The 67,551-nt window shown below is 47.0% G+C and overlaps 2 protein-coding genes and 1 non-coding gene across 3 annotated transcripts; 2 read left to right on the top strand and 1 right to left on the bottom strand.

Annotated features, from left to right (window-relative positions):
• Window positions 1–20,210: 20,210 nt before the first annotated feature.
• Window positions 20,211–50,740, bottom strand: ACADSB (acyl-CoA dehydrogenase short/branched chain). The gene is made up of 11 exons (XM_049764486.1): window positions 50,664–50,740; window positions 38,049–38,211; window positions 37,150–37,250; window positions 31,855–32,061; window positions 30,987–31,157; window positions 28,867–28,992; window positions 27,073–27,165; window positions 24,351–24,440; window positions 22,490–22,627; window positions 21,354–21,453; window positions 20,211–21,234 (listed from the first exon to the last, which is right to left on the bottom strand). Exons 1-11 carry the CDS (start codon window positions 50,706–50,708, stop codon window positions 21,164–21,166), a joined length of 1,305 nt encoding a protein of 434 aa, XP_049620443.1. The 5' UTR covers window positions 50,709–50,740; the 3' UTR covers window positions 20,211–21,163.
• Window positions 45,941–46,046, top strand: LOC125995354 (U6 spliceosomal RNA). The gene has a single exon (XR_007490894.1). It is a non-coding gene; the product is annotated as a U6 spliceosomal RNA (small nuclear RNA).
• Window positions 50,741–51,003: 263 nt separating the features above from the next.
• On the top strand, window positions 51,004–66,017 carry IKZF5 (IKAROS family zinc finger 5). The gene is made up of 5 exons (XM_049764487.1): window positions 51,004–51,079; window positions 52,965–53,099; window positions 60,169–60,366; window positions 62,314–62,496; window positions 63,612–66,017. The coding sequence occupies exons 3-5, from the start codon at window positions 60,234–60,236 to the stop codon at window positions 64,577–64,579; spliced, it is 1,284 nt and encodes a 427-aa protein (XP_049620444.1). The 5' UTR covers window positions 51,004–51,079; window positions 52,965–53,099; window positions 60,169–60,233; the 3' UTR covers window positions 64,580–66,017.
• The last annotated feature ends 1,534 nt before the right edge of the window (window positions 66,018–67,551 follow it).

Genomic DNA, 67,551 nt, shown 5'->3' with positions numbered 1-67,551 from the left:
AAAAGCTTTCGTTGGCTCAGAGAAACTTCCAGGTTGCCAGTGTCCTCAGCCAGAGAGTCCTTAGAAGCACAAAGTTACCACTTGGATAAATGGGATTGGTGGGCTGAAGAGATAGCATAGTGGGGAAGGCACTTGCCTTGAATGTAGCTGATCTGCATTTGATCCCTGGCATCCCATAGAGTCCCCTGAACTTGGCCAGGAGTGCAGAGCCAGGAGTAACCTCTGAGCATCACCAACTGTGATCTAAAAAACAAATCCAAAACCAAACCAAACAAAAAACCCTCTCATCTGCAAAGTTCTGCACATGTCTGTGCTTGAGGATCTCTGTTATGAGCAAGAACCAGAAGCCAAATGCATCCAGCCTCGAGGATCAGGGCTGGGGGATGTGCCTCCCTCCCTCAGCTGTGTAGACTCTTCACTCACTTCCATTGCTCAAATTTATTCTCCAGGACGCAGGAGCTCCCAGAAAACTCGGAATCACCCCTTCCAGTTCCTGAGGCATAGTCATCCCAGGGAAGGGGGTGTTGAAGAATTGGAGCTCATTTCCCAGATGAGGAAGTCTATGTAGAAAGACTAACCTAGGCATACAGAACTAAGCTTGCCTCTCTGGCACACCTGGGGGTGATTTTCCTGTTGTTTTGGGGGGGTTGGGGTGGAGACTGCGAGTTGGGCGGATGTGGATCGGGGTGTAGGAAAGGAACTCTTCAACTTGGAGGTTGTTTTTAATTCTTGGTTTTTAGTTTTGGGACTCAGGGGATACTCCTGGAGATCACAGGGCTATTTGGTATGGTGGGGATGAAACCCAGGTTGGTTGCATGAAGACAAATGTCCTACCCACTCTGCTATCACTCCAGCCATCCAATTTCTTTATTTTGCGTTTGGGTGCTACACGCAGTGGCGTGGGATCTGCTCCAATCCTGTGCTTGTGCTCGAGGGCTGCCTTTTAGGGGTGTTCCAGGGACCTCACAGTGACTGGAAATGGCGCTCAGGCCATGCAGCTCCTCAGCCTGGGCTTTGACTTGGTTGCTTTTCTCTGGGGTCACTTCATGTCTCCTCCACACTCTGCACTTAATTTTATGATGTCACAAAGCATTTCCAGGGCCCCAAGGCAGACGCTGTCCAATGGCAGTGACCTAAGACTTCCCCTCAAGTCCCTCCAAATCCTTCTCCAGAAAAAAAAAAAAAAACCTTCCTGAACAAAGCAGCCGGTTGCTTTATACCAACACATCCCCCATAATTAGAACACATTAGGGGTGCAGTGTCCGTAAAATTAGATAGTTTAAAATGCACAAAATGTGAGCAGGAGAAAAAAAATTACAAGAATCCCAACAATTAAATATTTTCAGAAGGTGATTCAGGGCAACTTTTCTATCAATTCAACAACTCTATAATTTAACACCTTCTTTCCTTCCTTCCTTCCTTCCTTCCTTCCTTCCTTCCTTCCTTCCTTCCTTCCTTCCTTCCTTCCTTCCTTCCTTCCTTCCTTCCTTCCTTCCTTCTTCCTTCCTTTCTTCCTTCCCCCCTAGAATGCCTTTCTTCATCAAAGATGACCTTTCTGCTGACAGTTACTCATCTGCCCTCAGCTGGGGACCAGAGACTGCTCCCACTAACCAGGCTTAGTGACACACTCACCAGACTGTGCTGGCTGACGGCAGACAGAGTATGTAAGGAAGGGCACTGTCTTGTCTGCCCCCCCCCCGCCCCCCCCACCAGTTCCATATCAGGATCGCTGGGTGACTCAGTTTCTTTGAGGGCCTGGTAGGAGTTTCTGTCTAGTCATCCTAAAAGGCCATGGCAGCATGTCTCATAGGAACAAACACTAAGTAAATATCCAATGACAAGTGTTCCAGAAGGGTCTCTGGGGCTGCTGAATGGACAGGCTGCCTGGGGGCAGTTATTTAAGGAGGTGACCAAAGACTGATAGGACCAGGCAGGTGGCCCAGTGGTCAAACACAGGCTTTGCATGCACAAGACCAGCACCTAAACAAAACAAAACAAAAACCAAACAAACAAAAAAATCCTGCATAAGATAACAAAACAAAACAACCAAAATTGCATGGACTAAGCCTCATAATGGAAAATGAGGGTCATCTGCACCTACTCCCAAAACCCACCCCCCTATAGGAGAAAATGCCTCCCAGGTGTTGGGAAAAGGACCCCTGTGAGACCTGAGACTAAGCTGGACAAACCCAGCTCTGCTGAGGCAAGATTCCAATCAATCTGAAAGCAAGATTGGTCAGAGCCAGCAGGGTGGGAGGGAGCCTCAGTCTCTGCCTGGGGCAGGAACTCACCCAGGGTGGAGCCAGCAGTAAAGTTCAGGGCTGATTAGGCAATAACTTGTGGCCAACTTTTACTCATGGGGTAACTGTGGGAAATGGTCTGGATTCTTTTTTATTTTATTTTATTTTATTTTATTTATTTATTTATTTATTTTTGGATTCTTTTTTACCCAAGAGAGAATAAACCTTCAGTAACAACAACAACAAAACACCTCTTAGGAGCCATAGAGATAGTATAGTGGTTAGATCACTTGCCTTTCATGCAGCTGACCCAGGTTCAATCCCGGGCATCCTATAGGGTCCCCCAAGCACTCCCAGGAGGGATTCCTGAGAGTAGAGCCAGGAGTAACCCCAGAGCACTGTCGGGTGTGGCCCCACAAAGTAGACTCTAGACCCCAAAATCGACATTCTGAAGCCAATCCCTAAGATCTCAACTGAGGGCCTTCAGGGTACCCTCCTTTGCCTTGCCCCCTGCCCCGCCTCCTGCCCTCTTCCTGCTTCTCTGTGTCAACCCATTTAAAAAAAATTTAATGCTTATTAATAGATGGACCCGAACAAACTCGCCAGCACTGTGGCTTCATCATTGTCAGAGGCAGGACATGATTCATGATGCCTGGGGCTGCGCAGCTGCTCTGCAGATGGGGGTCATGGGTCAAAGGTCAATCTCACAGGCCCCTCACTTAAGCCCTTTGCTCTCATTTGAACTCACCCCATCCACAGGCCCAGTGCCTGTCCAACCCGACAAGGCCCCAACAAACTCAATGCCATTGCCCTGGGTCTCTGGATGTAAATCAGTACAAATCATTGGGGGACTGTAAGGAGAAGAGTGTGATGGCACCTGGGATGTATAAGAGAGAAGCAACTTTGCCCGCTGAGCCTCACAGCCAAGGTGAAACTGGCCTAGTCAGGAGACAGAAATCCAAAGGCTAGGAAGTGGGGGTTCCAACACCCAGTGGGGCAGGGGGACCAAACACAGCACATATGGCCCTTGGGCCCCTGAAATGCATCTGTTTCATGATTCAGAACATCAGGGTTGAAGAATTCAGATGTTAGGAGTAACCAGGCCCCAGCCTATGTTCTGCCTGGTTGTCAGTAGGTTGAGCAATATTTGACAATAGGTTGACAATAGGTTTGACAAATATTGACAATAGGTTGTCAATATTTGCCCATTTCAAATATTTGCTTAATGACATTTTCTTTTGTAGTTTTTGGGCCACACTCTGGTGCTCAGGCTCTGTGCTCTGGAATCACTCTGGGGACTCTGTGTGATGCTGGAGATAGAATCCGGGTCAAGTACATGAAAGACAAATGCCCTCCCCACTGTGCTTTTACCCTGGCCCCCAATCATAGACATTTTTCTTGCTGGATTTCATTGTGTCTCCCAAGCTGCATCTAGAGGCCTGGAGGCAGCGAGGTTCAGCCACAGGGCTGTGTGGTTGGTACTTAGGGAATACTGAAGAGTGGGGGACTGAGTTGGGTCAGACTGTGTATGAACCCATCCCCCATGCTTTGTCCTGCCTCTCTGTGCTTGGAGACAGAAACTTGCATGTGTGTCACACAAATAATGTAGGGACTATATTGGGTCAGTCATGTGCTATGCAATACGGCATCTGGGTCACATGGGCTGTGTGTATATCATTGGTGTATTGTGTATGTGCTACCCCTACTTTACATGTGTACTATTATATTCCTCTCAGCTTGGTCCAGGCTGTTCTCCATATCTGCTTAATTTTACTTTATTTTTTGTTTTTGGGCCACACATGGCAGTACTCAAGGGTTTCTCTTGGCTCGGCATTTTGGGATCACTCCTCTTGGTGCTCACGGAACCATATGGGCTGACGAGGATTAAACTAGATTCACTGTATGTCAGGCAAGTGCATCTCCCAACTGTCCCATCACTCTGTCCCATCACTCAGGCCAAAGCTGCAGGCTTGGTAGCAAGAACCATGGGACTATGTAGTGCTGGGAGACCCCTTAGGCAAAGCATGACACTCCCAAACCTGGGACTCACTCTTCTTTTTCTTTCTTTCTTTCTTTCTTTCTTTCTTTCTTTCTTTCTTTCTTTCTTTCTTTCTTTCTTTCTTTCTTTCTTCTTTCTTTCTTTCTTTCTTTCTTTCTTTCTTTCTTTCTTTCTTTCTCTTTCTTTCTTTCTTTCTTTCTTCTTTCTTTCTTTCTTTCTTTCTTTCTTTCTTTTTCTTTCTTCTTCTCTTCTTTTCTCTTTCTTTCTTTCTTTCTTTTCTTCTTCTTTCTTCTTCTTCTTTCTTTCTTTCTTTCTTCTTCTTCTTTCTTTCTTCTTTCTTTCTTTCTTTCTTTCTTTCTTCTTTCTTTCTTTCTTTCTTTCTTTTCTTTCTTTCTTTCTTTCTTTCTTTCTTTCTTTCTTCTTTTCTTTCTTTCTTTCTTTCTTTCTTTCTTTCTTTCTTTCTTTTTCTTTCTTTCTTTCTTTCTTCTTCTTCTTTCTTCTTTCTCTTTCTTTCTTCTTTCTTTCTTTCTTTCTTTCTTTCTTTCTTTCTTTCTTTCTTTCTTTCTTTCTTTCTTTCTTTCTTTCTTTCTTTCTTTCTTTCTTTCTCTCTCTCTCTCTCTTTTTTTTTTTTTGTGGTTTTTGGGTCACACCCAGCATTGCTCAGGGGTTACTCCTGGCTGTCTGCTCAGAAATAGCTCCTGGCAGGCACGGGGGACCATATGGGACACCGGGATTCGAACCAACCACCTTTGGTCCTAGATCGGCTGTTTGCAAGGCAAACGCCGCTGTGCTATCTCTCCGGGCCCTTTCTTTCTCTTTCTTTCGGATTTTGGACCATAGCCGGTGGTGCTCCTGGCAGGCCATATGAGATGCTGGGGATCAAACTCCAGTTGATCCTGGGCTGCTCTTGTGCAAATGCCCTCCTTGCTGTGATATGGCTCTGGCCACAACCTCCTCCCTCCCTCTCTCCTTCCCTTCTTCCCTCCCTCTGTCCTTCCCTCCTTCCCTTCCTACCTTCCTTGCCGTCTTTCATTCTTCACACCCGTGATGCTGAGGGTTGCCTCCTTGCAGTGCTCAGGGAAATATATGTGTTGCTCAAGATAGAACCAGGGTTGGCAGCATGCAAGGCAAGCACCTTAACTCCTGGACTACCTCACTGATCCCAAAGAAGACATTTCTCAACAACAAATGTGGCATTTGCTTCTAGGTCCTGGGAATCAGGTAATCTGCACTCCGTGGGCCTGGGTAGAATGATCTGGTCAAAATTGATGCCTTTCCCCTCTGTGACTTCACAGCCTTGAAGTGTCCTGTGACAGATTCCTTGGCCACTGTGTTCCCTTCTGGAGGGGCCTCCCTGGCAGTCTCCAGGTGAGAACCAAAGACAGAGCCCTAGGCCCAAGATGCCCCGATCTCTGGATGTGCGGTGGGGAGTCCTCCCCTACTCAACCCCGGCGGAATAAATCACCCCACGCCCCCATTAACGTCTCACGTTGGCACCGAACGGTAATTTTGACAGCAAAATAAAGGCAGCCAAGTGCATATGCTAGGGGTGACATGTAATTTTAACTTCATTCAGGAGCGCGACTTTTGAGACATGCCTACCTGCGGGACTGAGCCATAAACCAGGGATGGACGCGAATGTGTCAACTCAAGGGCCTCCCTAAATTACTCGGGAGGCCCAGATTAATACATTGAATATATTCCGGCCAGCAGTGAGGTGCTCACAGCGGCTCCCAGCTGCTCCGTCGGCGATATCATTCACTGCGATGAACAGCGCGCGGGCTGACAGCCTGGAAAAATGCCCCCACTTTTCAAACTGTACAAATGGCGCTTGGACACAGTAACTCAAAACTGGACACTTCATTTCAAGTTTCAAGCTAGTGGCCCAGTCACAAACTGTTACTCCATCTTCTTTATTTGTGGGCCCTGGTTTTGTACTCTTTAAGAATCAAATAAATACTGGTGTAATGGTTAGCAACTGCCAGTTCCACGAAAAATACGGCTAAATTCGCCAATAAGTCTTTTCCCCCCACACACAAATTTATGCCCCAAGAACACAGCGCGTTCCTGCCAAGGGTTGGAGCGTTTTTTGGTTAATGGAGAGGGAGACTCGCTTTAGTGATAAGAGTTTAAACCTCAACTCCTTTTTCCTTTCTTCAGGCTCATAGATCTAGTGCTGAGCACTGCGGGAGCAAACCATCTTGCGGGTGTAAGTGGAGTCGCATAATTCCCGGCCTGCTGCTGGCTCCTCGTGACCCATCACGGTGCCACTTGGCTGCCCATCCCTGCTGGGCCTCTTGCACGTGGGTGGTGACTGTCCACCAATGCAGGGCCATGTTCAATGTTCAGAGAGCCCTGTGGGACCCAGGATAATGGCTCCAGAGAGTCTGTGACACCCAACCTCCCTCCCCAGAACTGCCTTTGGAAACAGAATCTCAAAGCTGTGCTGTTGCCCTTGGGTTGACCCAAATATCTTGTGATTTTTTGAGAGTCAATCAAAAAGGATTCACCCATTTAAGGTGCATGATTCAGGGTTGGGGAGGGAGCATACTTTGCTCATGGTTAGAGCTGGGTTCAATATCTGGCATCTCATAGAGTCCCCTGAGCACTGCCAGGAGTGATTCCTGAGCCCAGAGTGAGGGGTTACCCCTGAGTGCCATGGATGTGGCTCAAAAAACAAAAAAAAAAATTTTTTTTTGATCAGGTATACATTTCAATGAATTCCAGAACATCTGCTGGTTTGAGCTAGACTTCCCATGTGGTTTGGGACATTTTCATCCCCATCTTGAAGATTCCTTGAGGACGACCCCACTGTCCTCTGCTCCTTCATATATCCCTTCCACATAGTTCATGCTAACAGATCTAGGCACTCTGAGCCCGAGGTCCACTTCTACTTGACTGGAACCTTGAGATTCAACCACCATGGTATCTGGATCAATCCTTTATTGCTTTATTTTGGGGGTGGGGGCACATACCTAGTGGTGCTCATTCCTGGTTCTCTGCTCAGGAAATCACTCTGGCAGTGCTCAGGGGTTATCCTGGCTCTGCGCCCAGGAATCTCCACTGGTGGTGCTCAGGGGACTTTATAGGATGTTGGAGATTGGACCTAGGTTGGCTCGTGCAAGGCAGCCAATGTCCTCCCCATTGTGCTCTTGCTCCAGTCAATGACAAATATTTGGATATCATCGTGTTTCATGTGCTTGTCATAATCTGAAAGCCGTCCAGGAGCTCGTTTTATTCCTTTACTCCCTCACTCCCATCTCTTGTTACCCCACCTTTTTTCTTTTCTTTTTTTTTTTTTTTTTGGTTTTTGGGCCTCACTGGTGGTGTTCAGGGGTTACTCCCAGCTGTCTGCTCAGAAATAGCTCCTGGCAGGCACGAGGGACCATATGGGATACCGGGATTCGAACCAACCACCTTTGGTCCTGGATCGGCTGCTTGCAAGGCATTACCCCACATTTAACCATTTTTCTGTACTAATGATTTTTGTTTTGGCCAAGGTGGATTCCATATCTTTCACAGTAATTTTTTGGGTGGAGTCTGAAGCTTCAGCAGGCAACACATCTCGGCAAGATTCCATGCTGTAGGCTTTTTGGCCAAGATAAGGTGAAGATGCAGCCTCGGCTGCCCCCCACAGCCTTCTCTCTCCTTCCTCCCCGTCCCCAGGGTTATTCCTGGACACCTGCTCAGGGTCCCAGCAAGTGGATTCCCGCAAGGTGCAATTTAAAAGAGACCCCAGGCTTCCTTGTTCCTGCAAGGGGCTGGGAGGGGACTGGTGAACTTTCAACTTCCAGCAATTAGGAAGCAAATGCCTCTGGGGGAGTTGGAAGCTTCAGCAGGCAACAAGGGGAGGACATGACTCCACGTGCTCTTCGCTTGTCCAAATCACAGACCAAAGTGGTGTCTCAGAAATACCCCCCTCCTTCTTGACTATTTCTAAAACACAAAAGGGACACATGTATCTCCTTTGTATATCTCAGATATATTCCCTTAACATCTATAACTCTTTTCGAATATTCTCATATAGTGACAATTTTGCCTACTGGATTTGTTATTTGATTGATTTTCCCCCTTTGAGATCTGTTTTATAAGCAATACTGGTAGAAGAGTATCTCTGTATAGATTTCATGTTAGAACCAAGTTACGGGGAATGTTGGAGTTTATTCTTCGGCCCCCAGATGCACCAACAATATCTTGTGGCATTGCTTCTCTTTTGCATAGGCACATTAAAATGGGAAAATAATACATATACAAACAAGTTCTTATCTAATAGAAAAGAGAACACAAATTTGGCCTTTTACCCTGAACATTGGCATAATGATTTGGCTTAGGCCTCAGAAGAATGGGCATTGCCCACACACACCTGAACAATGGATATCATCTACGGAAACAACCACAAATGTCTTTAACATTACCAGAATCCAAGCCTCTACCAGGGAAGACCTACCACTGCTTTGGCATTGACTTACTCCAAAGAGTGATCCCAATACCCAGATGACTCAGCAACAGTCTGCATGCAGGGCAGATTGCTCCACATTTAATGGTATGCTGAAACTAGAGGATGCTCCACATCAGCCTGACATCGATGAAAAAAATGCACAGAATCCAGAATCTTTAAATATAAGAATCTGATACCAACAATAGCTAAAGTGTAAAAAGTTTCACTGGGACCACGAAGAATGACTCGGGTTGGACGGACTGGTATGCCTGGAACTGGTCTTATGCCAATAAACTTCTGGGGTGAGGTCTTTTTGTAATCAAGTCAAGGATTTTTTTCCATTTTCCCATTTTTCTGGACCTATGCAAACAACGGCGATTGCCATTATCACACCTTTACTATATTTTTTTACTCTTATCCTTTAAGGAAAAAAAAATACAACTTACTGAACTTAAAAACAAATAACTGGGGGCCGGGAAGGTGGCGCTAGAGGTAAGGTGTCTGCCTTGCAAGCGCTAGCGTAGGACGGACCGGGGTTCAATCCCAGGCGTCCCATATGGTTCCCCCAAGCCAGGGGTGATTTCTGAGCGCATAGCCAGGAGTAACTCCTGAGCGTCAAACGGGTGTGGCCCAAAAACCAAAACAAAAAACAAAAAAACAAATAACTATAGTAGAATGCTTGTCTCAAATACAGGCAGGGGATAGAAAGTGGGGAGGGGGTAATGTTACACTGGTGAAGGGGGTGTTCTTGTTATGACTGTAACCCAACTATGATCATGTTACTTAAATAAAAAATATATTTCAAAACAAAACAAAAACAAAAAAAAGTAAAGGTGAAGAGTGCTTATCTTGCACATAAATGAGCTGGCATCCCATATGGTCCCCTGAGCACTGTTAAGAATAATTTCTGAGTGCAGACCCAAGAGTCAGCTCTGAGCATTACTAGGTGTAATACTAAATAAATAAATAAATAAATAAATAAATAAACACAACAAACTTAGAGAAATACTATACTTCCCAAGGTAGAAAGATTAGTATAATAGAGACCTTTATAACAGACCCAAGTCTAGTGGTTAGTTAACATTTTGCACTGTACTTGCTTTCACTCCCTTCACCCAAATAATTTAAAATAATTATAGATGACATTTGCCTCTAAGTATTTCAGGATGCATGTTCTATAATTACATTTCCTTCCTTCCTTCCTTCCTTCCTCTCTCTTTCTTTCTTTCTTTCTTTCTTTCTTTCTTTCTTTCTTTCTTTCTTTCTTTCTTTCTTTCTTTCTTTCTTTCTTTCTTTCTTTCTTTCTTTCTTTCTCTCTTTCTTTCTTTTTCTTTTTCTTTTTTTTTTGGTTTTTGGGCCACACCCATTTGACGCTCAGGGGTTACTCCTGGCTATGCGCTAAGAAGTCGCTCCTGGCTTGGGGGACCATATGGGACGCCGGGGGATCGAACCGCTGTCCGTCCTAGGCTAGCGCAGGCAAGGCAGGCACCTTACCTCTAGCGCCACCGCCCGGCCCCTCTTTCTCTCTCTCTCTTTCTCTCTTTCTCTCTTTCTTTCTTTCTCTCTTTCTTTCTTTCTTTCTTTCTTTCTTTCTTTCTTTCTTTCTTTCTTTCTTTCTTTCTTTCTTCTTTCTTTCTCTCTTTCTCTCTCTTTCTTTTTCGCTCTCTTTCTTTCTTCTTTTTTTCTTTCATTCTTCTTTCTTTCTTTCTTTCTTTCTTTCTTTCTTTCTTTCTTTCTTTCTTTCTTCTTTCTTTCTTTCTTTCTTCTTTCTTTCTTTCTTTCTTCTTTCTTTCTCTTTCTTTCTTTTTCTTCTCTTCTTTCTTTCTTTCTTTCTTTCTTTCTTTCTTTCTTTTCTTTCTCTTCTTTCTTTCTTTCTTTCTTTTTCTTTCTTTTCTTTCTTTCTTTCTTTCTTTCTTTCTTTCTTTCTTTCTTTCTTTCTTTCTTTCTTTCTTTCTTTCTTTCTTTCTTTCTTTCTTTCTTCCTTCCTTCCTTCCTTTTCTCCTTCCTTCCTTCCTTCCTTCCTTCCTTCCTTCCTTCCTTCCTTCCTTCCTTCCTTCCTTCCTTCCTTCCTTCCTTTCCTTTCTTCTTTTTTTTTTTGAGGGGAGCGGTTGGGTCACACCTCACTGTGCTCAGGGGTTACTCCTGGCTCTGCACTCAGAAATCGCTCTTGGTAGGCTTGAGGGACCATATTGGATGGCGGGAATCGATCTGGGGTTCGTTTGGGGTTGACTGCTATGCTATCACTTCAGCCCCTCTTTCTCTTCTTTTTTTCTTTTTTTTGTTTTTGGGCCACACCCGGCGGTGCTCAGGGGTTACTCCTGGCTCTCTGCTCAGAAATAGCTCCTGGCAGGCACGGGGGACCATATGGGACAGCAGGATTCGAACCAACCACCTTTGGTCCTGGATCAGCTGCTTGCAAGGCAAACACCGCTGTGCTATCTCTCTGGGCCCCCTCTTTCTCTTCTTTATCTTTCCTTCCTCCCTCCCTTCCTTCCCTCCTTCCTTCCTTCCTTCCTTCCTTCCTTCCTTCCTTCCTTCCTTCCTTCCTTCCTTCCTTCCTTCCTTCCTTCCTTCCTTCCTTCCATCCTTCCTTCCTTCCCTCCCTCGCTCCCTCCCTCTCTCCTTCCTTCCTTCCTTCCTTCCTTCCTTCCTTCCTTCCTTCCTTCCTTCCTTCCTTCCTTCCTTCCTTTCTTCCTTCCTCCCTCCCTCCCTCCCTTTTCCCCCCTCCCTTCCTTTTTTCCCCTACCTCCTCCTCCACCTTTTTTTTTTTTTTTTGGTTTTTGGGTCACACCCGGAGGCACTCAGGAGTTACTCCTGATTCTGTGCTCAGAAGTCGCTTCTGATAGGCTTGGGGGACCATATGGGATGCTGAGGTTCGAACCGGGGTTTGTCCTGTGTTGGCTGTGTGCTAGGCAGATGCCTGTATCGCTCAGGTCCCCTTCTTTTTTTTTCTGGGGCCACACCTAGGATGCTCAGGGCTAACTTCTAGTTTTGTGCTCAGGGTTCACTCCTGGGGGTTCCTGGGACCTGCAAAGAGCTAGATCTTAGGCAAAGTCCTCTGGATGGAGCCCAGAGGCTGGGGGGACTGAGACAGGAGAGAAACAAAGTACCAGAGAGATGAGCGTGAGAAAGTCCCCTCCCCTGACCTTGCCATGTGCTTAGCCAATTTTCCACTTCTGGTCTTTGGCCCTTCTTTCCCACCTCTCAGACACCCTCAGCCATACCTACTCATCCCTCTGCTTCCTTTCGCTCTCTTCTCTTTTAGTCCTTCTTCCCCATTGGTGAGTCCCTACTCTGCTAGCTTCTGGAGGTTGCACCCTCCCAGGTATTCATAGACAAAACGCCCATGGAGGAAGCCCTCTTGGCACTAACATGAAGGTGAAAGCTCAGGGAGCAGGAGCCCCATTCTCTCAGATAAAGCTGGGAAAGGGCAGGGTAACAATAGTGGGACCTTGAGGGCTAAGTAGAAGTTTACTCTACAAATGCCCATGAGCAGGAGGTGAAGTCAGGCATGCTCAGGAAGCTGTGCTGTGCTCTACTCCAGAAAACTCTGCTCTGGGAAACAGGTCTGACTTACTTTTCAGAACCCCTCAAATTGGAAAGTACTGTCTTGACTCGGTGTCCAGAGATCCAGAGACCCCAACATGAGGACATTTGTGTGACAGGCCAGAGACCCCACAACCAGCATTTGAGAGCTGGGGCCTGGATCTCTCAGTCTCAGCCTCACGGTGGGTTTTGGGCTATCCCAGGTGGTGCTCGGGGCTGACTTTTTCCTCTGGGCCACTGTCCAGTGTGCTGTGAATTGAAATTGAAATCCGAGCTGTCCTATTCTAGACTCCTGGCTCAACACCCTTCTTACATTCGTAGGTAGCTAATTTGCCTTTTTTTCCTTCTGGGTTTGAATAATACCTAAAGTGGGACTGTAAGCCAGTGTAGGGCCAGAACTGAGGTGTTTGAGTTTTCTAGCTCTTACCCCACATTTGGAAAAAAAAAAAAAAAGATATATTGCCTGATGCAGCAGCAAAGCAGAATAAAAATCCAGGGTCTCCTCAGCCCTTCCCAAGGGTGCTTTTATAATCAGCCAGGAATCCCTTTAGAAAACTCCACGTGAAAAGTGGAGAAGCTGCCTGTCTTTGCAGAAACGGTGGGAAACATTTTTCTCCAAGATGCCTCATTTCTTGAAATGAATCAAATGACAGGATCAGACATGCTCCGTGCAGACTCTCTCCACCAGCAAGCTCTTTTTCTAGCGACTGAAAAGTGACTTTTGGGGGGCTCATTATCCCCGCAAGATCTCGAGCAGGTGATTTGCATATGAAAGAGGAAGTTCATAAAAGCGCTTTCTTATTTCCTAACACAAGTTCAAATCAGGGGCCATTATCACCCTATAGAAAGGCCCACACGGCATATGGATCATTCTGGAGAAGGGGTGGCGGGGCGGGAGAAGCGTCTTTTAAGAGAATTGTTTTAGTTTTCGCAGGAAATTAATCAGAGGGATGGGCTTTGTGAAGCGGGAGCAAATCTAATCTATCCTTTGTTCGAATTTGCCTTGCTCCAATTCTTAGCAATCGTGGACAACATGCTCTTTTGTTCGGGAGCCACTTGTTACATGCATAATTAGAGGCTGCTGTAGCTGTGTTTAAAGAAAAACTGTTTTCCAATGTAATGTGTGATCTTGATAATAGTATTTTCATCAAAGGTAGCAATTACATTCATTAAGCCGGGACTGGCGTGGCGGTAAGGAAATTAAGTGGAAAGTGAATAAAATAAAAAAACTCCCCTCCCCCGCTTAGCGATCTCCTTCTCTTTTAGAAGTTGAAATGCACCATGGTGAGCCCTAACTGGGGAAATCCACAGTGAATGTAAAAAAAAAATAATAATAATAAAGTCCTTCTTAACCTTTCTGAATAATGACCCTGCAGATATCCCAGGGACAGTCGGCTCTAGCTGCACTTTTCAAATTAAAGGGCTTTATGCTGCCTTCATTTCCTATGCAGTTTTCAATGAACTCGCCATATGATACGGGTCTATCAAGGCTGAGGGGCCTCGTTAGGATTAATTCACTGTTCTTTTCACCCATAAATGAATAGTTTGGTATCCTCAAAAAAACCCACAACAAGGCATAAATCAAGGAGCTTGGGAGAGAAGGCCATTTGCCTAGTTTTAATTACCCCTTCGACTATGCATTTGGCCTTCCCGACGTGAGACTGGAAGATCTCAATGAAATCACACGCAGAGGGAGGAAACTCACTCAGGACCAGCATCTTGAATTTCGCTGTGGTACTCAAGAAATTTATTAGGGAGAAGATGAAAAAGAAAAACTATATGGGACGAAGAGATAGCACAGCGAAGGGGTGTTTGCCTTGCACGCAGCTGATTTGAGCAGACGGTGATTCGAATCCCAATATCCCATATGGTCCCCTGTGCCCGCCAGGAGCCACTTCAGAGCACAGAGGCAGGAGTAACCCCAAAGTGCCGCTGGGTGTGACCCAAAAAACAAAACAAAAACAAAAACAAAAAAAACTGCCCGCAGGTAGGGACTGAGTGGTACTAGGCAGAGACCTTCTGAGCGCAACTTTGGATCTGACCGTCCAGAGAAGGGGGGCACTATTGAAACGAGGGCTGAGAGACTCAGGTGGGGACTGTGAACCTTAAAAAAAAAAAAGGAAAACTATATTATATGTGTGTGAATATGAATGCATGTGATTGCGTTGTTTGTGATGGTGTGTGAGCATATCTGAATGTGACTGTGTCTAAGACTGTGTGTATAAATTTGTCATTGTGCATATTATTGTATACGAGTGTTTTTGAAGAAGTATAATTCAGCCAGCTTATGTAAATGTGTGGGTTTATATATGAACATGCATGACATATGTGATCATGTGTGACTATGTATGATTGTGTGTAAATGTGGATTGGGTTGTGTATGTGGTTGTGAACACGTGTGAATATACTGTATAGTGTATGTGAGTTTAAGTGATTACGCATGATTGTGTGTATGTGGTTTTGTGTGTAAATGTGTGATTGTGTACCTGGCTGTGTAAAAAGAACTTGAAAACGGATCAGAGCTGTGGCGCAAGCAGTAAGGCATCTGCCTTGCCAGTGCTAGCCTAGGACGGACCACGGTTCAATCCCACAGCGTCCCGTATGGTCCCCCAAACCAGGAGCAATTTCTGAGTGCATAGCCAGGAGTAACCCCTGAGCATCACTGGGTGTGGCCCAAAAAACAAAACAAAGAACTTGAAACTCTATAAGGTCTTGTGTGTGATTGTATTGTGTGATGTGAATTGTGTGGTTGTGTGATTCTGTGTGGTTGAGTGTGTTGAACATGTGTGGTTTTGTACATGTGAGGGTCTAACATATTGTTTCAGACAGATGTCCTCTGACCCCCCCCCTCCATTCCAGTCTCCAACCAAGCCCCCAATTCTAAGTCCTGCTTGAAAATCATCCTTCCCACAGAAGGGTCCCTAATTTCCCTCTTGAGTTCGCAGTGTCCAGGGGAGTGGGGCATTCCTGGGTAATGAGGCTGGGGGCTGCCAGTTCCTCCTGGCTTGACCCCCAAAGCTCTGAGAAAATGAAACTTGGTGCAGTAATCAATGGGGGGCTGGTCTGCTGCGATTGGACCAGCCCAGCCGCTGGACTCATTATCTTTGCATTGATTAACCTAAATGTCAGGCCGAGCATCTTGGCAGGGGAGCCTGAGGGCGAGTTGGAGGCTGCACAACAGCTGGGGTGGGGACCTGGGGGACCCTCTCTCTCTCCCCAAGCGATGTCTTGCCCTTGGTTGAGAGATTCAGTGTCATCCCAAAAGATGTCGCAGGACCAGGAGTTTTTCCGACTCCACATTTCGATTTGCTTGCTGCTGTCCAGCTGTGTCCCAGCTACAGAGGCACTCACCAGCCTGCCTAGCAGCTGTTTTATGCCTGCTATGTGCCACGTTTTGTACATGCATCCCTACTGCCCCAGGCAGGCCTTAGAGGCAGACACAGGTCTCACCCAAATGAGTCGGACAGGCCCACAGTTTGGGCCATGGTGCCTGCTGAGTATGGGTGATCCTGAGTCTAAGCCCATCAGGGCACCCCATCCCCCAGCTTGGTGTCTGTGTCCTTGGGACACACTTAGTAGCAAACATTAGGTCAGCTCTGGCCAAGCACCCCCAAGAGTGGCCTCTGGGTTATAATCCCTCCAGCCCAGTCAGGTATGGACCCTAAAATAAAAAGGAAAATGAGACCTTAGACTGATCAAGTGGCTCACCCTGAGAAACGGGGAGTGGACACCCAACCCTGTCCTTGCCATACACTGCAAGACTGGGGTATGTGTCCCCTTTGCTTTGTGGGCTCAGGCCTCATCAATAAGGGGGTGTCTCAGACCCCAAGTTCCAAGCAGCCCCACATTTTTTTTTGTTTGTTTTTTGTTTTTTGGGTCACACCTGGCGGGTTACTCCTGGCTGTCTGCTCAGAAATAGCTCCTGGCAGGCACGGGGGACATATGGGACACCGGGATTCAAACCAACCACCTTTGGTCCTGGATCAGCTGCTTGCAAGGTAAACACCGCTGTGCTATCTCTCCGGGCCCCCCACATTTTTTTTGTTTTTTTGGGTCACACCTGGCAGCGCTCAGGGGTTACTGGCTCTATGCTCAGAAATCGCTCCTGGCAGGCACAGAGGACCATAAGGGATGCCAGGATTCGAACCACCGTCCTTCTGCATGCAAGGCAAATGCCTTACCTCCATCTATCTCTCCGGCCCCATGCAGCCCCACATTTATGACTGAGTTTCTGGGGTTCTGACTCATGGAGAGACCCCAGAAAGGGGGAACAGAGTCAGACTCCCCCTTAACTATAGGCAGCTGAGGGTCCAGGGGTCAAGAACAAGGAGCAAAGGGCACATTTGAGTCTCAAATGCTGAGAATTCAGTTGGTCTGGTTTGGTGATCTAGACCCTCACCCTTGGTTCTCTCCTTCAGGCCTCCAGGGGCCCAGCCAGGTGGGATGGGGCCTCTGAAGCTCACTCAGTTCTGAAGGCGAATCTTGAACCCCAGCTGTGGCAAGACCCTCACTTTGGTCCTCTGTGAATTCTATCATGTGTGGTTTGTCTATGTGCATCTATGTATTATGTCTGTGCATGTTTGTGTCTGTCTACATGTGGCTGTTTGTCTATGTGTATCTTTGTGTCTGTGCTTGTGTCTATCTTTGGTCTTTGTGCCTATGTGTCTTCATGAATGTATCTACATGTATCTTTGTATGTTGTATGTATATCTTTAATTGTATGTTCTGTGTGTGAATATGTGCATGTGTGTATGGTAGACACCATTCAGGATCTCTTATGGGGACAGGATTCATACCCGGCACTGGGAATTAAATTGGGGGGAACTCATGCAGGAAAAACCCTTTAGTGCTCTCAGACCCCCCACTTTGGATCAGCTTTTGTATGTAGTGAGACAAAGGCTTAGGTCCATCTTTCTAGCTCATGACTGCCCAGTTTCCCCAATACCTCACTCTACTGCAGCCACTTAACTCTGCTGTTCAAGATCAACTATCCAGGGGCTGGATCGAATGCCCAGTGGGGAGGGTACCTGCCTTTCATGTGGCCACCCCAGGTTCAATCCCTGGCATCCCTTTCAGGAGTGAGCCCTGAGCACTGCCAGGTGATTGTTTATCCTAAAGGGTGGATCGCTGGTCTGAAATCTGCTTTTATTTTCCTACCAGTTTTTTCTTTCTCTCTAAATCTTGTGGCACTCAGGAGTTATTCCTGACTCTGTGCTCAGAAATCACTGCTGCCAGGCTTAGGGGACCCTATGGGATGCCAGAGATAGAACCCAGGTAGGCTGCATGCAAGGCAAATGCCCTCCTTGCTCTATTATAGCTCCAGCCCCTCTTGCCAGTTTTGATTAGTATAGATTTATAGTAGAAAGTCAGGGAACAATCAATGACTCTCACCTTCTTTTTCTTATGATTGCTTTGGTTACTTGGATAGTTCTATTCCCCATGCAACATTTAACACTGTTTGTTCAGAATACCTGAAGAATGCTGGGGGAATTCTGCGGGAAGTGCATTGGATTTGTCTCCTCTCTGTCAGGGCGAGCATTTTAACTGTTCATACTACAACTCCTCAATACATTTCTTTTAGTTCTCCTAACTGGGATCTGCCATTTTCTTTTCTTTTGGATTTTTTTGGACCACACCCAGAGATTTGTAGGAATCACTCCTGGTAGTTGGGCAGGGGGGCCTAAGGGATGGCGGAGATCAAACCCAGGCCAGCTGCATGCAAGGCCATTGCCTTCCTTGCTGTGCTCTCGCTCCTCCCTCACATTAAACTCTTAGCTCACTAGCACACGTCACAAATAATATGGCTTTTTTGTGTGAGTCACAAAGATCTCCAGGCAACTTAATGCTTTATTTTTTTCCATCTCCAAAGAACATTGATTTTGTAACACAGAGTACACAGTCCAGAAATATCTATTCAAATCCAAGTTGTGCTTCTGAAAAAGGACAGTGAAAATGCATCAGCCAGGAGACAACTCGGGAGCTTACTAAAATATGCCATAATCACAAAACCGAATCATCATCTATAACCATCTTGGCATTCGACACCCTGGCAAGTGCCTGGAGAAGCAGTAATTATGCATTTGCCACATAACACTGATGAATCATAGGACAAGACTGAAATTATTCTTTATCTGCTAAACCAGAAGACAGATCAGCACGCTACTGACCAATAACAGGGGTCTGAACATGGCTGCAGAGAACGTGGAGGAAAGTATCGTGAGTCCAACCCCTGCTGCATGACCTTGAGTTGGCCTCCGTGACCTTGAGCAGGTGTCGAGGTGGAATTTCTTCACTTCCAAAGGAAGAGAAGGGCTTTGTGACCCTCAAAGGGCTTTGCCACATCAACTCTTAACAATTCTAAATGCTTGGATACAACTAGGGCTGCAGTGTCAAGTCTGGCTCCACCCCACAAAGAAGGGGCAAGACATGGCTTGGCTCAGGGACCCTCCTGCTGAACACTGGTATGTCCCAGCTCTCCAAAAACTTTAATCTAAGAATTGATGGGCAATTCTGGGGACTGAATCCAAGTTGGCTTTGTGCAAGGCCAGCACCCTCCCTGCTATGCCCTTGCTCTGACCCTCACATTCTCTTAGCTCATTGGTACTTGTCACAAATAATATGGTCTTTTTTTGTGTGTGTGGTTTTTGGGTCACACCCGGCAGTGCTCAGGGATTACTCCTGGCTCCATGTTCAGAAATTGCTCCTGGCAAGCACGGGGGACCATATGGGACTCCAGGATTCAAACTGATGACCTTCTGCATGGAAGGCAAATGCCTTACCTCCATGCTATCTCTCCGGCCCCTCCCCCCCGTTTTTTTTTTTTTTTTTTGGTTTTTTTGGGCCACACCCGTTTGACGCTCAGGGGTTACTCCTGGCTATGTGCTCAGAAATCGCCCCTGGCTTGGGGGGACCATATGGGACGCCGGGGGATCGAACCGTGGTCCTTCCTTGGCTAGCGCTTGCAAGGCAGACACCTTACCTCCAGCGCCACCTACCCGGCCCCCCCCCCCCCCCCGTTTTTTTTAATGAGTCAGTCGCAAAGATCTCCAGGCAACAATCCCATCACTATACAAAGCAAAATCCTTTAAAAATAAAAAACGATTTTCTTAATGATTCTTGTATCTATGTTCTAAAACAATGCTTTCTAGTCCACCAGAGTGACTGGAAGCAAGAGGTGAGGCCTGAAACAGTTTCCAAGTCTCTAACTCACTGAATGTTGAGAAAAAAAATAGAAACAGAAAAATTTAAGCCCCCTGACCTCCAATTCCTGCAGAGATGCAGGGAACCTCCCCTCCCCTAAGCCCCAGAGAAAATCAATGAATAAATGGACTCATCAAGTGCACATCTGTGTGAGCTCTGAGTTGCTCATTGTTTTGTTTGGGCCATATCCAACCATGACCCAGGGTCACTCCTGGCTCTGTACTCAAAATTTACTCCCAGCAGGCTCAGGGGACAGTATAGGATGCTGGGGATTAAACCCAGGTCAGCTGTGTGCAAGGCAAATGCCCCCTTCAGCTATACTATCACTCTGGCCCATGACTTTACAATTTGCAATGCAGAAATTATATATACTTGCCTTTTGAACTGTAAAACTATTTTTACTTAGTTATTGAACATTTAACTATTTAACTAGGTAAAAATAGTTTTTCAGGGGCCGGGAAGGTGGCGCTAGAGGTAAGGTGTCTGCCTTGCAAGCGCTAGCGTAGGACTGGACCGAGGTTCGATCCCCCGGCGTCCCATATGGTCCCCCCAAGCCAGGGGCGATTTCTGAGTGCATAGCCAGGAATAACCCCTGAGCGTCAAACGGGTGTGGCCCCAAAAAAAACCAAAAAAAAAAAAATAGTTTTTCAGGGTGTGAGGGATCGAACCAGAAATGTGGCTTTATGACTGAGCCACACCTGTGGACCTAAACTTGGTTTACAGACTATGCGCAAGACATGGAAAAGCATGCCTTTTCCCATGCGCCTCAGCTCCCTTGCACAATCTCCTCTTGACAAGTTTGCGAGCACTGTCTCTGGAGCTAGCCATCTCTTGCTTGAGAACCACAGCATCAAAACTTCCTTTCTTTGGGCCACACCCAGAGACGCACAAGGGTCGCTCCCTACTGTGTCAGGAGACCAGACTGTACTGAGGACCATGCTTGCAAAGCTGTGCTCCGGGGTCCTTTTAGCTGTTTCCCTGGCTATGTGTCTAAATTCCCAAGTCAGGATTCAATTTAATCAGTAGAGAACATACTGTTGAAAAACAGAGGGGGACTGGGCAGACAGTCCAATATCGAAACATACTTTACTTCCTGAACCTGATGATTCAACCTCAAGCGCAAAGACTCAGCCTTATTTTTAAGTGGCCGCTGATGCCTCCGTGAATTCCATCTTTTCTGTGGGTCCATTCCCCAAACTCCACATTTCCTTCCTGTGTCAAAGCGTTTCTGCTACTGACCTGGTCCCTAGACTCAAAATGCACCCCCACACACAAATGCAAGACCCTTTTCTTACTCATGCCCAGGTAGGAAGAACTTGCAGGCTTTTGTAAATATTTTCTCTTTAGGCTCTGCTTCTGGAACTTAGAATTTGGGGTGATCCCCTGGGTCTACCAGGTCTGACAACTGCCATGAAGACCATTAAAGCATCATGTCCATGAGCAGCACCTTCAATGCCTTCCCTCATTCGAATGTGTGTGTAAATGTGTGTGGGGCAGCTTGAATAGTTGATTGTGGCGTCACCAAACTGCCTTCCTTCTCCACTCCTCAGTAGGCGACTTAAGGGCAACAGCCTGCGAAGGAGAGAAAGTCTCTACCCTGGAAGCCACGGTGGAGAGCTTGACTCAAAGCACTGCAGATATCGGGGCTCCTTACACCCCATGTGAAGGCACAAGAGTTGACGGCTGGTGTCAGGGATGGTGGAATGAGGGGGGGTTGTCCCGCATCCCGCATCAGGGAGGTCAGTATTCGGCATCAATGCGCCTGGCGATGGTGTTGAGCTGGATGTTGGAGGCTCCTTCATAGATGGTCCCTGAAACAGAAGACTTGATCAAGAGGGACTCCAGGCCCAAGTCTGGCATTTGCTCCCACCTGGTCCCTAGGATGGGCAGTGAGGCCCATGGTCCCTCTCTCTGGTGAGTTCCCACATACCAATCTTGGCATCTCGGAAGAACTTCTCCACGGGGAACTCTTTGGTGTAGCCCACACCGCCCATCCACTCGATGCACTTGCTGGTGGTGAGCCCTGCGACCTGTGTGAGAAGAGTCATGCTGGGAGCAGCCACTGAGGCAACGTGGCAGTCCCTCCCTCTGTGGGGTCCCGGATGGACAGACAGTGGCTGCTTATGAGCCAGCACAGCCACATCCTGACCTCTGGGAAGAAGCCCTAGAAATGCACACAAGCCTGGTTTATTCTGTGTTTTAGTTGTTGTTTTTTTTGTTTTGTTTTGTTTTGTTTTGGGGTCACATCTGATGATGCTCAGGGCTTACTTCTGGCTCTGCACAGAAATATCTCTCCTAAGGGCTCTCAAGGCTCCACATGCTGCAGATTGAACTGGGTCAGCCACATGCATGGCAGTGTTCTCTACACTGTCCTATCTCTCTGGTCTTCGGGCATGTTTTGTTGAATGTCACCTCCCATGACACCCAGTTTGTCCCAACCTGAACTGCTATTTTGTCCTTCAGAGGCACCCCAGTATTCCCAGAGTTTGATGGCAGTGTATATATATATTCTTCACATATATATATACACATATATTTAAAATTTCATATTACACATATATTTATAAGTTTAAAATATAAATCATATATATACATATTATACAATCATGTTCTATTGCATTTTTATTAATTATTTTATATAAATATATATATTTTTTGGGGGGGGCCACACCCGGGGGTGCTCAGGGGTTACTCCTGGCTGTCTGCTCAGAAATGGCTCCTGGCAGGCACGGGGGACCATATGGGACACCGGGATTCGAACCAACCACCTTTGTCCTGGATCGGCTGCTTGCAAGGCAAACGCCGCTGTGCTATCTCTCCGGGCCCTATATAAATATTATTTTAAGCAACCAACAGTAACTTCTTTCCATTCAAGATCTTTTGCATGTCCTCAGTCATCAAAGAACATCTTTTTTTTTTTTTTTTTTTTGCCTTTCTCTTGTGGAATTGGGAAGTGCGTGTGATTTTATGTGAAAACAAACACATGCTCAACTAACTTCCAGCATGCAGGCTAATAAACACATGTCTGACAATGAATAAACATGGAATCGCCTTTTTTTTTTTTACCTCTGAAGCATAGTACTTGGCCATAGACGCCTCCTTGATGAAAGGCCGCCCAGCCTCGAGCAGTCGTGCTGCGTTGTACGTGAGTAGTCGTGTGGCTTCCAGCTGGGTGGCCACATGAGCCACTTGGTGTTGGAGACCCTGAGGATATCCAGGTCTCAGTTAGAACCCGAGTTTCAAAGACATGAGGATCTCTCAGGGCCTGCCTAGCTCAGGGGTATCCAGAGGCTCCAAAGATAGTCACCATTATTCTGTAAAAACACTCACAAATTTGCCCTTGATAATGAAACGACAGTATGGGTATTCCAGAAAACCTTCAAGATCCATGCAATTTGGTTTCATTGGGTGTCACCTCACTGTGCTCAGGGCTCACTCCAGGCTTTTGCTCAGAGATCACTTCTGGCTCTGTGCTTGGGACTCACTTCTGGTGGGGCTCAGGCTACATGGTGTTAAAGACCCAACCAAGGTTGACTGTGTGCAAGGCGAGTGCTTTAATCCCTACATATCTGTCCACCCTCATCATGCAACTCATCATGCAATTCTTTTTTTTTTTTTTTTTTTTTTTGGTTTTTGATTTTTGGGTCACATCCGGCAGCGCTTAGGAGTCAGTCCTGGCTCTACGCTCAGAAATCATTCCCAGCAGGCTTGGGGGACCATATGGGATGCTGGGATTCGAACCACATCCTTCTGCATGCAAGGCAAATGCCCTGCTTCCATGCTATCTCTCAGACCCTCATCATGCAATTCTTAATCATCATCAAAATTTGAAAAAACTTGTATTGCCAAATTTTAAAACACTTGACTCTTGTGAGCACCATGTAGTTGATGCCATGCTATTTCAGTAGAAAGAAACATGACAAGGGCTGGGCCCATTGCTCAAAGCTGGGCTGAGACAAGGTGGCCCCCATAGGTTCCACACCTGATTCTAACCACTGCTGTGTAGCCCAGGCACAAACCAGGGGCTGATTTGCAGGTATAAAAGGGCAAAGAAGGGCCCGGAGAGATAGCACAGCGGCGTTTGCCTTGCAAGCAACTGATCCAGGACCAAAGGTGGTTGGTTCGAATCCCGGTGTCCCATATGATCCCCCGTGCCCGCCAGGAGCTATTTCTGAACAGACAGCCAGGAGTAACCCCTGAGCAACGTCGGGTGTGACCCAAAAACCAAAAAAAAAAAAAAAAAAAAAAAAAAAAGGGCAAAGGACACTGGTCAAGGGGAGAGAGAGACCATGCAGAAAACACCAAACCACAATGCCAAGGAATTCAGAAAAAAACTCCAAATTTTAACCAAGTGTCACATACTTAATAAATCAGAATTGCTAGTACTGTTAGGTGAAACTTAATCATCAGGTAACAGGATGATAACATTTTTAAACATGAAACTTGATGAGCCAGAGAGAGAGCCTGGCGGGTAAAGTGTTTGCCTTGCAGCTGACCCAGGTTACATCCCTGGAACCCCAGTTGGTCCTATGAGCACAGGGAACAGTGATCCCTGAGTACAAAACCCGGAGTCAGCCCTGAGCACTGCTGAGTGTGACCCCATGGTGAAAGAAAAAAGAACAACGTAAGCAAAATCTTTGAGGTGTTAACACACTCGCTTTTTTAGCTACCAACCCCAGCTGGATCTCTGAATCATGGGGTCCCCCAAACATCACTGAGTACTATCCTGAAGTCCTCCCAAGCACTGCTGGTCTGGGCTTGGAGGACTGACTGGAGAATCCCAGCATAGAAAAACTGCATCCCGGGGTCCTGCACTGACCCATCAGCTGTCAATCATCCAGAGGGCTCTGAACCTATCCCTGGAGCACTGCAGGGGGAGTCCCTAGGTGAATCCAGTCTCAGAGCAAGAAGCCAAATAATTAGATACCTGGAAGTCAAATAATCTTTTGCCAAACTGTATCCTCTCTTTAATGTATGGAATGGTGTAGTCAAAACAGCCTTGGGCCAATCCCAGCATCTGTTAAGAAAAAAAGACAAGATTCATATTTTGATTATAAGTAGATTTAAGTTATTGAGCTTCTTTCAAGGCAAATGAGAGAGTGGTTTGGATGGGGCTGGTGGCCCAGAAAAAGGCAGAAAAAGTCAAGAGTTCCCTTTCCTGACAATTCTGCAAAGTGGGAGGAGCAGGGAGCTGTGATGGATAAAGCAAGTCAAAGCATTTGGAGATTATTGTGTCCTGCCCACTGGTGGCTTCTCCGCAAAGTTCCCCTTTAGTCTCAGATTCTCCAAGGGAAAAGGAAGCTGCAGAAATTTAATTGGAACTGGCTAAAGACCATGAAATGTTCCTCTTGCCCTTTCAGGAGCCAAAGGAAGGTCAATTCTTTTGTTGTTATTTCTTCTAGGGCCATATCTAGCAGTGCTTAGGGCTTACTCCTGGCTCTGTGCTCAAGGATCACTCCTGGTAGGGCTTGGGGGACACTATGGGGTGTCAGGGATGGAACCCAGGGATTCGCTGCATGCAAGGCAACTGCCTTCCCTGCCATATTATGGCTCTAACTCTAAGCACCAGTCTTTTAAGAGTCCTCAAATATCTGGGGCTGGAGTGTAGCACAGCAGGGAGGGCATTTGCCTTGCATGCTGCCGACCCGGTTTTGATCCCCAACATCGCATATGACCCCTGAGCCTGACAGGACTAATTTCTAAGTGCAGAGCCAGGAGTAACCCCTGAACATCAATGGCTGTGGGCCCCCAAAAAGATCCTCAGATATCTCATATATGGCAGGAGCTAAGAGCGTTGAGAGCTACCCTACTTGTACATCCCAAAACCAAATGCAGGGCCCATCTCCACATCTATCGAGCACATCCGGCTCAGAAACAGTTTTGAAATTTCACTCTCACATAGCCAGTAAATCACGATTTCATTATGTCCAACTGTCTATGTTTTAGGAAAAGGGGGAAGAGAAAATCGATTGCTCAAGATTGGGAAGGAAAATCCCACAAACATCAATATTTCATTAGCGCTCACTCACATTTTCCTCTGGCCTTTCATTTTTTAACTTTCTTGAGAATATAATAGTATGGTAAAAGTTGAAAGTTATAAGAACCTCTCAGAGCCCAAAGAGCAAATTGTCTGTAGGCAGAGCCACTTTTGTTTGGGCTCTGAGCATCCACCATGCCCAATAGAAAGGGCATTGTCTTTTTTTTTCAGAGGGGTGTTTGACCCCTGGCAGTGCTCAGGGGACCTTATGGGATGCCAGGGATCAAACCTTGGACTGCTGAATACAAGTGCTCTGACAGCTGCACTATTGCTCTGGCTCCGATTACTGTTGGTTCGTTTGGTTTTTGGCCACACCCAGTGGTGCTCAGGGATTATTCCTGGCTTTGTACACAAAATCACTCCTGGCAGGCTCGGGGACCATATGGAATGCCAGGGATTGAGCCCTGGTAAACTGAGTGCAAGACAAGTGCCCTGATTGCTGTATAATCATTCTGGCCCCAGATTATTAAATTTGATTGATTGTTTTTTGGGCTACACCAGAAGTGCTCAGGATCTACTCCTAGCAGTGCTGGGGCCATTATGTGAGGCCAGGACTGAACCCAGGCCCCAAGTATGCAAAGCAGACAGTGAGCCCATAAGCCATCTCTCTGGCCCCATCATTAATTCTGAATTAAAAATTTTTCCTTCTTTCTTTTTTTGGTGGTGGGGGCACATCTGGTGGTGCTCAGGGGTTATTCCTGGCGCTGTGCTTAGAAATCGTTCCTGGAAGGTTCGGGGATTGAACCCGGGTCCATCCTGGGTCAGCAGTGTGAAAAGCATGCAAGGCAAATGCCCTACTGCTGTGCTATCATTCTGGCCCCATGAATTTAAATTTTTTCTTAAGATTTTTCTCAAGGCACAGCAGGGAGGGCATTTGCCTTACAAGTAGCTGACCTGGATTTGACCCCTGGCATCCCATATGGCCCCCTCTACTTGCCAGGAGTAATTTCTGAGTGCAGAGTCAGGAATAACACCTGAGTGTTGCTGGGTGTGGCTTCTAAAACAAACAATAAAATAAAATATTTAAAAAAATTTAAACATGAATTAAAGGGCCGGAGAAATAGCACAGCAGTTTGGCATTTATCGTGCATTCGGCTGACCTGGGAGGGACCCAGTTCGATTCCCAGCAACCATATGGTCCCCAGCCTGCCAGGGCTGAATGCGAAGCTAGGAGTAACCCCTGAGCACTGATGGGTGTGGACCAACAACCAATCAATCAATTAATCACTCAATAAATAGTTTAAAAACTATAGATAATAAATGATTAAACAATTAAATGTTAAACATTATAAATAATAGAAATTTTGTAAAATTTCCTAAAATATTTAAAACGATTTAACACCATACTTCATTTGTAATAGAAGTAAGAAGTTCTCCCTCCATATACTGGAGAAAACCTTAATACTCTCAACGGTCTTGTTGGGGTAGCAGGACCCCAGTGGGACAGGAAAGGATCTCCTACGTCCTGCATCTTTCCTCCTCCCAGGCCACAGGAGCTGAGGGTGCCCCCGTGTGGGCACAAATAGCCAAACACTCAGGACAACACAGTTATCCCTGGGTCATCTTAACTGACTCCTTGCGCAGGCCCAGGGCTCCTGGGAACGGAACTGACCTGGGCAGCGATACCGATGCGCCCCTCATTCAGGCTCCCGATGGCGTACTTGTAGCCGTGCCCGACTTGGCCTATGATGTTAGCTTGTGGGACCTGTAGCGAAAAACATGGGGTTATTCTGCAACTGGCTGTGGTTTGTTCCACAGATGTCTTTGTAACGACACAGACACCCGCTGGGTGGGTGTCGCAGACCGGAGGAGATTGTGTGTGTATGTAAAAGTGTGTGAGTACGTGCAAGAGTATGCATGTAGAGCGTGTCTGCATTTGTGTTCATGTGTGCGTGCGAGTGTGCAGCACGTACAAGTGTGCAAGAGTGTTTATGTGGATGTGTGTGCAAATGTGTCTGCATTTGTGTTCACGTGTGCCTGAGTGCATGTGGAAGAGTGTGATGTGTTCCTGGGAGTGTGCAGGACTGTACGAGTGTGCGTGTGTGTCCCAGAGAGTACGTATGCATGTGAGTGGGTGATCACAGGACTTTCAAGCTGTGAATGTGCGTACATGTGAGTGTGTGAGCTTGAGCCTGGGTATGTATGTATATATGTGTGACTGCGTGTCTATCAGGAGGGTTTCACACGCTTCTCAAAGGTACCACTGCTCACGATGGGACCCTGCAGAATCTGGCAGGGACACTCACGAACAAGCCTCTCTCATTCACTGGCACCTCACACAGACTCAGAACCCCAGAATTCTGGGGGCTCTGGGGAAACCAGGGGTAGTGAGCCTTTCTCCCATGGTAATCATCCCCTTAAATCAGCAAAGGGGACTCGTGTTCATGAACACAACAGACAGGGTGGGAGGTGTGTGGGGTGAAATGGATGAAATTCAGCCTTCCCAGGAGCAGGGAGAGGAGCACAAGGAACTTCTGGATAGGGGCAGTTAGGAGAGGCAATGAGCAAGGCAGGGATGGGAGTCACAAAAAGGAGCATCCAGAGGAGCCCCACAAACAACCCCTCAAGGACCCCTCGCCCTGCGCTGAGATCAGGCTCTTGCTGGTACCTGTGTTGGGTTTCCAGGCCCAGCTCTCAGCCTCGGGTGGCCCCTCTCACTGGGCAGCAGCGCCACCTTGTGGGCTGTGGGTGACAGGACCACCGCTACCCTCTTTTCCCAGGCCTCATGGGCACTGAGGCAGGACATGGGCAAGGGTTATGTGGTGTGTGAGTGACAAAAGACAGCCTGGCACTGCTTCCTGGCCTTTGCCCTTGAGGCAGTTGCTGGGCAGAAAATTTTCCACTCCTGGTCATGCCAGGAGCATTCAGGACTAATAGAAGTTAAGTAACCAGGGAATATTGCTCAAGAGTCAGACACGGCGCTGGGAAGACAGGACAGTGGGGAGGGCGTTTGCCTTGGACAAGGCTGAGCAGATTCAATCTCAGGCATCCCATTGGGTCCCCTGTGAAACCACTAGAGGTAATTCCTGAGTGTAGAGCCAGGAGTGACACTAGAGCATGACCAATGGCCAGGCCTCATCTCTCTCTCTCTCTCTCTCTCTCTCTCTCTCTCTCTCTCTCTCTCTCTCTCTCTCCCTCCCTCCCTCTCTCTCTCTCTCTCTCCCTCTTCTGTCTCTCTGTCTTTCTCTTTCCCTCTTTCTTTCTCACATACACACACTTGGACAAAACATACCTATGGAAAACCACCTTGAGACACACACACACACACACACACACACACACACACACACACACACACACACAAACACCCCCCAGAAATCTGCCTCCCCAGCCTCATCCAACAGTGCTCCATACAGACATTGCTATGCCACGTTCTTGTACAGGAATTGTGGGGGTACCCACCCACCTTGACATTCTCAAATGTGAGTGGGCAAGTGGAGGAGGCCCGGATTCCCATCTTGTTTTCGGGTTTCCCGATGTAGAGGCCATCAGTGTCACGGTCTACCAAGAAGCAGGTGATTCCCTTGTACCCCTAGAAGGAAGATGAAAAACTCAGAAGGTTGAAACCTACAAAGACCGAGGGCCTGGCTCCAGAGAGCACCAAGGAAAGAGCCTGAAATCAGAAAACAAGTGCTAGGAAACAGGGGCTGTAGAGATAGCACAGCAGTAGGGCGTTTGCCTTGTACATGGATGACCTGGGATGGATCCTGGTTCAATCCCTGGCATCCCATATGGTCCCCCGAGCATGTCAGGAGTGATTTCTGAGGGCAGAGCTAGGAGTACCCCCTGGGCACTACCAGGTGTGGCCCTTCCCAAAAGCAAACAAAAATAAACAGAAAGACCAGGCTGGTTTTGAAACATAACAGGGCCAAAGGGATAGCATAGCAGGGAGGGCCAACCTGAATTTGATCCCTGGCATCCCATAGGATCCCTGAGCCAGGAGGAATTTCTGAATGTAGAGCCAGGAGTAAGCCCCAAGCACCAGGGGGTATGGCCTACAAACCAAAAATAAATAAATAAATAAATAAATAAATAAATAAATAAATAAATAAATAAATAAATAGAGTGAAAGCACAGTGGTAGGGATTTGCCTTGCACACAGACGATCCAGGATAGACCTGGGTTCAATCCCTTGTGTCACATATGGTCCCCTGAGCCAGGAGCAGTTTCTGAGCACATAGCCAGGAGTAACCCTTGAGCGTCACTGGCTGTGGCTCAAAAACAAAACAAAACAAACAAAAAAACCACCCTCAAAAATAAATTAAAAAAATTACAACAAAACACACAGTATCTCCTTTATGTTTTCATTAGTAAACATAGTGTGGCAGGGAGAGTGTTCGCCTTGCATGCAGCTGACCTGGCCCCCCAGGTGTGACTCGGGAGCACAGAGCCAAGAGTCATCCCTGAGCATCACCTGGTATGACTCAAAAACAAACAGTTGAAAATTATCCAAGCATAGTGGGTGACTCCCCAAAAGAAAGATTACATTTCACTAGTGAACACAAAAATGCCAGATTTTTTGTTTAATTTTATAAACTCCTTTAATGTTCAATTCCATTAAATATAGTTCAGATGAAAGACCAAAGAAACTATGTAGGGTCAGAGTAATAGTATAGCAGAGAGAGAGAGTTTGCCTTGCAAAAGGTCAACTTGGGTTCAATCCCTAGGATCCCATAGGCTCCCCATGCACCATGAGGAATCATTCCTTAGTGCTGAGCCAGGAGTAACCCGAGTCTCACCAGGTATAGCCCAACTGCCCCATGTCCCAAGAGGTGTTTATTTTGCTGTTTTCCAACTAAATAAAATATTCTAAAAAATGATGTACTAGGGGACCAGAAATATAGCACTGGGGGGGGGGAGCACTGGCCTTGCATGGAGATGGTCTCCCATTACTGCTGGGATCACTCCCAAGAACCAGACACAGCCCTGAGTATTTCTGGGTACAGCCAACAGCCAATGCCCATTTCCCCTGGCTTTCTACCCAAAGAGAAAAAAACAAGCATGCTAGGCAGACACTTCCATTTCTCATGATGAAACACAAAACCGGAATTTCTCCAAATGAAGAGACTGGCTTCTCATCTTTATTAAAAATTAATCAATGCCCTCCCTGTAATTAATAATTATGGCAACAATATTTTATTTCAGGAGATTACCAAAGGGTGGAATGATGTCTGCTATCTAGTACTAAGAGGAATTAAGAATTTCAGGCTTCATCCTCAAAAATAAAGGAACAAGAAGATGGGCCTGGAGAGATAGCACAGCGGTGTTTGCCTTGCAAGTAGCCAATCCAGGACCTAAGGTGGTTGGTTCGAATCCCGGCGTCCCACGTGGTCCCCCGTGCCTGCCAGGAGCTATTTCTGAGCAGACAGCCAGGAGTAACCCCTGAGCACCGCTGGGTGTGGCCCAAAAACAAAAAAACAAAAACAAAAAAAAAAAAGGAACAAGAAGATGAGAGAGAGTGAGAGAGCAAGAGGGAGCAAAAGAGAGAAGGTGTGGGCAGAAGGTGCCCAGCCTGAGCCTACTCACGGAGCTGGGATCCACGTTGGCCATGACCAGGAAGAGCCCCGCGTACTCGGCATTGCTGATCCACATCTTGGACCCGTTGAGCACGTAGTGGTCCCCCTTCTTGTCAGCTCGGGTCTTCAGGGCAAACGAATCACTACCTGCTCCAGCCTCTGAAAGGCAAAAGCTACCCACCTGCCAGGGGAGACAAGGGGGAAGTCTATAGACCCCAAATGACACACATGGTAGAAGGAAACATTTGCTCACCGATGGGGCTAAGTTTTTATTATTTATAATTCTTGACTATGGGAGGGCACATCCGGCAGTAAGTCAGGGCTTACTCCTGGCTCTGCAATCAGGAATTATTCCTGGCAGTGCTGGGGGGATGTTATGGGATGCGGAAGATGGAACCAGGGTCAACTGTGTGGAAGGCAGGCGGCCTCCCCACTGTCCCTGGACTGCAGATTTTTCCAGCCTGGACTCATCAAGACACTTATCTTTCACAGACTTTACTTCCCAAAATGAAGGCATCTCTGCACAGATCTGAAAGAAGTGCCAGCCCTCACTCCAGGCTAAGTTCATAAAACTGGGTCAAAGAAATGTGGTAAAGGGGCAAAAGGTAGGATCTTATGAACCCCAGCTTATCTTATTCTACCACCAGGAGTGATCTCAAAGCACAGACAGAGCCAGGGTTAGCTCTGAGCACCTCAGGATGTGCACAGAAACCAACAAACCTATTAATAAAACAAAGTGTGTGAGAAGGGTCCAACTGGGAAAATGCAACCAGAAAGCCAGGACATTAGCGCCAGTGAGAGGCCTGAGTCCCAGTAGGTGTTTCCTGAAGCCCGGCAGGGTCCATCTCCCAGACTCGCCCGCATCCACAGCCCCTCACCACATCGGTGGCCAGCCTGGGCAGGTAGGTGGCCTTCTGCTCTTCGGTGCCCAGCTTCCTGAGCATGGTGTTGATGATGGTATTCTGGATGTCACACAGCACGGCCACCGAGGCGTCCACTTTGGCCAGTTCCTCAATCACCAGGATGGAGGAGAAGAAGGAGGAGCCAGTGCCTCCATACTTGGTATCAATCTCGATCCCCATCAGCTAGAGGCAAATGTGGCAGCACACCGTCAGAGACTATCTGCAGCTGGGAAGGTTTCAAGTGGTTTTAGGGCTATGCTCAGGGCTTTAATGCTTGCTCTGAGCTCAGAAATCATTCCTGGCGGTGATGGAGAGACCATCTGGATGCTGGAGATTGAACCCAGGTCAGCTGCGTACAGGGTAACCGCCTTCCCCCCACTGTGCTATGGCTCCAGCTGCAGATGGGGAAATTACTTTCCTTTTCAAATTATCTTGATGGAGCCAGAGCCATGGCACAGTGGGGGTGGGGGGAAGGCATTTGGGTTTCAGGCAGCAGACCAAGGTTCAAGTCTGGGCATCCCTTAGGGTCCCCCGAGTGTGCCAGGAGTGATTTCTGATCCTGGCAGAGCCAAGAGTATTTTAAGGACTATTTTAAAGTTTGGGTGGCTATGTACTGTGACAGAGACTGCATTTGAAAGGCTGAAATGACATGCGAGAACTCAAATCGTTTCCCTTGGAGATTTGAAAAACAACAATGAGAGGTCTAAATGCTTTGAAGGGCAACAGAATGGAATGAGAGCTGATCTACAGACAGACAGAACAGACAGAGATAAAGCAGGTTATGCCTGCTGGGGACTGGAACAGGGCTGGGCTTAGCATGAGAGCCCCTGAGCACACCCCCCAGTAATACAGCACTCATCCCCCAGCACAGCTAGATAATCCCCTGGTGGCTGCCAACTTCTGTTAGTGAGTTTGTATTTATAAATAAAGTTTGATCTTCCTTCTTTCTTTCCCTCCCTTCCTCCTCCTCCACCACCTCCTCCCTTTCTCCCTTCTCTTTTCTCTTTCTTTTTTAGTTTGGGCCACACCCAGCAGTGTTCAGGGCTGACTCGTGGCTCTGGACTCGGGAATCATCCCCAATAGGGCTTGGGGCACCCTAGGTGGTACTGGAGAATCAAACCCAGCGGGTCTTATCCCCATCGCTATGGCTCTGGTCTGGCTCATTTTTCAGGATGGCCCCCTTTTTTAAAACTTTATTTATTTATATTAATTGACTGGTTTTGGGGCCACACCCAGTAGTGCTCAGGGGTTACTCCTGGCTCTGCACTGAGAAATTGCCCCTGGCACATTGGGGGACCATATGGGATGCAGGGAATCAAACTGGGTCCCTCTGGATCCCTCCCAGATCAGCTGCAATTCCAGGCAAACACCCTACCATTGTGCTATCTCTCAAGCCCCTCCAGGATGGCCCCTTAAGTAGAGATTTTGATGACAGGAGGAAGGGAAGACAATGTCCCAAGGAGGTGCCAGCTTTCGGCTGGGCTCCCCTTTTGACAAGCACTGAAGGTGACCAACTCTCCTGCTGGGCACTGTACCACAGCTGGGGGTTTCCCAGAACCACCTAGGAATGCTCTAAGCCCCCTAAGGCTGGTAACCACCACCAAGGCTCTTCCAGGAACTCGATCCTCTTTGGGGCCTTGACACCCCCAGAAGTCTCCATTCCTGGGTGTTTTATGCAGAGCAGAGACCACGTGTACATCATGGAGACATAGTATGAGGAAAGATGAAAGGATAATGCGTCCAGCCACGTTTGAAGTTGGTCAGAAACTCAGTAGTTGTACAAGGGGTGGGCAGAAGAGAGGCGGTGGAGAGGGAGAGGGAGGGAGGAAGGGGGAAGGTCCAGCTCTGTCTGACAGCAGTGGATACTGCTGTAGTCTACCTGGAACAACCAAGGAGACTCATGTTCTGAGGCATCAGGTGACTTCTATACATCACCAGGAAGGGAAGAGGGTACGGGGTACAGGAGGGAGGTATAGGGGCGTATAGGGAGCAACTGCTCCACTACCAACAAGAGTGTCTGGCTCATCTGGGAGGGCTGGGAGGGGCGCAGGTAAGGCTGGAAATAGCCAGATAGGAGGTGAAGACATGACATGCCTTTGCACTGTGAATCATCCTGTCTGTCTATATCTTCAGAACTGGAAGGGCACTGCTCAAAGGGGGAAGCCCCAGGGTGACTCCCCAAATCACAAGGATCCACCCTGGCAAGGAGAGATCAAGTTACAGGGACTGCCAGGCCACAGGTTCCCATGGCCAGAGGAAAGAAAAAGGTAAAGAGGACAAACCCGTTTTCAAAACCGGTGAGTCTCGGTATTTACTATCAGCTCGGGGTAGCCTCAGGGTCTGAAAGAGGATTTTGGGCTTCACTTGGTGCTGAAGAGAGGCAGGAAGGTGGGCATCGCCCACTCCTGGGGTCCAGCACCCCCTCTAGAGTTCTCTGTGGCCAGCTCACACGGCCTGCAGGCCCCGTGATTCATACCAAAGACGTAATTTCAAGTGCTATTGGAAATGTACGTGAGGCCCACAGCTGAGCAGTGTACCGGTGGATGTGGGGTACAAGGTCACCCGAGCCTGCAAGAATTCGTGTGGCGATTTTTAGCTGGCACGGACGGGCAGCTGGCAGGCCTCCCCATGTGCCAGCGGCCGTTTGGTCCGGCCTAGGGTCAGGGGGGCCCGGACCTGGGTCACCCGACCCCCCTCTCCCCCATTCCTCCGGATCTCCAGGTGGGTTCCTGGAAGGAGTTGACGGGGCACCCTGGGTTTTCCCCACTTCCAGGCCAGGCCGGGACACTGGCCTAGGGTGGGGCTTAGGGGGTGGAATTTGATCTGGTGGGAGGCAGATAGCTGCTCAGTTATACTTAGGCTGTCACTGGAAATTTCATACCAGTCTACATTTTGCAAACCGCGAGGGGGAACATTTGCTTCTCCCAACCATCAGTACCCCAGATTTACCCTTCTTAACTTTAGTAACACATAGTTTTAATCTCTGACCTAAGACATACAGTAGTTCTAACAAATCCCAGAACTATTTAGAAGGACACAAATTGAACACATATTGAACACATATATCTTTTGAATATTTTATGGTTATTTTCTTTAACTGATGTAACTTTCTATATATTTTTCTACCATGTTTCTATCCACTTTTCATCTTGTCTTTTCTTTGTAAGCTGTTTAGTAAGGATTGTTGTTGGAACTGTCCCTCAGTTTGATGCCTATGATTGAACTATGTCATGGAAATTGCTGGTCTTGTTCCTATTGCCTCCAGATGCACCAATAACGCTTCATGGCATTGATCCTTGTTTGCATAGACACATTAAAATGGGAAAACACCATACATATAGATAAGTTCTTATCTAATAAATCTCAGTACAATATACCTTACACCCTGAACATTGATATAATGACCTGGCACAGGCCTCAGAAGAATGGTCATCCATTCACGCCAGAACCAGGCAAGCTATCTACGAAACATCCAAGGTCTTTTATAGCAACAGCTGGAAGCAGTCCTCTACCAGGAAAGACACTACCAAGGGTCTGACATCGACCTCCTAAAAAGAGACTTCCGTTTACACTGAGAAGACTTGACAACAACAATGACCTGCTCTACAGGACATGGTTCTCTCTAGTACCCCTTAAATGTGAGGTGAAACGAGAGCATGCTCTGCACCATTATGACTGCAATATGGGATATGCAGACTCCAGGATCTTTAATACAGAAGCATGATACCAACAACAGAGACTATGTGAGGAATGGAGGTGTATTGCCACTACAGACGATGACTTGAATTGGACAAACTAGTTTGCCTGGAGCCCAGAGTCAGTCCTGTGCCAGCAAACTTCAGGGGTAGGGTCTCCTTGTATTTAGACCATAATTTGTCTTGCCATGTCCCTTATGTTTTGGTGGGCCTATGCAAACAAATGCCACTTTAATACCGTTTTTTACTAAGTTCCCTTGACTCCAATCCTTAAGAAAAACAACCCACTAAAACTTTTGAGGTTAACTTAAACTAGTAAGCATGTGCATGGAACTAGAGAAATGTACTTTGCCCTCAATGTTTAAAGAGTTACATAAGTCTAATGTCTTTAGATTATAATGTGTGCTGCTAAGAAACAGTATGTATTACAACTGGGGATTTGAGGGACAAAGTAATTGTATTGTACATGGGTTTAGTTTTGTTTTTCTTAATATTCTTTGGCTGAAAGTTCAAGGCTGGGATATCATCGATGGGAATACCGTGAATTTTGTTTATGGGTGATTGGGCTTCCACTGTAACTTTACCCTTTCCTCTTTCTTTGCATCTTTGTTGTCATAATTAAAATTAAAAAAAAAAAAAAAAAAGAATGCGTGTGGCAACAGATGCCTCAGGTGACACAGAGTTTGGGCTGAAGTCCCCTAGCCAAGGTTGATTTTTTTCAACCTGGGACTTGGGGACTTAAGGGCTCCCTCTGTGTCCTACAGAGTGTTAAGTAGCATCCCTCCCTGACTGACCCACTCAATGCCAGGAGCACGTGATGACTAGAGTGTGAATAAATGTCTCTTGGAGGGTACAAAATAGTTCTAGCTATGCATGCCTGATTCATCAAAGGGTGAGAGCCCAGGCAAAGCACGCAAGAACCCCAGGTTTGATCCTAGCCACCCACAAGCAACCCAGGCATTGCCAGAAATGACCCCCAGAGCACCACAAACCAAGAAAGAAAAATCAGTTACTCTCTTTTGCTTCTAATCTTTGAGTATTTCTAATAACAAATGCTAATTTTTTTGAGTGAAATTGTTAGCGAGGTGAGCCTGAACAATAATAGCACAGTGCGGAGGGCATGTTCCTTTTCTGTGGCTGACCAGGGTTCGATCCCCAACATCCCATAGGGTCTGCCAAGCCTTCCTGAGTGCAAAGCTGGGTGTGGTCCAAAAACCAGAAAAAAAATCATTAGTGAGTAGGCCAATGAAAAAGAACACAAGAGATCCAGAGTTCACACTGTGGTCGTGGCCCATCCTAAAATCAGTCAGGAGACGCACCTTTCTTTTTTCTTGGTTTTTGGGCCACACCCAGCAGTGCTCAGGGGTTACTCCTGGCTGTCTGCTCAGAAATAGCTCCTGGCAGGCACAGGGGACCATATGGGACACCAGGATTCAAACCAACCACCTTTGGTCCTGGATCAGCTGCTTGCAAGGCAAATGCCGCTGTGCTATCTCTCCGGGCCCAAGACACACTTTTCAACATGGGAAATATATTCACGCAAACTGAGAGCGAGACTAAGTAAGATGTCACATACCCCTTGCCGAAATAATCCTTGGATGATAGATTTATCCATTTTTGAATTTTCATCCATTGTTGAAACCAAAGGAGCAATTTGTTCCTGGGCAAATTTTTTCACTATAGGAAAAAGAAATGGTAATTAAGTCTGAACTCTTCGAGCATGAGATATGAATTACTTACTTTTCATTTATTTATTTATTTATTTATTTATTTATTTAATCTACTTAGGGGGTGCTCCTGTAGGAGTGCTCAGGAGGTCTGGGAGACCCCTGAAGATGGTTGGCCAACTAGGCTGACGAATTAGTGATGTTAGGGACCTCTTGGTAATGCTTGAGAGACCGTGGGTGCCAGGAATTGAACCAGCACGAGGGGCACACATGCAGATAACCACTGTACAATCTTCTCATTATACTTATTCCACAACCATAATGATTGGTTGGAGCAATAGCACAGTGGGGAGTGCCCTCGCCCTGCATGCAGTTTACCTGGGTTTGATGCCCAGCATCTCATATGATCCCCTCCCCACTCAGAAGCCCACCAGGAATAACTAATTCCTGAGCACAGAGCCAGGAATAAGCCCTGAATATCTAGGTGTGCCTCTTAAACAAATCAAAACAAAACAAAACAAAACAAAACATTCTAATGGGAACAGAAAGATCGATCAGAGGTGATAGCATTTGTAATGCAACATGCTGGCTCAATCCTGACTCCTGGCACCTCAAAGAGTCCTTCAAGCACTGCCAGGTAAGGACCCTGGGTACAGATCCAAGAGTAAGCCCTCAGCACAGCTGGATATATCCGCCACCAAAAAATAAACAAATGAGTAAGATTTATTTTTACTGAAAGTAAAATATTCTGCACCCACAAACCAGAAGGACACCACAGGATACAGAGTGGCCGGCCACCTGTGCCCACCTGAGCTTTTAATCATCAGCTCCTCATCCGTGAACGTCTGCAGGGGCCCTGTTGGGAGGCTGTTGTTGGTGGACAGGTTGAGCAGTGCTTCGGACTGCGAGGACTTTTGGACCCGAGGAAAAGCCATCCATGGTGATAGGCCAGTGGGGAAGTTTCTGCAGAGCTGCAGGGCAGGATGCCATGAAAGGCACAAGAGAAGAGAATTCAGGCACTGTCTGTGTTCCAGGAAAACACACACACACACACACACACACACACACACACACCCACACACACACACACACCCATTTGCTCACAGCACCCAGCTCCTTTTGCCATAAACTATTCTAAATAAGTTCCCCAGGTAATTCACTTTTCTTTTTTTGGTTTTGTTTTTGGGCCACACCCAGTGGTGCTAAGGGGTTACTCTTAGCTCTGTGCTCAGAAATTACTTCTGGCAGGCTTGGGAATCATATGGATTTCGGTTTAGGGCAAATGCCTTCCCCACTGTGCTAGTGCTCTGGCCCTGTTAATTCACTTTGGCCTTCAAGGAAACAACGTTCTAGACAGAACTGATTGTCAAATCATACTTCACAAAGGGCTGAGGTGATAGTTAATTGGGGAGGGCTTTTGTCTTCCATGTGGTTCTGATTTGATCCCAGCATCCCATAGGGTGCCTTAAGCCTGCCTGCCAAGAGTGATTCCTGAGTGCAGAGCCAGGAGTAATCCTCTGAGAGCTGCTTAAGTGTAGCCCCTCAAAAATCTACTTCAAAATTCACTGATTTCGGCACCACTGATTAGGCTTATAATAATAAAAACAATAAAAATTAATAAGGATTGCAGGGTCAAAATTGGAGCGACTATGATTCAACTCGTGCTGAACTCTGTAACTTAACTCTCAAGGCACGGGGCCGGAGAGATAGCATGGAGGTAAGGCTTTTGCCTTTCATGCAGGAGGTCGGTGGTTCGAATCTCGGCATCTCATATGGTCCCTGAGCCTGCCAGGAGCGATTTCTGAGCCCAGAGCCAGGAGTAACCCCTGAGCGCTGCCGGGTGTGACCCAAAAACCAAAAAAAACAAAACAAAACAAAACAAAACAAAACTCTCAAGGCACTAGGGGACCAGAGACAGTATTCTCTGGGGGAAGCAGATGCTTTGTGTCGTTTTTTTAAAAAAGATATCTTGGGGGGCCAGAGAGATAGCATGGAAGTAGGGCATTTGCCTTGCATGCAGAAAGACGGTGGTTTGAATCCGGGTATCCCATATGGTCCCCCGAGCCTGCCAGGAGTGATTTCTGACTGTAGAGCCAGGAGTAACCCCTGAACACTGCTGGGTCTGACCCAAAAACCAAACAAACAAACAAAAAACAAACAATAAAAAGATATCTTTATTTGGGGCCGAAGAGATAGCACAGCAGTGGGACATTTGCCTGGCATGCTGCCAACCAGGGAGAAACCCAGTTAAATTTCCAGCATCTGCCAGGGGCGATTTCTGAGCCAGGAGTAACCCCTGAGCACCGCTGGGTGTGACCCAGAAATCAATTAATCAATGAATCAATAAATAAAGTTTACGGGCCGGCGCTAGAGGTAAGGTAAGGTTGCCAGCGCTAACCTAGGATGAACTGCGGTTCGGTCCCCCCGTGTCCCATATGGTCCCCCAATCCAGGAGTGACTTCTGAGAGCATAACCAGCAGTAACCCCTGAGCATCACCGGGTGTGGCCCCAAAACCAAATAAATAAATAAAGTTTAAAAAAGATACTTTATTTACTTATTTATTTTGAGCAGCAAATGTCTTAGCACTCAGGTGTTTACTCCTGGCTCTGTGATCAGAAATTGCCTCCTGGCAGGCCCATAGGACCATCTGAAATGCCAGGATCCAAACCTGGGCCCATCCCAGGTCGACTGTGTACAGGCAAATGTCTATCTCTCCAGCCCTGTCTGTGTCTTTTGCTGGCCAGTAAGTGCCTATGGCCAGCTTTGCTTTTCCAGGGTCTAAGACTAGGCAGAGCAGGCTGGAGTGACAGCAGGTTTTGCAAGGTTTGCCTTGCACAAGTTCAATCAGCACCTAATAATCCAATCAATTCTCAATGACTTTAGTAACACCATTGTGAGATATATTTTGTAACAAGCAATATAAATTCTTGCGTGCTGAGAAGCCCGGGGGTGGGGGGGGGAGGTATGTGTGGGAAACTGGGGACACAGGTAGAGGGAAGGTCACACTGGTGTTGGAACATGGAATACCTGAAACAACTTTATTAGAAACAAGTTTTTTTGGGGGGCCACACCTGGTGATGCTCAGGGGTTACTCCTGGCTATGCGCTCAGAAATCGCTCCTGGCTTGGGGGACCATGTGGGATGCCAGGGATCGAACTGAGGACTGTCCTAGATCAGCATGTACAAGGCAAACATCCTACCACTTGCGCCACCACTCCGGCCGAGAAACAACTTTTTTTGTTTGTTTTGTTTTTTTTGGGGGGGCGCCACACCCGGCAGTGCTCAGGGGTTACTCCTGGCTGTCTGCTCAGAAATAGCTCCTGGCAGGCACAGGGGACCATATGGGACACCAGGATTCAAACCAACCACCTTTGGTCCTGGATCGGCTGCTTGCAAGGCAAACGCCGCTGTGCTATCTCTCCAGGCCTGAGAAACAACTTTTAAATCACAGTGTATAAGTAAAGTTTTAAGCAAAATGAGAGAAAAACTCAAATTAAAAAATAAATCAGGGCCCGGAGAGATAGCACAGCGGCGTTTGCCTTGCAAGCAGCCGATCCAGAGCCAAAGGTGGTTGGTTCAAATCCCGGTGTCCCATATGGTCCCCCACGCCTGCCAGGAGCTATTTCTGAGCAGAGAGCCAGGAGTAACCCCTGAGCACTGCCGGGTGTGACCCAAAAACCAAAAAATAAATAAATAAATAAATAAATAAATAAATAAATCAGAAGGGACCAGAGCAGTGGTGCTAGTGAGCATCACTGGGTGTGGCCTCCCCCCCAAAAAATCAGAAGCTGTTTTGTCGAAGAATAAAAAGGTTTTTTTTTTCTTCCTATGCAAACCATAATTAAAAGAAAATAGCAGAGCGGGCACAGCAGGAAGGGACTTTGCCTTGTATGCAGTGGACCAGGGTTTGATCCCCAGCATCCCATATGGTCCCATATGGCAAAACAGGCATGGAAGCATCCAGAAGCAGAGGGACAGCTGCAGTGCCCACATGTTCTGCACCATCACCACATGTGCCCAGTACCCCATGCTGCAGGGAAGCTGGTGTGTGTGTGTGTGTGGTTCTGGCTGCCCTGGAGGAAACAGCCAGTCTGGCTGTACCTGGGGGCTGAGCAGGAGTGTTCCAAGAACCTGAGCACACACCAGCACCCACCACCAGCCCAGCTGCCAGACCTGCTGCAGCATCCCACAGGCAGCCCTCATGGTCATTTCCCCTTTGCTTTCCCCCTTCCTTGTCGCAGGTCTGTTCCTCCCAGGCTGACTGCCAGGATCTTTTAGTCAATCTGAGAAGAGTTCAACAATATCAGGAACACCACTGCCCAACATGCCTGCAATTGAGTGATCTATTAATAACTCGATCTATCTGTGACAACAGGTATCCCGGCTCAGGCGGCTGGCTCAGCTCCGCCCCACAAACAACTTGCAGTGGAGTCAAATTCTGCTGCCAAGGATTTCCCCCAAAGGTTCTGCAACCCTACTACGGTGCCATCCCACTTAGAAAACATTCAGACATGGACAGAGAGCAGGCAGTGACTCACGAAAGATGGGGGTGGTGCGTGGGGGGTGTCGGGAAGGTAACGAAGGTGACAAACATAAACTGCACAGAATCCCATAGAGATATTTACATGTAAAGATATTGAATGATTCTCGAATACAGGTAGGGGATGGGAAGGGGGGAGGGGGTAATGTTGCACTGGTGAAAGGGGGGGGTGTTCTGGTTATGACTGTAACCCAAATATGATCATCATGTTACTTAAATAAAAAAATATATTTAATAAAAATAAAGTACCAGAAAAAAAATTAAAAAGCCAAAAAAAAAAAAAAGATACTGAATGAAGATATTGAACATGGCCACATTGGCTTGATGTCAGTTTCCTGGAGGTGACTCTGGTGGGCATTTTGCTAAGACTTTTTCCAACTGGCTAGAAAAAACAGAATCTCAGGGCAAGCTTCTTTTTTTTTTTTTTAGTTTTTGTTTTTTGGGTCACACCAGGTGGTGCTCAGGGGTTCCTCCTGGCTGTCTGCTCAGAAATAGCTCCTGGCAGCAAGGGGGACCATATGGGACACTGGGATTCGATCCAACCACCTTTGGTCCTGGATCGGCTGCTTGCAAGGCAAACACCACTGTGCTATCTCTCCGGGCCCATACTGTTATTTCTTAAGTGCAAATAATTTCTAGTCCAGTTCAGTGCCCCCCCCCCTTTTTTTTATTTTAGTAAGGGCAGGGGAGGGCATTTGAATCATGCCCCAAATGCTCAGGAGCACCTCCTGGTGGTTTGGGGAGAGCATAGTGTGGTGCTCAGTACTGAACTGAGCCCAGCTGCATGCAAGGCAAGCAACTTCCTTTATGGACTATCTCTGTAGTCCTTAGACCAGTGGTTTTCGATCTTTTCAAAGAGCTAGTTGGCCCTGGGTGTTGAAAATCACTGATAAGGTGCTAAGGGAATATTTGAGGCTGGGGATGAAACCAGGTCTGTATTCAGACTATCAAGGCTCTCTCTTGCTCTTACACCAGTGATTTTCAGCATCCAGAGACAGATTTGTGAAAAGACAGAAAACCATGTATCCAGGGGCTGAAGCACAGCAGGAAGGACACTTGTCTTGCACGCAGCTGATTGAGATTCGATCCTTGGCCTACCCCAAGCACTGCCAGGAGTGATTCCTGAGCTTTAAGCACAGCCAGTTGTGGCCCCAAGAAAAAATAACCATTGAGAAAAAAAAAAGGGCCGGAGAGATAGCATGGAGGTAAGGCATTTGCCTTTCATGCAGAAGGTCAGTGGTTTGAATCCCGGCATCCCATATGGTCCCCTGAGCCTGCCAGGAACGACTTCTGAGTATAGAGCCAGGAGTAAGCCCTGAGTGCTGCCGGGTGTGACCCAAAAACAAAAACAAAAACAAAAAAAAGAAAAAGATAACCATCATTGGTAGGCATGTCCAAGGAAACAATGCAAACAAGGTAAGTACTACAGAAACACCTCAGATTCGTTATGCCTTTGATTTCAAATTAATCTTTGGTGGCTAATGTGTTCAGAAACTGTTTTTGTCCCCCAAATGTTTCCTATTCAGTTATACAACTCCTTGATTTAAGAAACAAGAAAGCCAGCAAACTAGTACAGTGTGGGAGGGTGCTGGCCTGGCATAAAGTCAAATGGTTTCAACATCTGGCACTGCCGATGGTCCTCTGAGCCTAGCCAGCAGTGATCACCTTTTTCAGAGCAGAAATAAGCCCTGAAAACCACAGGATATGCCCCCACCCCAAGAGAAGCAAGGTCTAGAACAAATAACTAAAAGGATGGATAGCGCAATAGGAGTAGGAGTAGGAAAGGTGATTCTCCGTGACCATTTTTATGTTTGTTTGATTTTGGACCACACCCAGTGGCACTCAGGGGTTCTACCTCACTGTACGCTCAGAAATCACTCCTGATACTCAGGGGACCCTATTGGATGCTGGGGATAAAACCTGATTGGCTGCATGCAAGGCAAATGCCCTACCTGCTGTGATATCGATCTGGCCTTACACCACTATTTTTTTTTTGTTTTTTTTGGGCCACACCCGGCGGTGCTCAGGGGTTACTCTTGGCTGTCTACTCAGAAATAGCTCCTGGCAGGCACGGGGGACCATATGGGACACTGGGGTTCGAACCAACCACCTTTGGTCCTGGATCGGCTGCTTGCAAGGCAAACGCCGCTGTGCTATCTCTTCGGGCCCCCTTACACCACTTTTTAAAAAAAATAATAAATACACGCTTCAATGCTAATGTGCTAATTATGTTATTGCTGCATATGGTTCTGAGTTAATGAATCTAGTCAGAAATCAAACATGGAATTTTGCCCTTTCCTTGGGAGAGAAGGACCAATGTGATTTCCGGTTGGTGCCTGGGAGGTTGGGTTTAGTAAGTACTAAAGTTGGATATTGGAACTGACACAGATGCATCCAATTCTGACACGAGCTAATCAGATGCTGGCACTACACTATGTGCTGGTCACATTTTTCTCCTATTGCCAAAGCTGAATGGTGCCAAGGCAGTACATCCTCATAGAGCAAGAAGCCGAACTGGAGGAGGCTTTGCTGGAGAAAGCTGCCTGGTCCTACAGTGTCTTTCTTTGTTTTTGTTTTTTTCCCCATAGAATGCATTGCTCAATTTTTATTTCTCTGTGCCTTTACAGATCAAGTGTACCAGCTGCTTCTAGACAAACCTTTTTTTCATTTTTCTTTCTAAAGGGGGACCAGTGGAGTCCTGAGAGACAGTACAACGGGGAGAACATTTGCTTTGTAAGCCCAGGGTTCAAGCCCCAGCACTCCACTGGATGCCCCCGTCTCCATCCAGCACCACCAGGAGAGATCCCTGAGTGTAGAGCCAGGATCAGTCCTAAATGCCACTAAGTGTGGCTCCAAAACAAACCAACAAAACCTAAAAAAAAAAGAAGCAAAACCCCTAAAAGAGGATCAATCATTAGCAGTCCTCATTTGGGTACTGCCCATTGTGGTGCCCATCTCTCTTAGGTTGTAGTGGGCCCCTTGCCTGTTCTCATGATCCCAGACTGAAACTTCCGCGCCAAAACCAAACCTCTACTCTCTTTCTCTGGAACAGTAAGTAACTTCTGGTCAAAGTCTTCTCCCAAAGTGAAAACAAAAAATTTAAAATATATATATATATTTTTTTTGTTGTTTGTTTTTTGAGTCACATCTGACAGTGCTCAGGAATCTCTCCTGGAGGTATTGGGAGACCATATGAGATGCTGGAAACCCAACCTGGATCAACCATGTTCGTTGATGTCTGACCTGCTTGACTATTTCTGACACTGAAAACTAGAAAACTGAAGTTTTTATAAATACTTTATTTTTTTTATAAATACTTTTTTGTTTTGTTTTGTTTTTGGGCCACACCCGGCGTTGCTCAGGGTTTACTCCTAGCTGTCTGCTCAGAAATAGCTCCTGGCAGGCACGGGGAACCTTATGGGACACCGGGATTCAAACCAACCACCTTTGGTCCTGGATCGGCTGCTTGCAAGGCAAACACCACTGTGCTATCTCTCTGGGCCCTTTATAAATACTTTTAATAACATCTTGAGCTCCTTGACAAACCTTCTAGAAGAACTGGGACCTACTGCAGCAGAGGCCTAAGTAAACCAAGAGAGGGCCAGGTGCCAGGGAACTGGCATAAAAAAGAACAAGTGACCTTGGCTAGGTCGGTATGTTTGACTTGGAAGGACCAGCATGTAAAACGAAACCAGAAACCAGCTATACCCTCTCTTTCCTAAGGCATCTTAAATGAGAGGCTTATTAATAAAGTAAATTTTGTTTTGTTTTGTTTTGTTTTGGGGCCATACCTGGTGGCGCTCAGGGGTTACTCCTGGCTCTGGGCTCAGAAATTGCTCCTGACAGGCTTGGGGACCATATGGAATGCCAGCGATTGAACTTGAGTCGACTACCTAGAAAGGCAAACATCCTCACCCTTGTGCTATCACTCTGGTTCTATCCTACTGTAAAAATCTTTTTATTTTTTTGTTTTGGGGCCAAACCAAGCAGCGCTCAGGGGTTACTCCTGGCTCTGCGCTCAAAAATCCCTTATGGCAGGCTCTGGGGACCATATGGGATGCTGGGAATTGAACCTGAGTCTATCCCGGGTCGGCAACATGCAAGGCAAATGCCCTATCATTGTGCCATTGCTCCAAACCCGATAATAAAGTAATTTTTCGTGCTCGCTTCGGCAGTACATATACTAAAATTGAAATGATACAGAGAAGATTAGCATGGCCCTGCGCAAGGATGATACGCAAATTCGTGAAGCGTTCCATATTTAAAAAAAAAAGAAGTAATTTTTCCAAAATGAAGGGAGCATGCAGGGATAGTACAGTGGGTACTTGCCTTGCCCACAATCAATCTGCATTTGATCCCTGACATCCTATATGGTCTTCTGAGGACTGCCAGGAGTCATTCCTGAGTGCAGAGCCAGGAATAAGCTCTGAGCATTGCTCGGTGCAGTCCAAAAATCAAACCAAAATAACTCCCCCACACACACCCCCAAAAAATTAAACTGTGAGGTATGGGCAGATAGTAAGCATCTAAGGCCTTGACTGTGGCCCCAGTCAAGTTGATCCCCAGCATTTCTATAGTTCCCTGAGCCCCACCAAAAGAGATCTCTTAGTACAGAGCCAAAAGTAAGTCCTGAAGCTGGCCAGGTTGGGCTAAAAACCAAACCGAAATTAACAACAACAGAAGAAATTGTGCAGGGCACAGTGAATAAGTCATTTGTCTTGCACATAGTGGACCTGGGATGGACCCAGGTTCAATCTGCAGCATCTCCTAGGCTAGGGTTTCCTGAGCCTGCCAGGAGTGGTTTCTAAGCGAAGAGCCAGGAGTACCCCTTGAGCCCCACTGGTGGTGGCCAATTACCACCTCCAAAAAGAAAGTGTCCTTGAGGTTCAACATCTTCCAGAGTTTCTCAGATTCACCCTCCTTTTCAAGGAAACCAAGGTGGTTGCAAAAAGAACCTGTGAGTTGAAAACAAAAAATGAATATAGGGGCCAGAGAGATAGCATGGAGGTAGGGTGTTTGCCTTGTACACAGAAGGATGGTGGCAGAATCCTGGCATCCCATATATCCCCTGAGCCTGCCAGGAGTGATTTCTGAGCGTAGAGCCAGGAGTAACCCCTGAGCGATGCCGGGTGGGTGTGACCCAAAAACCAATCAATCAATCAATAAAAAGAAAAAAGTACCAATGAAAAGTACCACATTCAGGTACTCCCATACTTGTGTCCCATCACTACAGCCATGGAAACCTACTTTGCACCCCAGCACCTCCAATACTGGTTCTTGTCCCTTCATCTCCATACTTGCCCTTTTCTGAACTCCTAGGAGATCTCTCTCTCTGCTGGAAAAATCCGAAGGTCCTTTAGCTCTGTTCTGATTCAAGACGAGTTGTCCCCATGCCTCCACTTTGCCTTTCTCCAACACCACCCAGGAGGGTCACTAGGGGACTTGAGGGCTCAGCTCCAACCCCTGCAGGCCCACACCCACTTGAAGCACTGAACAAAGTCTAGAATTCAGTCTAGAATGCTGAGGTTTCTGCACATTTCCAGGTTCACTTCCAGCCCCAGTTCCAGGAACATCCTCTGAGCAATTCCTGCCTTTGGATGTTACCAGGAGAGCAAAGCCTCTTCTCTCCGGTCCTGTTCCTCTATCTTTCCTCCAGATGTCCCCATCTTTGCTCATTACCCAACCACTCCAGTTAGAAATTGGCATCCAATGAATTCTCCCATTTCCAGAGCCTTCTCAAGCCTTTCTTTTTCTTTTCTTTTTTTGGGTCACACCCGGCAGCGCGCAGGGGTTACTCCTGGCTCCATGTTCAAAAATCGCTCCTGGCAGGCTTGGGGGACTATATGGGATGATGGGATTCAAACTACTGAATTTCTGCATGCAAGGCAAACACCTTACCTTCATGCTATCTCTCCCGCCCCTCTAAAGCCTTTCTTTAAGAATCTCTCTCTTCCTGGATAAAGTGATAAGCATGTTCCCTTTGAAGTAGCCTGAATTGGTGTCCTCAGCCACTGACGCTTGACCTGGTGCTGTACCACAGGTATAGAAGGGTTGACAGCCATGAGTCTACCACCTGGGTTCTAATTGGTCTGCTGTGCTGCACGCTGGATAGATAACTGTAGAAAGGTCCAAGAACTTTGCTCTCAGTACTCAGGGGATCTTCTGGCAGCCCAGCCAGGTGTTGATCCCCCTACCCAAAACAAAAAGGCCCATTCATTCCCCAGGAACACCATGGGCTAGGGTATCTCTAATCCAGTGGCAGGAAAAGAAGGTAGGTGGGCAAGAGCACCCATGAAGTGAATACAGAGGTGCCCCCCCCCCAAAGCCTGCCTCACCCTCACAGCTAGTGCCACTGGAGAGGGTATGGCCAGGGCAGGTGGGAGAGGCTGGAAAGAGGCCCCAGGGATGTATGACTTGGCAGCACAGTTGTTCCCGAAAGGGGCCAACACTAGCCCTAACTAGCATTGGTCTAGCTCCCATAACTGCGGCCCATCCTGTACACCCCAAAGGACAAATTCTAGAATTCCTTAAAATACAAACACACGGGCCTGGAGAGATAGTACAGCGGTGTTTGCCTTACAAGAAGCCGATCCAGGACCAAAGGTGGTTGGTTCGAATCCCGGTGTCCCATATGGTCCCCCATGCCTGCCAGGAGCTATTTCTTTTTTTTTTCTTTTTTTTTTTTTGTGGTTTTTGGGTCACACCCGGCAGTGCTCAGGGGTTATTCCTGGCTCCAGGCTCAGAAATTGTTCCTGGCAGGCACGGGGGACCATATGGGACACCGGGATTCGAACCGATGACCTCCTGCATGAAAGGCAAACGCCTTACCTCCCATGCTATCTCTCCGGCCCCGCCAGGAGCTATTTCTGAGCAGACAGCCAGGAGTAACCCCTAAGCACTGCTGGGTGTGGCCCAAAAACCAAAAAAAAAAAAAAAAAAAAAAAAAAAAAAAAAGACAAACACACAAATATCCCCTTTGCAGGCTCCCTGAGAAATCGAAATCCTGCCTCCAGCATTTCCCTCAAAGTCCTGGACCTCATTCCTTCTTCTGAACCCAAAGACTGCACCTCACTGGGGTTTCTTGGCTCACCCCTAAACATAAGGCCTGCTGGCTCTGGTTCTAGGTTCTCCTCTAAAACAGGGTGTTTATTTTTCCCACTAGGCTTCGCAGGAATAAATATGTACAATGACAGCAGAAGATCTGGAGCTATTGGAAGCAAGACAGCCACCAAGCGAGATTTTCACTGAGGTGTAGTACAATTGATATTTATGCTCCATACATCAAAAAATAATGGTCGCCAAAGGGTAGGTGACCCGCCCAAGATCCTGGTCCTGGGCAGGGCTAGGGTCGTGTTCAAATGTGCGTGCATTCTTCAACAACTCCCCATCCAGCACATCAGCTATGTACACAGAAACACAAAAGGAGGACGAGAAGTCACTGCAATTGTAATTGAATCACCACGTGTACCTGGTAAAAAACCCAACCCCAACGGGATTGCTCTCTGCCCACCCAAAGGAGGGCTGGAAGGAAAGTTCTCTAGGTTAGTGGCTTCAAACAATCTGGTTTTATTTGCACCAGAAAGCTTATCAGCAGATCACTCGGCTTGGGTGGACTGGCACAGCACTGGAAGCAATCAAACTATTCGGTCCAAAAAAAGTGCTAAGATTAAGTTCAAAAACGAAAGTTCAAACTGGCTCTTTTACACAACATTGGGTCGGTGAAACCTGGGGTTCTCTGAGCCATGAAACAGTTAAGAACTGGTTCCACGCAACCACTAAAACCCAAACTGCAACCCCACAAAACAGTTGCCTTTGTCCTTGACAAAAGGCAAAAAGGATTTGACTAATTTTCCTAATAGCCCAAACCTGTAACGAGTCAAAGGGCTTTAATTATTTCTTAAACAAGCGCCCAGCCTCCAGGCATAACCGGGAACCGGTAGTCGCGGCAGTTATCTGGTTACAAACAATTTAGGGAGAAGTTAGGGAGCTTTGACTGGGTCAAGTTCCCGGTGTCCTAATACCAAGAAAGAGGGAAGGAGTTCCGCTCCGAAGCAGAGCGAGCAAGGAGCGTGCCAGAACAGCTGTTTGTGCAAACCTGAGACTGGGCAGATCCCACAGGAGGAGGATTCCTGGGGGGCCTGGGTCGCAGGTTCCCCCTTCAAGTTCGAGGAAGCAAGAGCTTCCTTTTAAACGTTTAAACAAAATGTTTGACAAGGATTCCGTTTAAAAACAAGCCAGAGTGGGGTGGGGTAACCCCGCCCAGAGAGAAGGCTCAGGCCCCAGGCGCTAGACAGCGGGTGGCGGGTCATCTCCACCCCATTGCCTAGCAGCCGGGTCTCGGAAATGTCTTCATGTCTTCAGGTGGGCAGTGGAGCAGCGGGGCTGGCTTAACGCCGCTCAGAGGGTGTTCGAATTGTAATCGTCTTATTGGGGGAGCTGGAAGGGGGTGTCCGGGGAAGCGGAATCGGAATTGGGGGGGACAGGGAGCGACCTAGAGAGAGTTCGCGCATCTCTACAAAAAAATGCTCCCCAAGACCCGACACTCGCCTGCTCCCAGGAGAGTTGGCACCGCGGCCTGCAAAGGGGCTCGACCTCGCAGTCTCGGGGCGCCCGATCATCCAAGGTAGTACTTGTTCCGCTAGAGAGCTTCCAAGGTCAGTTCTCCAGCCCAATGGTCCCCCCGATCGCCCCCCAAAACTGCCAGCCCCCAGCCCTTCTTTGCAGAAACAGACCCCGGCTTAGGAGAGCGCCCAGGAGCGGGGGGGAGAAAGAAGATGAGGTTGCAAACAGGCTACGCGGGAACAAGGGTCTGCCACTGGGCAGGCTGAGACGAGAAGCCCACCGCCCCCAACCCAGATGGCCTGCGACCCCAGCTCACTCACCAGCGTGCTGCGGCGCAGAAGTCGCAGGGCCGCTCGCTCCATCATCCGCGCAGTAGCTGCAGGCCCCGGGGAGACACTCCGTCTGATCAATTGCACCTTCTGCGCCTCCAGGCAGCGCGCCAGCAGAGTGGGCGGGGCTAGATGAAGCCACGCCCATCAACGGGCGTGGTCTCCCGTGACCTCGCCGCCTCTTCGTCCCTACGGAACCTCGGAAGAGACAAACGAGGCTCCACCCGTCGCGTCGCGTCCTCCCGCAAATCACGCGAGACTTGAGCGGGGAGCGGGGCGGGAAGAGAGCCGGAGACACAACAAACATGGCGGCGGCGGGGACGGAGGAGGCGGCGGCGGTGGCGGCGGCGGCGGTGGTCGTGGAGTTGAAGCGGGCGCTGCGGACTCTTCGGTGCGCTTGTCGAGTGGTGAGTCCCGTGTCGCCGGGCCGGACGGCGGCGGCGAGTCCGCGGCGCTGGGGAACGGGAACCGGGTCCGGCGGAGCCGAGGGTCGGGCGTGGCCGGGCGGGCTGCGTGGAGGCGGCGCGGGACCTTCCAGGCCGCGGAGCTCCGGGGGGTCGCGGCCCGACGATCGTGGGGTCCTGTGGGGTGTCAGGTTGCCCTGGGGTCTCTGGGCCGTCGCCCCGCCGCCCGGAGTCCGTTTCCCGGGTCCTCGCGCAGCCCCTGGGCGGCAGGTAGGTGTCGGGGCGCCTGGGCCCTTGCAGGAGTCGGGTCCTTCTGCAGCCCAGCTCAGGGGCCAGCCTCCACCTGACCCTGACTCTGCGACCCCCCCTGGGCCACCCCCATCCTCCTGTGCGAGCCTGAGCCCCCAGAGTGGCCGGCTGGAGAGGAGATCGGAGTCCCTCAACAAGCTTAAAAATAGTAAGGATCGATACAGCTCATTACAGTAAGGATCAAAGTGATCAATGATGATCGATGAAGGAGATTCCGTTTGAAAACGAAACACATTATAAGAGAAAACGTGTGTGTGTGTAAAATGCCTCCTACAGTAATGATCAAAGTGATCAATAATGATCGATAAAGGAGATTCCGTTTGAAAACGAAACACATTATAAGATAAAACGTGTGTGTGTGTGAGGGAGAGAGAGACAGAGACAGAGACAGAGTGAGTGAGTGATCGATAAAGGAGATTCCGTTTGAAAACAAAACACATTATAAGATAAAACGTGTGTGTGTGTGTGTGTGTGTGTGTGTGTGTGTGTGTGTGTGAGAGAGAGAGAGAGAGAGAGAGAGAGACAGAGACAGAGACAGAGACAGAGAGAGACAGTGAGTGAGTGAGTGAGTGAGTGCTAAGCATTTTCCAGTCTGGGTGTTTGTCTTGCCTTTTTTCCTTCCACACAGTGGAGAAAAGAACGTGGGTTTCCTTTTTTTTTTTTTTTTTTTTCCATGATAGCGAAGAAAGAGTTTTTTGGTAGCTTTATTTTATTTATTTTCTAGCCATTTGAATGTCCAAAGCGTTTTTGTTTCCTAGAAAGCCCTGTTTGGGGGAGGGAGGGTTTGTCGTAGCAGGATACAGGCAAAGTGTTGTGTTGTTTTTTTTTATTATTATTTTTATTTATTTTGTTTGCTTTTTAGGCCACACCCAACAGCAACAGCACTCAAGGGTTCCTCTTGGCTCTGCACTCAGGAACTTACCCCTGGCAGGCAGGCTCCAGAAATCCTATGGGATGCCAGGGATGGAACCCAGGTGCAAGGCAAATAAATGCCCTACCTGCTGTGCTATCAAAAGTGGTTTTATTAAAGGTGTTTATTTCAGGCTATTTTAGCGTAGTTTGATTTTTGGGGCGGGGTCACACCCGGCAGTGCTCAGGGGTTACTCCTGGCTCTACGTTCAGAAATTGCCCCTGGCAGGCACAGGGGACCACATGGGATGGCAGGATTCAAACCACCATCCTTCTGCATGCCAGGCAAACGCCTTACCTCCATGCTATCTCTCCGGCCCCTGATTTTATTTTTAAAGCCTTTTCCTACAGTATACTCTAGGCTTAATCAGTTTGTACAGTTTGAGTAGATATAGATATGCCCAGCGGGTGAAATGAGTTAAGTTGAAGGGGATCTGAAAATATGTTGTGGAAATAAGTTTGTAATAAATCCACCGTGACAAAATAATTAATAGTCCAGCTCTAGTGGATGTTACGTTTGGGTGTTTCTTTTTTTCAACTAAACCTGGATTTTTTGGCACAGTTTGCCTTTCTAGGCAGGGCGTGTATTTATTAGCAACTTAAGACCCTTAGATGCTAATTAAAGCTCTTGTCCTAAAGCTTCTGATTTGTGCTGTGCTTTTCTTTGCAGACCTCTGGATGGCTTTTCAATTTTAGTTGAAATTTCCTCCATGGCCTTGGGGAGTGCCTTGGTGTGTCTCCGGCGTCTACATTTCATCAATGTTGGAGCCTCGAGAAACAGGAGGAACTGATTTGGGGTGAAAAGGTTAGACTTTTGACTCCTCTTTCAGAGTTCTTCAGTATGTAGTCATGTTTTCTCACTCATTGAAGCTCATTCTGCCCCTATTTTCCTTCAAATGATTTGTTTTTGACAATTTGTTCTGTGGTCAGAAGAAATGTGAACTGAAGATCTTAGAGCCATGTACTCACATTTCTCCAGTGAACTGTATTCTAGAGTACAGCAAATAGCAATAGAGCAGGATTTTTAGGCTAGGAAAGTAAACATATATCCCTTAAATGCAGCCACTTGGAATATGTAGACCTACCTGTCTAGCCTATGTATTTCACCTTGTGAGTAGTAACCCTTCTCAAAAATATGGCTTCCTAATATTTCCTAATGTTCTTCTCAAAAATTCTCTGCTTATTCAAGAGACAAAAGAAGGTAGATAGAGGACTTCTTTTATTAGCTCTACTTCAGGATTGATGTCTTCTGCGTTGCATCATGATACCACATGTATTTAGTAACGTAAATTGTTTTATTGAAAAACAAAAACAAAAAAATTATTTTATTGTGAGAATAAAGAGCAGAGAATGTTTAGTTTACCAACTCCTGGGCTGGAGATTTTTTTTTTTTTTTTTTTTTTTTTGGTTTTGGTTTTTTTGGGTCACACCCAGTGGTGCTCAGGTGTTACTCCTGGCTGTCTGCTCAGAAATAGCTCCTGGCAGGCACGGGGGACCATATGGGACACCGGGATTCGAACCAACCACCTTTGGTCCTGGATCGGCTGCTTGCAAGGCAAACGCCGCTGTGCTATCTCTCCGGGCCCATGGGCTGGAGATTTAAGAGAGTACAGTGGGTAGGAGGACATTTACCCTATACTTGGCCTGCCCTAGTGAACCCTGAGCACACAGCTGGGTGTGGCTTCAAAACCAACATAAATAAATTGTTCCTGGTTTGAGTGTGAGTGTGTGAGTATGTGTGTGTGTGTAAGTTTACCCTTTATGATGGGACAGGAGCAGTAGTATAGCAGAGAGAGTGCTTGCCATGCATGGCCAACCCAGATTCGATCCCCAGAATCCTATATGGTTCCTAGGCCCTACCAAGAGTTAAGTCCGGGGCCGGAGAGAGATAGCATGGAGGTAAAGCATTTGCCTTTCATGCAGGAGGTCATCGGTTCGAATCCCGGCATCCCATATGGTTCCCCGAGCTTGCCAGGAGCGATTTCTGAGTGCAGAGCCGGGAGTAACTCCTGAGTGCTGCCAGGTGTGGCCCAAAAACAAAACAAAGAAAATTTCATATTCTTCAGGGCTGATCAAGTTTATCAAATTACTTCTTTTCTTTCCTAGTATGGGGTGTTTGGTTAGTTTGTAAGGCCATATGCATGAGTCTTGAGGATGATTAGAGAGAAGTTATTGGCATGAAAATAATCAAGGTAACTTGCCAATTCCCCATACAGACTTGGGCCTAACACCCCACATATACTACCTTAGGCCCACCCTTAGCTGAATGTGGGTCATCACAGGACTCAAAAGAATGGGATGCGGGCCCGGAGAGATAGCACAGTGGCGTTTGCCTTGCAAGCAGCCGATCCAGGACCAAAAGTGGTTGGTTCGAATCCCTGTGTCCCATATGGTCCCCCGTGCCTGCCAGGAGCTATTTCTGAGCAGACAGCCAGGAGTAACCCCTGAGCAACTCCGGGTGTGACCCAAAAAAAAAAAAAAAAAAAAAAGAATGGGATGCGCATTCCTGCTGGTTGATGATTCAGACTTGGAATACACTGCCCATATGTTTCTCCAATAAAATTAGAAAGCAGAAGTGTGTTTCCGTTGCTTTCAGTTTTTACACAGTGGAATTGTGAGTATTAATATTGGCTAACACGTGTTAATGTGTTGACTCCATGACTCAAGGAAAGATAAGAAAAATAAGGAAGATACTTGGAGAGAAAATATAGTTTGATATAAAGTTAATTTGTTATCAGTTAAATATCTAGAATTCTTCGGATGAATACGTAGCCCTGGGGCTGATGGTTATTTCACTTAAAAAAATAAGGTGCGGGCCCGGAGAGATATCACAGCATAGCACAGCGGCGTTTGCCTTGCAAGCAGCCGATATAGGACCTAAGGTGGTTGGTTCAAATCCCGGTGTCCCATATGGTCCCCTGTGCCTGCCAGGAGCTATTTCTGAGCAGATAGCCAGGAGTAACCCCTGAGCACCGCCGGGTGTGGCCCAAAAAACAAAAACAAAAAAAATAAAATAAGATGCTTTGGGTATGAATTTTGTTGGTTTTGTTATTGTTACTATTGGGATGTCTTTTGTGCTTTTAGAATTCTGGTTCTTTTGTTATGTTTTTGCTTAGAAAGACTGAATTGAAGAAAGCTGGTTTGAACTGTGCAGACCCCTGGGGTAAGACCCCTTTGTAGGGTTCTGGCACCAGGTCCCCTGACTAGGCCGATGCAAGGGTGGGTAAGGGTCTCTTACAGCCCATGGCCTCGAGGCCAGACTCCTGAAAGAGAGGGAAAACTGAGCCACTGACCACTCACAGGTCAGCATTGTCAGAGCAATGGACTTCGTTTATTGAAGGTAGGGACAAAGCTTTTAAGGGTAAACTTTAGGCGGGAAACAGAATGTGGGTAATAGTTTAGACATTAAAGCAACATGATGGTATGCAGAAACAACAGTCACACGGTACATGGCACCATTGATTTGGATGGTATGCAAAGACAGCAGTTACAATGCCCATGGCATCATTAAATCAGGAAGCTTTTAAAGGTAGCATAGCAATGCCCATGACATTAAATCAGGATGTATGAAAAGATAGCGGTTGCAATGATGTGGCACTTTTAGCCTAGACAGTTGTTTGACTGGGAGACTTTCTTTTGTATTCAAGACCAGCTTGCAGAAATCTCCTTATTTCCCAGCCTCTCTTCCCACACCCCTTACTTTCCTCAGACTGTATCTCACCAGAAGGGCCCGTGTGCACTCCTGGATTGGGAATAAAGCCTGTGAGTCCCAGTCAGGCAAGCTCTGACAGATAGTAGGGGATGCAGGTCATCGCTGAACTTGAGTTTGTAAACCAGGTCTGTATTTCAAATGTTCATGTTTACAATATTCTCCCCCTCCCCCATCAGCATCTTTGTGCATGGAGATGGGGGGAAAAATCACACAATTTATGGTAGAAACATGGTGACACTTATAATGTGATAATAGCCAAGACTGTCAAAATATGCCAGCTAGCCTCTGTCGTTAGCCTCATTTGTGTTCTGAAATTTTGAGATGCCTACATTAAAAATGCTAGAAGTCCTGGACTTTTTTTTTTGCACTATCACACATTGTACTGGGGCCATATTCTTTCTGATCAGAATTTTTTCTTTTTGCTTATTGAAGCCTGTCAGAGTATATTTGAGATATTTTCCATTGTGAACTTGAGCTTTCATATGGTTGGCAAGAAGCAATATGCGTAAATCCCAGTATTTATCCCTTTAGGGTACAAACTACAGAGCCTTCTTTTTCCCACGGTTTAGAAGCATTTACTGTAGTTTTCCCCCAGTTCAGTTCTGGTGCAGTGTTAAAGACTGTGCTGACCTAGAGCTGGCACTCTGAGCTTCAGGGCAATGTGCAGGGCCCCAGTCTTGTAGGGTTTTGGAAGATGCACCGTCAGTTGTTGGAAGTTAAAGCCCTGGCCTCTGGTTGAAGTTCTTGGCACTTCCTGTCGCTGTTAGTTTCACTTAGTCACATGTCTTTTGCTTTTCTCTCTTGATCTGTAGCATCTGGTCTGCCTTTTCACTTTAGATCTGGGAATTTCTTGGTTGTTGGTTGTTTTGGTGGAGTTGGGGTGCCAGAGGTCCCCAGGGCAATGCTCAGCTGATAGGAAAGGGGTTGTCGGCTGAGGTTCCCAGACGACATAGAGGTGCTGGACACCGCCTGGACCACATGATATCCTTTCACTGGAGTTGAACTGGGCATCTGTGCATGCAGCGTGTGTACTCCAAACACCTAAATTCTCTCTGACCCCTTGATTTAGTTTTGTCTTGGTTTGGGGGTCAAACAAGAGCGCTTCCACCTCTCCATGTGACCCACCTCAGGGCTTCCTGCCCCGGAAAGCCCGTGTGGGTCAGCATCAAGGCATATCTCTTAGCATAGAGCCAGGAGTTAGCCATGAGCACTGCCCAGAAATTAAACTAAACTGAAGAAATTCGCTTAGAGAAATGTGAGGGAAGAGAAGGAGGAAGAGAATGTGTCTGAGAGAACAAGGGATTCTCCAGCATGGAAAAAAAGCAGAGCCTGGCTTTTAGGAGAAGGTTCTAGAAAGTTTCTTTATTGTCTTGTCCTGCATTCATGAAAGATAATCTGGGTCTTGTCATGGGGTGGGGGCAACGTCTAGGTAGGAGTCTTCCTGGTTCTTTCATGTTCCTTTTTTTTTACTTTGTTTTTTGGGGCACACCCAGTGACACTCAGGTTATTCCTGGCTATGTGCTCAGAAATCACTCTTGGTTTGAAGGACCTTATGGGCCGCTGGGGATCGAACCGAGGTCCGTCATGGGTCAGCCGTGTGCAAAGCAAACACTCTCCCACTGCTGCCTACCGCTTTGCTATCACTCCGGCTCCTGGTTCTTTTTTTTTTTTCCTTTCTTTTTTGGGGGAGGGTCACACTCGGCAGCTCTCAGGGGTTACTCCTGGCTCTATGCTCAGAAATCGCTCCTGGCTGGCTCGGGGGACCATATGGGATGCTGGGATTCGAACTATTGACCTTCTGCACGCAAGGCAAAGTCCTTACCTCTCTATCTACATGCTATCTCTCCGGCCCCATGGCCCCTGGCTCTTTCATGTTCTTATCAGATCTTGAGCTGCTCCTTTTCTGAGGGGGTTTCTCCTCTGGTGTCTTCATACTTTTGGACTACTGAGGGATAGACAATTTCTTAGTTTAATTATTTCCCCCAAAACTCATCACCAGGGCTCCCTTGTCTTACCTGCCTGCCACAGGACACAGATCCCAGATCTGTGAAGGACCCAGATTCCTCCTCCCCCCCAATAAAAGAGCAAATTTCAATGAACAAATAATTTACAAGGTCATGGGTAGTTGTAGTCAAAAAACAAGGAGCAAGATTGATTAGGAAAAAACAGAATCGATTCAAATCAATGTAGTTAAGGTGGAGAAAAAAGTGACTACACTTGCTCCGAAATAGACGATAGGAAAGTTTTTTATTATTGAGACATGGTTTTGATGTGAAGTTTGACAGAGATGGGAGGGAAGGAAGGAAGGAAGGGAGGGAGGGAGGGAGGGAAGGAGGGAGGGAACGAGGCTCCTAGGTGCTGACTTCTTCATGTTGTTCTTTGGGGTTCTTTGATTTGTGAGGTTGGGCCATAACCCTAGGTGAGGCCAGTTTTGTTTGAGTAGAAACTATCTTGAGACTTGGCCCTGCACAGCCCTGGGTGATTTTCCCCCTGCGGCCTGTCTTGGGGTAAGAGGGCTGAGGGGCTGTGGGGTGGTGGTGCTTTCAGGATTCTTGAGCAGGCTGTGCAGAAGTGCCTGGCATCTGTCACTGTGGCTCCACATGGGTCTCCAAGCACAGCTGAGCCAAGAGTGAGTGGCCCCTGAGCATCACTGGGTGTGTCCCCAGAGGAAATCTCTACAAGGGCTGAGGGCTGGAGTACATTGTGTGAAAGGGGAGCTCCTGAGGGACTCCCCTGTGAGGCGTGGCTCTCTGCAGCACCCCTAGGTGTACCCGGCAAGAAAAAAAATAATAGAAAATAAAATCGTGTTGTATTTATTTGGACCATAAATTTGCATCATTTAGTTTTATTTTGACTTTGGGGTTTGGGGCTGTAACCAACCGGTGATGCTCAGGGGTCCCTGTCCCAGTTCTGCCCAGGAAAGGTGAGGATGGGGTGGCGGAATGTTACTCTGCATGGTGCTCAGGACACTGTGACGGGCTCTGGGGATCAAACCTAGGCCTCCTGCCTGCAAAGCTGGTGCTCAGCAAATTGAACACTCTCCTACACTGCTGTGCTCACCAGCTAATTCAACCCACATGTAAATAGACATGAGCTAACTGTGGTGTATTTTATTTTCGGGGGTTAGGGCCAACACCCCTTGATGTTTAGGACTACTCTTTTTGACTCTGCTTCAGGATCATATGAGGTACCCAGGATTGAGCCTGGGGAGACCGCGGACAAGGCAAGTGCCCTCCCTGCTATACTGTCTTTGCCACTCCTCACCCCATGGTGTTTTTAAAGGCCCAAAGCCAGCTCAATGGGCTGGAGCACACACTCAGTGCAGGAGGCCTGGGTTCAATTTCCTAGAGCCCCTCTCCTCTCCCTAGAGTTATCAGAAGTGGCCTAAATCCTGCCCTTCCCCCTCCAGGATTATCTAAGGATCAGCTGTGGTGTCCATGGCCTGCAGACTCGGTATGTGCTTGTTTCCTTGGCAGGACAGAGCTGCATCTAGACAGGCGTGTCCCCTTTCTCCGCATCATCTGTGGGGGGATCCCTGGCCAACTGCCCTATTTCCGATTTGATTTGGTGAAAAGCACAGCCCATTTTGTCTTAGCTCTAGTGCAGGAGACTAGACTCATTAGTGAGAGTCCTCTAGAAAATTCTCTGAGCCCCTACTTGGGACACCCATTTCCTGTCTCTAGCCTTGGTCATCCCTTCCAGAGTACCTGCATTTCATCAGTTTGTTTTCTCCTTTTCCACTCTTAACTTACATACATAACTTACATATTTAACTTACTTTAACTTAACATATTTGCTTAGATGGTAGATAATTTTGGGGCTAGAGAGCTAGAAGAGAGGTTAAGGTACTTGCCTGACATCTGGCTGAGGCTAGCACAATTCTGGTTTGTATCCCTGGGCACATCACCTCATGGTCCCCTGAGCACTGCCAGGGTGTGGCCCAAAATGAGAAAAGATGAGAAAAATCATCAAGCCAAATAAGTACTGACTACCATTATTTTCGCCAGTTTCAGTCTGTGAAGCTCTTGAGTGAGTAAGTGGAAGACCTTAAAGGCAGGTTTTGTTCTGTGCTTTGTATAGTGTCGTGCACAGGAGGCATTTTTTGCTTTTTTTTTTTTTAACACATACTAGAGCTTTCTAAATCCTGTAAAAATTATTTCAGGCCTTCCCCCCTAGGTATAACGAAACTGTAAGCTCTTAAGAAAACAGACGGAAGGAAAAGCCAAGATGGGGGAAAAGAAGCCCGAGCCTTTGGACTTCGTGAAGGATTTTCAGGAGTACCTGACGCAGCAGACACACCATGTGAACATGATCTCAGGCTCAGTCAGTGGCGACAAGGATGCTGAGGCCCTGCAGGGAGGTACGCATGCCCCTGAGCGCCCATGAGACAGACTTGGTCACCAGCACCTCTGCGAACTGGTATTTCTGCGTTTCTCCTAGAAAGATATGGGGAACTTATTTTCTCCTCTCTTATTTTTCTTTCGGTTTTTGGGTCACATCTGGCGACGCTCAGGAATTACTCCTGGCTCTATGCTCAGAAGTCACTCCTAGCAGGCTCAGGAGACCATATGGGATGCCGGGGTTCGAACTGGGGTCCGTCCTTTGTTGGCCACGTGCAAGGCTTACCTTACCGCTGTGCTATCGCTCGTCCCTTATTTTCTCCTTTCTAAAAACAAATGAAAGGGCAAAAGAGAAGCTCCTGGAAAACCTCAGTGGCCCATAGGTGGCTGGCAGTCTTCATGGAAGGTTCCGCTTTTTTTTTTAACCTGGAGTGTCGCATTTCAACACTCAGAAACAAATTTTCCTTTGGAGCAAGAGAAAGGGTACAGTGAGGAGGGCACTTGCTTTGCATACAGCTAATCCTAGTTCAATCTTCAGATGCTCCTCTGAGCACCATCAGGAGTGACCCCTGAGCATTGCCAGGTATGGCCTCAAAATTTAAAAAAATGTAAGGCGTTGGAGCGATAGCATAGTGAAGGGCATTTGCCTGGCATTCATCTGACCCGGGTTCAATCCCTGGCATCCCATAGGGTTCCTGAGCCTGCCAGGAGTAATTTTTAAGTATAGAACTAGGAGAGACCCCTGAGCACCACCAGGTGTGGCCCCAAACCCCCCAGATTTTTTTTCCAAGCAAAAAAATGGAGAAAAAATATTTGCTTTTGTTTGTTTAGCTAGAATTTTTTATTCCTAAGCACAAGGCAGCATTTAGAGCAGGGGTCTTCAAACTTTTTTTTTTTTTTTTTTTTTTTGGTTTTTGGGTCACACCCGGCATTGCTCAGGGGTTACTCCTGGCTGTCTGCTCAGAAATGGCTCCTGGCAGGCACAGGGGACCATATGGGACACTGGGATTCAAACCAACCACCTTTGGTCTTGGATCGGCTGCTTGCAAGGCAAAGGCTGCTCTGCTATCTCTCCGGGCCCTTTTTTTTTTTTTTGGTCTTCAAACTTTTTAAACGGAGCCAGTTCACTGTCCTTCAGACTGTTGGAGGGCCAGATTATAGTAAAAACAAAAGTTAAGAACAAATTTCTATGCACACTGCATATATCTTATTTAGAAGTGAAGAAACAGGGCCCGGAGAGATAGCACAGCGGCGTTTGCCTTGCAAACAGCCGATCCTGGACCAAAGGTGGTTGGTTCGAATCCCGGTGTCCCATATGGTCCCCCGTGCCTGCCAGGAGCTATTTCTGAGCAGACAGCCAGGAGTAACCCCTGAGCACCGCCGGGTGTGGCCCAAAAAAAACCAAAAAAAAAAAAAAAAAAAAAAAAAAAAGAAGTGAAGAAACAAAATGGGAATAAATACAATATGTGGCCGGCGGGCCGTAGTTTGAAGACCCCTGATTTTGAGAATACCGACAAACTGCGTGGAGTGTTGCAAAACTCGGCATTATGGCTTTAGTCAAACATAAGTGACCTGGGATTTGGGGAGACAATTCAGACTGACAGTTGACTATTTGTAGAACTTGCTAGACTCTTTTAAACACCCCCATCACCGCTGACACCACTCTTTCTCACCTGTTAAATAAGGATAATTCAGAATCCTGTTCTCCAAAGTATGCTGAAGACTAAGATCGAAATGAGGGTGATTGGACATTCTTTATAGAACCAATATTTTTTTGAGAAAATTAGAAAATTGATATTCAGGAAATTTGTCCTTTTATAAATTTAACTGTTGGCATAAGTGACCTGTCAGTTTCTGAATTGTTCTATGTGTTTTTGTTGTTTTCTCCTGCCAAAGCTACATCCTAAATTGGCTTATGATTGTGTAATTAATTGATTTTTTTTTTCTTTGCTCTGCTTTGTTCCCAGCTGGTACAGATGGGGATCAGAATGGGCTCGACCACCCCTCTGTCGAGGTGTCTCTGGACGAAAATTCAGGGATGTTGGTTGATGGGTTTGAAAGGACTTTCGACGGGAAGCTCAAGTGTCGGTACTGCAACTACGCCAGCAAAGGGACGGCCCGGCTCATCGAGCACATCCGGATCCACACAGGTATGGGGAGGCGGGGGCAAGTAGATCATTCCTGTCGCTTAGACACGAAGTTGCTAGGATGAAAGAAGTGGGGTGGGGACCCTGTTTTCCCCAAGTGGCAGCAAACACCAATCTGGAAGCCAGCCCTTCTGTCTTCTTTCACCTGTCTGGGCATCTGGCTGCTGCTCTGTTCGACACCATCTGGGTGCGGCAGGATCAGGTGGCGGGACGATGCCTTTTTCTTCTTGGTAAGTCCATTGCATTTCCGAGGAAGCAGCAGACCAAAATGCCAGACCTCAGTTTCTCCCCCTGGCCCTTGCCTCGTGTTGTGACCTGGTGTCCTAATGTCCTGGCCCTGGCAGTGCAGCTTACACAGTGTTTGATGTACAGTGCCCATTTGGTAAATGCTGGAAACCACTTACTCATGTGTTTCTCCTACATTATTGGGGCTATATTTGGTGAGTTGTAATTATCTGAAATCACGCCTTTGGGTAACTAAAGGAAGGAGGGGCAGGTGCAGTACAGCCATCTGAAGTCACTTTATGGCCCATGTCATCACAGTTTTGCCTTCAGGACTTAATTATAGGTGGTGGTTTCGGGGATCCTACCCAGAGCCCCACAGGTTAACAGTACACGTTTTGGCCCTGAGCTCCAGCCCTAGGACTCTGAAGGACCGTTTTTTTGCCAGTCCCCCTCTCCTCCAAGAAGGAGTATATGTGTGCTAGAGCATGCAGAAGTAATTATGTGGTCAGGTGTACTTGAACCTAGAGTTAACTTAAAGGCAGAATTTGGACAAAATCACCATTACATTGGCAGTAGTATTGCCATGCTGTTGTCAGTCTCCATGTGTCCATTGAAACCATAACCATTTCTCTGTTATGATTAAGAACGTATCTGTTTCCAGGGCTAGTGAGATAGTACAGTGAGGAGGGCAAGAGCAAGAGGGTATGAACAAGAGAGAGATTGTCTGTACCTGCTGGTCCTGTGCCTTGTGCACTTTTGCAGCTTCTTTTCCAAGACCTCTTAGCGCTGCACAAATGCAAGTCCCCGAAAATGATATCATTGGCTCAGGGCCTAGTGCACTGTAGCTCCCTTGCTCCCTGCCTGTGCCTCACGGTATTTCTCTTTTGAAACAGGTGAGAAGCCGCACCGGTGTCACCTGTGTCCCTTTGCCTCCGCCTACGAGCGGCACCTGGAAGCCCACATGCGTTCACACACAGGCGAGAAGCCCTACAAGTGTGAGCTGTGCTCCTTCCGCTGCAGTGACCGCAGCAACCTCTCCCACCACCGGCGCCGCAAGCACAAGATGGTCCCCATCAAAGGTGCGCGGGCATCTCTGAGCAGCAAGAAAATGTGGGGTGTCCTGCAGAAGAAGACGGGTAACCTAGGCTACAGCCGGCGGGCGCTCATCAACCTGAGCCCCCCGTCCATGGTGGTACAGAAGCCTGACTACCTGAGCGACTTCACCCACGAGCTCCCCAGCATTCAGGCCGACTCCTACGACGGGCTGGCCAAATCTGCGGCACCTGGTGGGTTGCCCCGAGACCCCCAAGAGCTCCTGGTGGACAACCCACTGAACCAGCTTTCCACGCTCGCGGGACAGCTATCCAGCCTGCCCCCTGAGAACCCCAATCCCACTTCCCCAGATGTGGTCCCCTGCCCGGATGAGAAGCCATTCCTGCTGCAGCAACCCCCACCACCCCCGCCACCACCGTCATCTGCCCAGGCCATGGTAGCTGCCGTGACGGCCGGTGTCACCCAGACCGCCTCCCCTACCAGCCCCGACCCGCGGCCAGCGCTGGGCCCCAGGAACTATAGCCCCGTGGCGGGCCCCAGCAGTGAGCCCAGCGCGCACACAAGCACGCCAAGCCTGGGCAACAGCCAGCCCAGCACCCCTGCGCCCCCACTGCCCCTGCAGGACCCACAGCTGCTCCACCACTGCCAGCACTGTGACATGTACTTTGCCGACAATATCCTCTACACCATCCACATGGGCTGCCATGGCTACGAGAACCCCTTCCAGTGTAACATCTGTGGGTGCAAGTGTAAGAACAAGTACGATTTCGCCTGTCACTTTGCAAGAGGGCAGCACAACCAGCACTGATGGGACACAGTTACCTTTGGCTTCATTTGGTTTTGCTTTTTGGCGGATCTTTTGTTGTTATTGGTTTTTTTCCCTTTTTGGGGGGGCGGGGGATGGGAATATGGGGTGGTTAACCCTAATATGGTGTCTGGTAATTTAATTTATAGAAGACAGATTTGACCTTGGAAGCAAAACATTTCCTGTTTTTTTTTTTTTTCTTTTTTTCCCTTTGTTTTCTTCCATTTTCAGTCACCAGATGAAAAATCTGGTCAGGGTCATTTAAAGATCTCGATCGCTGGACAGATTGGTGTCCACTTTTTCATGGGGATGCTGAGATTTGGAAGATCATCATCACCACCTCATCAGGTGGTCACTGACCTCCCCATCATCACGGTCCCTAGACTCCAGACTTGACTGTGATGTGTGTGTTGGCAGGTAAATGTTATTATTTCAGAATAATAGAATAAATTATTTTCTCTTACAAAATCTGTTATAGCTCATTTCGGTCTAGAAGAAGAAATTGCCGTTAAAATTGCGCTTCGTTAAATTAGCTATTTAGCTCACGTAGCTCAAGTTGAATCAGTAACTATTTCAGTTGGTAATAGCAAAGCTATTCACTATATAAGCACTTTTTTAAAAAGTAAAAAATAGTTATAAAAATAAGATGAAAGTTCTAAAAAGAAATGAAAACTTGAAGTTGGCTGTGATGGGATTTAAGATTTAAAATCACCTGTTGAATTTCTCCTTTCAACATGGCACTCTTCTCTTGGATTCTTTTCACTCTCCTTTGAATCTTTTTGAAAAAGCCACAGGCACTACCAGAATCTGAATGGTAGAAAAGTCATCGGGCTAATCAGGAAGTGGCCTTTTTCCCCTTGACTCTGTGGTATTTCCAGCCCTCCAGTCTGTCATATGTCCGTCGGGGCCACTCACCCCACTTGTTTCTCTGTTGACCAAAGAGCTAGAGCGGCCTCGTCCACCTCACTTCGGAGACCGTCTCCGCTCTCCTTTCATGCCTTCTCTCTTGTGACTGACCCCAATTCTGAGGTAAGGTGGGTGTAGAGACGTGTGGGACTATTAAATAATGTGAGGAAACGAGGGTGTGTGTTGATGGTGGATTCTGGCCACCTCTTGAGGATGGGCCCGGGTATTTTCTGTGAATTGGAGTTGTAATGCTTCATGGCAGTTTTTATAAATCTTTTTCATGTGCAGTGACACAAAGCTATACCGAGACTGTGATAGAATTTGTCGCCTTAGTAGAAAAGGACAAAAAAGGTGTGTTGGTTGCTATTAAAAACACATTGAAACGTGATATTTAATTTGTTTACCAAAATAAGACTTGCTGAAGAAATCGGGAGTCCTTACTTTTGAATAGGAGGCTATTGTTTTTATACTGTGTAATAACTAGCTTTCCCTGAAGAAGACAGCCTGGTCAAACAATAAAATATATTGTTACTAACTTGTTTTCTGTGTACTTTCCAAAATTTGGTTTTTAATGTGGTGCAGATATTTAAAGTATTACTTATTAATTGACTTCTTTCAAGAGAACATCTTGGGTCAGAGAAATAGGAGTTAATGTGTGCTGACCAAGGCTGGATCCTGGGCACAGAGCCAGGAGTAAGGCCTGACCACTGCTGATTGTGGCCCAATCCCACCCCCCCTAAAAGGATCTTGCTTAATATCTATAAACCAAAAAGAAAACCACCTCCTGTCAGTAACTAAAAGGAAATTCTGGTTGTATGTGCCCATGAAACCCCAAGTGCCAAGTCAGTGGGTCTTCATCCCTCCCTTCCAAATACTAAGTAAGCCATTCAAGTGAGCATTGTGACTTTCCACTCAGCCTCAAGTAGTCTTACCTGCATTGGCCCGAGAAACAGCCTCCAGACAAGCAGAGCTCTCCCTAGTCAAATCCCAGGGTTACAATCCTCTGTCACCCTGTCACTTAAATCCCTCATAACTCAGAAGTTTTAGTGCCACCCCTTCAAACTGTCTAACTTGGCCCTAGTACTGATTTAGCGCTACAAAGGAACAGGTTAATACTGTCTGGAAGCTTTATGGTTCATTTGTTTTCCTCACTTCTATTTTATTCTTCAAAGAAAAGCAATACTCCAAAAATAGAAAGTGAACAGTAAAAGTGAGCTCTCTTTGAAAAAACAAGTTTAACTCATATCCTGGGCCAAATAGTGACGGAGTTTTCTGACAACTAAATACAAATTTTTTTTGAAAATGTATTTAAACATAGAAAAGATTTTTTTTATAATTACAAATCATTATAATTCTTACTTTTCCTACTTTGAAGAGCACAGTTGATTATTCCAAAAGGTGTCAATGCTCGAAAGCTACAATTATTCTAATGCACTAAAATGGTTGACGTAAATGTACTTTAAGGAACTCTTTTTGTATGATAATTTAAAAAATTACATTGAGGGTATTATTTAAGAAGGTCTGTGAGTTAAGTTCTATATTTGGGAAGATGTTAATTTCTTCCATTAAGTATTGAAAAATGTTTTTTTTTGTTTTATTTTTAATCAAGTATCTTTATAGAAATGAATTGTTGGGAAAAGTTTAACATTGCACTATTTATAGTACTTTGCTGTTACAGGCAATGTTCTGAAACTATTTTTGTCAGTGAACATAAGTTTTAGATTTTTTAAAAGTGGGTAGATTATTTATCTCCACTAATATTTTTTTAAAGAAACTGTGAAGAGATTAACGGGATAATTTTTATTTCAGATTTTACTAATGTACTATATGTACGTTTCAGCTTCTTGAAATTCAAGTAAAGGCTAGGTAGACTTTTACTTTGAGAAAATTCCATTGGATATTTTCCAGTGCTATTTCATTTTTGAAATAAGTGTGTGTCATTTGTATGCAGAATTGACAAATGGAATATTACTAAAGTATGTTCAGAGATAAATCTTACTTTGAGTTATACAAAAATATTATCAAATGGATATATTATAATTAAGATTTTCCCTTCTAAAGACTTTTCA

Source organism: Suncus etruscus, chromosome 17 (assembly GCF_024139225.1).
Source record: "Suncus etruscus isolate mSunEtr1 chromosome 17, mSunEtr1.pri.cur, whole genome shotgun sequence".
In the NCBI taxonomy this organism is placed as follows: Eukaryota; Metazoa; Chordata; class Mammalia; order Eulipotyphla; family Soricidae; genus Suncus; species Suncus etruscus.
Note: the sequence above shows the minus strand (reverse complement) of the source record. Positions and strands in the feature narration are given on the sequence as shown.

Excerpts from the sequence above, each read along its gene's own strand:
- IKZF5 (XM_049764487.1), top strand. The coding sequence starts at position 60,234 with ATGGGGGAAAAGAAGCCCGAGCCTTTGGACTTCGTGAAGGATTTTCAG. Across the intron at positions 60,367-62,313 it reads TGCTGAGGCCCTGCAGGGAG|CTGGTACAGATGGGGATCAG; the intron begins GTACGCATGCCC and ends CTTTGTTCCCAG. Across the intron at positions 62,497-63,611 it reads GCACATCCGGATCCACACAG|GTGAGAAGCCGCACCGGTGT; the intron begins GTATGGGGAGGC and ends CTTTTGAAACAG.
- ACADSB (XM_049764486.1), bottom strand. The coding sequence starts at position 50,708 with ATGATGGAGCGAGCGGCCCTGCGACTTCTGCGCCGCAGCACGCTG. Across the intron at positions 37,251-38,048 it reads GCTGATGATTAAAAGCTCAG|TGAAAAAATTTGCCCAGGAA; the intron begins GTGGGCACAGGT and ends TTTTTCCTATAG. Across the intron at positions 28,993-30,986 it reads CCAACGTGGATCCCAGCTCC|GGGTACAAGGGAATCACCTG; the intron begins GTGAGTAGGCTC and ends TCTTCCTTCTAG.